The sequence below is a fragment of the Cornus florida genome, unplaced genomic scaffold, assembly GCF_030987335.1.
Source record: "Cornus florida cultivar Cherokee Brave unplaced genomic scaffold, ASM3098733v1 CherokeeBrave_3.0.0_Hap2_Chr11, whole genome shotgun sequence".
In the NCBI taxonomy this organism is placed as follows: domain Eukaryota; kingdom Viridiplantae; phylum Streptophyta; class Magnoliopsida; order Cornales; family Cornaceae; genus Cornus; species Cornus florida.
In genome coordinates, this window is record NW_026775581.1 from 111,346,387 (window position 1) to 111,406,428 (window position 60,042).

The 60,042-nt window shown below is 32.7% G+C and overlaps 4 protein-coding genes and 1 long non-coding RNA gene across 8 annotated transcripts; 2 read left to right on the forward strand and 3 right to left on the reverse strand.

The window, feature by feature from the left end:
- Window positions 1-1,962: 1,962 nt before the first annotated feature.
- LOC132285385 (uncharacterized) lies at window positions 1,963-4,992 on the reverse strand. The gene is made up of 2 exons (XM_059787561.1): window positions 4,678-4,992; window positions 1,963-4,603 (listed from the first exon to the last, which is right to left on the reverse strand). The coding sequence occupies exon 2, from the start codon at window positions 4,566-4,568 to the stop codon at window positions 3,621-3,623; it is 948 nt and encodes a 315-aa protein (XP_059643544.1). The 5' UTR covers window positions 4,569-4,603; window positions 4,678-4,992; the 3' UTR covers window positions 1,963-3,620.
- Window positions 4,993-7,647: 2,655 nt separating this feature from the next.
- Window positions 7,648-15,418, forward strand: LOC132283833 (uncharacterized). 2 transcript variants are annotated; one of them, XM_059785861.1, is made up of 6 exons: window positions 7,648-8,144; window positions 11,333-11,433; window positions 11,950-12,047; window positions 13,245-13,441; window positions 14,484-14,534; window positions 15,014-15,418. In XM_059785861.1, the coding sequence occupies exons 1-5, from the start codon at window positions 7,739-7,741 to the stop codon at window positions 14,528-14,530; spliced, it is 849 nt and encodes a 282-aa protein (XP_059641844.1). In that variant the 5' UTR covers window positions 7,648-7,738; the 3' UTR covers window positions 14,531-14,534; window positions 15,014-15,418. The 2 variants fall into 2 exon arrangements, with proteins under 2 accessions (XP_059641844.1, XP_059641843.1); XM_059785860.1 differs by having other exon boundaries at window positions 14,484-14,533; window positions 14,999-15,418.
- A 1,169-nt stretch (window positions 15,419-16,587) lies between these two features.
- On the reverse strand, window positions 16,588-17,538 carry LOC132285314 (uncharacterized). The gene is made up of 3 exons (XR_009472507.1): window positions 17,193-17,538; window positions 16,984-17,071; window positions 16,588-16,878 (listed from the first exon to the last, which is right to left on the reverse strand). It is a non-coding gene; the product is annotated as an uncharacterized LOC132285314 (long non-coding RNA).
- A 7,394-nt stretch (window positions 17,539-24,932) lies between these two features.
- On the forward strand, window positions 24,933-29,320 carry LOC132283331 (rhamnogalacturonan I rhamnosyltransferase 1-like). Its single transcript, XM_059785271.1, has 9 exons — window positions 24,933-25,137; window positions 25,315-26,033; window positions 26,749-26,816; window positions 26,937-27,025; window positions 27,192-27,357; window positions 27,454-27,743; window positions 27,831-28,035; window positions 28,132-28,289; window positions 28,723-29,320. The coding sequence occupies exons 2-9, from the start codon at window positions 25,676-25,678 to the stop codon at window positions 28,970-28,972; spliced, it is 1,584 nt and encodes a 527-aa protein (XP_059641254.1). The 5' UTR covers window positions 24,933-25,137; window positions 25,315-25,675; the 3' UTR covers window positions 28,973-29,320.
- A 1,982-nt stretch (window positions 29,321-31,302) lies between these two features.
- On the reverse strand, window positions 31,303-39,348 carry LOC132287213 (transcription factor BIM1). 3 transcript variants are annotated; one of them, XM_059789756.1, is made up of 12 exons: window positions 39,019-39,348; window positions 38,332-38,832; window positions 38,111-38,179; window positions 36,452-36,832; window positions 35,394-35,505; window positions 35,123-35,253; window positions 34,905-35,001; window positions 33,955-34,024; window positions 33,764-33,859; window positions 32,846-33,306; window positions 31,919-32,048; window positions 31,303-31,789 (listed from the first exon to the last, which is right to left on the reverse strand). In XM_059789756.1, the coding sequence occupies exons 2-12, from the start codon at window positions 38,366-38,368 to the stop codon at window positions 31,682-31,684; spliced, it is 1,692 nt and encodes a 563-aa protein (XP_059645739.1). In that variant the 5' UTR covers window positions 38,369-38,832; window positions 39,019-39,348; the 3' UTR covers window positions 31,303-31,681. The 3 variants fall into 3 exon arrangements, with proteins under 3 accessions (XP_059645739.1, XP_059645737.1, XP_059645738.1); XM_059789754.1 differs by having other exon boundaries at window positions 34,905-35,013; window positions 39,019-39,346; XM_059789755.1 differs by having other exon boundaries at window positions 34,905-35,013; window positions 36,452-36,829; window positions 39,019-39,345.
- Between the last annotated feature and the right edge of the window lie 20,694 nt (window positions 39,349-60,042).

The following is a 60,042-nucleotide window of genomic DNA, read 5'->3' on the forward strand; positions in this document are numbered from 1 at the left end:
AAATGCAATATGCACAAGAAATTTCTTTTGGAAACCTATGAAGAAGGCCCTAATATTTTGCAGTCAACAGATCGCCAGTATCCTCCAACCTGGCACGAAACCATGTACACAGAAAATGTTTTTAGTCAGCACCAAGCAACTTCTACTAACTGTTTAGGGTAGTAACTTGAGACGGCTTATGACTACAATCCAACATTAAACCTGAAACAATCATCATCTATGGGAACAACAAAATGTTAGTAATAATGGACAACAACTTAGGACTACAGTTTGACATTAAACCGGAGGACTAAACTCTCTAGTCACAAACCACCTCAGGCTTTTACAGAAACAAGGAATGAAATATTCCATGTTCAAATTAAGTAGTACTATTCCAAAACTCAAAAGTCAAACAGGTTTGGGCCAGTATATACCTGCATAGAAGTCTTCCTGGTCAAGCCTGGTGGGGACTGGGATTTTGTTTAATGCAATTGGTCTCTGTTGGCCATTAGGAGATTCTGGGATCAAAACAGTCATATCCTGAAGACTACTTTCATGACTGTCTGGGTCACAAGAAAATCCATTTCTGTTTATCATAAACTCTAGAATTGCTTCAAACAGGTTCACCAATTTGCATTTTTGGGGAAACAAGCCAGACAAAATAATTTACTCATTGGATGATAATTAAAACAACTACAAGTATAAGCCCCAACACTGCTGATCTCCTTGATGACAATTTCTACCAAAGCAGACATAACCTTAATGCGTTCAATAATCACTTAAAATAAAAGAGGGAGAGAGGGAGAGAGAGAGGGAGAGAGAGAGAGAGAGAGAGAGAGGAGAGAGTTAAACTATCTAAAAATCCCATACAAAATGGTAACAAAGGCAAATATACTAGACATCATAATCTGCATGAGGCAGGCGAAATAGTGTCACAACTCACAAGCTTATCCTGATATCCAAACGATAAGATTACCAAACAAGTTCATCAATGCGGGTATCAATTTCGGGTATCAATTTTGAACTTGAGTTTCATCAAGATTGAACATCAATTTCCGCAAAACTAAATGCAGGGTCTTGAATGCAAAATGTGCACACTGTGCAACAAAATAGAATCATTTGTTGGTTAGTGCAAAGCCTCCAGTAACAAAATAGAATTATTGTTGGTCAGTGCAAAATTTCCAGCAACAAAATAAAATTATTTGTTGGTTGGTGAAAGTTGTTCGATTCATCTAACAGAGTTTTATCATCCACAAACATGACAAAAAAATATATTTATTAGCAACCACTTAGATGGTTGACCAAGGTCTAGGAATGACTATAGAATAAGCATCAATGAGTTTGCGACAAGCAGATAAAAATTTTCTTGTAGGTGCTTGTGCCATCCATCTAATAGATTTTTAAATTTCGGTACATGAAATAAAACTAAAGCTGGTGCAATTGGCTGGGTGAAAATAATTTTCATTCAAGGAAAGTAGAAACATTTCTAGGGGCATGATGCAGGTGCTTGTCCTTTAAATTGTAGATGCTAGAGGTGCAACACCAGCCACCACATTGTTCATATCAAGATTTTCAATTCAAGTACTGAATGGAACTACAGAAGTAAGGTATAAGTATCATAGTCGCCAATTCACAAGCATCATTTCTCATGGGAACCAGCTCCAGGAAATCTAATTGCAACTCCTACTTACTTTAGAACCAACACCCTACGCTACAATACAGTGCTAGGCTGCTAGCTTAGAAGTGAAGTCTAGCTTGTGAATAAGGAAAATTCCACCTTGACAAGAGCAAACAATGGGAAAATCAACTCATTTTGAATATAAATTGGGGAGGTCATATTTCTTTCCAGCTATGAATATGTAAGAAAATTTTAAACTAATCAGGGCAATAAAGTCCAGTATAGACAAGGACAGCCAGTCTACCTCTGCCTTGGTGGCTTTGGGTCTTAACTTCTAAGTTCCAGGTCAAGGTTTCAAGACTTGAAAAAAAAAAAAAAAAAAAAATCAGAAAATATTTTTGCAAGTAACAAGATAAGCCTAAACTCTACCATTTGGAAAAAGAAAAAAAAAACATCAAACTTCACCTAAATGAGGGATATCTAACATCTTCTTAAAAGGTAACAAACATCTCAAAGCACAGTGCACCTTAACAAACTCCAATGGAGAGATAGCAAGAAGAACTAGCAAAGGGAACTGGGTCTGAACTAAAATCTAACAACATATGAACAAAAGCAACGCCAAATACCATGCATGAGAAGAAAAAAGAGGACAAGAGGTACCTCCAGTTTGTTGGTGAGAGATAAAATTCCCTCTCCAATCATGAAGTGGCATGCAGTGATTAATCAGCATAAAGATGAAGAGGCAACGTCATAGAGGCTGTTTGCTCATTTTTCTTCTAAGGACAATTTTCATGATAAATAATCAATTAAATGCCTATTGAAACTGTAATTAGAACCCACTTTCCATTTGACATCTAGGTTGTAGACAACAAAAATATCAACACAGGATTTTTAGTTGGGTAATTATCATTTATTCTCAGGCACTGCCAAATTTTGAAATAAAACACACTAACAGAGTTCAGTGCGTGCTTGAACATTTAGATCTGCATATCATCCACAGTTAATTGATAAGAGTATATATAGTGATACCTCAAGGTCTTTTCCAATACTGAGTCTAGGACACACTTCGTGAATTAGATCCACATCGTATATTGCTAAAACATTTAGATCTGCATATCGTCCACAGTTAATTTCTTGTAGGGTCTGTGGGCAGGCCCCATCATCATTCTGATCATAAAGAATCTTTTCGACTAAGAAATTGGTACATCACTCGTTGGAAAACACTCTCTGGAACTATTTTCACACATAACACCTAGGATTAAAGATGTATGATGTACCCCAATCTAATTGTTAGAAACTTCTGCTATAATAAATGCATTGAGTAAAGGAATCTGTAAATTAAGACAAGGTGCAAGTCAAGTAGTTATCATATCAGTAAGCTCTATTTTACTACTCATAGTTGAGTAAGGTTGGTGAAGGGGCAAAGAGAACACTAAAGAAGATTTTACATATACCAAAAATTGTATGAAATGAGTGATTTATCCTATCTCAGCTAATAAAGAAAGGAAAAAACATAGAGAACATGTTACAAGTTCAAAAAGTCATATATACATACATCTGTGACATTTTACTTCACAAAAGAGCTAGAAACAGCAATATTACCTATAAACATAGAGAACAAGTTATAAGTTCAAAAAGTTATATATACATCAGTGGCCTTTTGCTTCACAAAAGAGCGGGAAACAGCAATATTACCTATATCTTCCATCGAGTACTCTGTCATGCATGTACCATTTCTTTGCTCCCTTTAGTTGTCGACTTTCAGTTGAGAACAAGTTATAAGTTCAAAAAGTTATTTATACAACTGTGACTTTGCTTCACAAAAGAGCAGGAAACAGCAATATTACCTATATGTTCCATTGAGTACTCTGTCATGCATATAACCTTTCTTTGCCTCCCTTCACTTGTCGACTTTCAGTTGAGATATTGTTGTAAGTTCAAAAAGTTATATATACATCTGTGACTTTGCTTCACAAAGAGCTGTAAACAGCAATATTACCTATATGTTCCATTGAGTACTCTGTCATGCATAAACCCTTTCTTTGGCTCTCTTTAGTTGTTGAATTGCAGTGTATAACTTCCGCCGAGGCCCAACAGCAAGCACACCCATCTCTTTGAGATCTTCTAAAGTAAGTAAGGGCAAAGCTTCTTCGTCTACCTCATGCATTTCAAATACACCAGCATACTTACCAAACCCAAGGTCTTCCAACCATCTCCTAACAGTATTTACATCAGGTTGACTAGGGATGGGTGTCGTTATCTTCTCAAATTCACCAAAAGATTGGGGAAAGGCATTGTTACCTTCAGAATAAGCACCCTCCTCTGTAAGCTGAATGGAAGTCCCTTGCCTCTGCCCACCAAAAGTGAGTTCATAGATGCCATTCTCAAAATTTCTCGTCGCTGAACTTTCATAATCTGAATAATCCTTAAAACCATCAATATGGGGAAGACCAAAGCAAGCATTCGATGTGAACCCGACAGACTCCTTCCTTGCACACTCCTTCCCATCTTCACTATTCATTTCAGGACTAATTTTTAAATTCCAAGTGCCACCAAAAACACAAGAAGTGCTTCTTGTGCTCCGCTTTCGTCTGAGCCTACACTTTTTGGTTATCCTTCCAAAATTTAGCTCACTCCTGCTCAAATCAATTTCATCTGAACTGGGGAATTCAGAAACCAATTTCAAAGATTTTGGTTTCGTTCTCTCTCTATTATGTTGCACATCAGCTAATGTCCTCAGAGATACATCAAGATCTGAGAACTCAGACGATTTTTGCTGAGAGAAGCCACAAATTGGATTGTTTCCCAATTCTTTAGGGTTCAGGAAATCATGTTCCCATCTCTTTTGCACCAAATTTTCCTCGTCTTTCCTAGAAACACCACATGCAAAAGCTGCAGAAGCATCTCCTATTTCCCCTAACCTAACATTTGGGCGCCTCTGTCTCTTTGAATTCATGCTTAATACCAACATTTTCCACAAACCCTAGAACTCAAAATTCTATAAAACTGAAAATCATAATAAAATAACCATTACACACACAATACCCACAATAAGTTAAAGCAAAAGGGAAGAAATGAACCTTGTGAGAGAGTAAAAGCGGCGCCAAACATTGAACTTATCCATATTCCCCAAAGTAGAATGCTGACGAAGAGAGCTTTTCCAAACATATAGGAGGTTTATGTTGGTTTGGTTTGGTTTGGTTTCTACTTCCTAGTAAAGGCCAACAAAATATAGGAAAGATGGATTAGAACTACAGCAATGATGTAGAACTTGTCTGTTTGCTAAAGAGATCTGGATGATGTTTATTAGTTATGATGGATGGAGACATTTTGAAATCTAGGGTAGTGAATAGAAGAAACTGCGGAAATTAACCTTCCATCTCTGATAAATGCATGAATGGGTGAGTGAGTAAAAGATCAATTTATATGACACGTGTTGTGGGGGCAAATCTAATCGGGGTTGACTCATGACAGATGTTGTTTATAAGGGGACATGCATACTACTCAACTTGTCCACATGTTTTTAGGGTACCACACCAAGATTGCTTCTTTGATACAATGGGCTCTAATTTCAAGCAATACTTTTTAACGGTAGTCGTTTATACCTTTGGGGCATAATTTTACTTAAATTTTCACTATTTATAATATAATTTTACCGCCTTCTTTGTGTGACTTAAATTACAAATATTAGTTTAATTTTTCTCAATTTACAATGTGCCTAATATTTTATCATATTGCACTTTGAAAAAAATATAAAAAATAAAAAAGAAATTCTTGAACAGCAGGAATAAAATAGAATAAAATACATTGGGATTTGTACAAATTATTTATCAATAGATTATTTAATGTTTATCATTTTGGTCTTTAGTAAATTAGTTTATTGAAATTGGGCACTTTGAATGTAAAAAGACATAATGTTCTTATATTATAATAATATATTTTATACAAGAAAATGACAAAATTACCATTTTATAAAATTTGAAACAATATGGTATTGTTTAGTACACATGCATCACTCAACAGAGTCATTTTGAAAACTTAAATACTCACTGTCCACTTAAGAAAGTAGATAAAATATATCTAGGTCACAAGGCACTTAATAAAACAATAAACGTTAAATAATATATCCATATATAATTTGTGAAATCCCATAGGTTAAATGACTTTGTATCAAATGGTTTTACATGAGATGGTGCTAATAGGTTTCAACAAAAATTGGGCACCAAAAAGACTTTAAAATTTCAAATGGTTCCCCTCAAGTTACGAAGATTTTGTCAGAGGGTGATATTTCAGTTGCCTATTAAAATACGCATAAAGGTGTCCAGTGTCTCATCCTAAATAAAAAAATAATTCCCAAGTTCTTCGATTGTAGATTATTATTAATAATATAAAAAAGCATAGAATGAAAGTGTACTGTACTAGACCTATTTATAGATTACATACTACTTATGAAAGTGTACACATTTAATTTTTTTTTTCATTAATATACCAATTATTAAAAAACTCTTCCATCTTCTTTGAAAAACGCCTTACCCTAAGGCCATCTCCAATTGCCTTGTCAATTGTCAAAGGCCTTGGGACAATTTTGGACTACAGCACCCTCGCATGATGGTGGAACCCAAAAGGGCGCTCTTGATAATATTCATGGTATCCGACGATCAACCTAGCAATCGCCAAAGTAACTGTTTTATTTATTTATTTATTTTTATTTTATTTTTTTAATCCTTGGGGCAACAGCAATAAAAAAAATTAATAAAAAAACTCTTTTTTTATATATTTTTTAACCTAAAAAACAGTTTTTTTTTCACTTTGTATTATTTTAGTTATTTGTAATTGTTTTTAATCAATGATAATGGATATTGCATTATTTTTTCTTATATATATATTTTTTAAATTCTATAATGTAATGTATTATTTTTAGATTAATGTAGTGATGATTATTAGATAATGTGCAAATAAGTTACTCCCTTTGCCCCAAAAAGAGTCTCTTTTGGAGAATTATGACTTTCACAAATTAAAGAGTCACGATTCCCTAAAAGAAAAGCTCCTTTTTTTGGACGGAAAGAGTATTATATAAAATGATGAACAACTGAGTTTTTTTTTGGGCTAAATATATATATATATATATATATATATAGCCGTTGGTAAATAAATAAATAAATAAATATATATATTATAAAAAATTTTTTTTTTTTAGAGAGCTAAAATTTTGAGAAGTTGCTATAGCCCCAAAATTTGAAGAATAGAAGTTGTCTACATGATTCTTGAAAAAACTAACGTAGCTCTTGAAAAAATTGATATGACTAATTTATAAAGCAAAATTTTAAAGAGACCGTTGTAAATGACCTGATACACACTAGTACATGCTGCAATCATTGAGAAACTCTTCCTCTATATTAAATTTTTTTTAAAATCTCTTTAAATTTGTATTTCTCTCTTTTTAAATATTGGCACAAATTATACACTCATCTATACTATTAATTTATAAAATTAAACTCTAATTTATATATATACACAAAGTTAATGAGATGGATACGATAAAGTGAAAGTAATGCTATGGTTGTAAACTCATTTTTTTCACATTCCAATAACTCTAATCCCATTATAACTCTTAATTAATGATAGATAAAGACAAATTCTTTGTCTTTCAAAATATTTAAGTTAACTATTAACACCTAAAATGTTTTATCATTTTCTTAAAGAAATTCAAAAGTCACTAACTTCATTTTTAGTTTTAAAATATATAATAATAATTCAAGTTAAGTTTGAGTGCAGTTGTTCCTAATTTTGTCACCCATGCCTAATCTTGTGTCGGTTGATTGAATAGAATTAACATAATGTTGGGCCGGGAGTCAGTGGAAAGGTCTTTCGGATCTAAGAAAGTCCGCGGCACGTATACTTTGGTCAACACCAACTACTGCCGTCTGCCACTCACTCAAATAGCGTGGAAATTCCCATCTATTTACTAGATGACATGGTCAACCACACCACGTGGTTGAATGACAGGCCCGCTTCCACGGTTTCACCTCCCTAAACGTACGACGCACGCACTCTATCCCACCTCAATCCCGTCTTGTTATCATCTCTCTCATAGTCGTCATCACATCTGTATCGGAATCAGGAAATTGCAGAGACCGAACCATGGATCTCTGGCAAAAAGCTCGAACGTTCGCCGAAGAAGCCGCCAAGCGATCTCAAGAGCTCACCAAAGAAGCCGCCAAACGCTCTCAGGACCTCACCATCGGCTCCTCCAAGATATCCGACATTGTCTCGGAGGCGTCGAAGCGGTCCAAGGAGATCGCAGCCGAGGCGTCCAAGCGAGCCGATCAGTTCAAGGTCGAGGCGTCCAAGCGAGCCGAGGAGATCAAGGTCGAGGCACTGAAGCGAGCCGAGGAGATCAAGCGATCGGGCGCTCTTTCGTCGCTTGTCGAGCCTTCCGCGGAGGCGGCGGAGGTGGCGGATCTGGAGAAGTTTGGGGTTACGGATGATTTGAGGGAGTTCGTGAAGGAGATTACAATGAATACGTTTGAGGATTTTCCACTGGAAGGTACTGGATCCGGTCATCTCTGTTTTAATTTTACTCCATGTGTTTGGTTGCTGAGAAAGTGTTGTGGATTAAAACGAATTAGTTATTTGAATCTCAGTTAATGTGAATTATGCTACCAATTGCGGCGACATTTCCATGTTTCTGCTCTTTCAAATAGCGAAAAGTATTATAGGTTTCTTAACAATCAAAATGAACTTCAATGTGAGTCGTTTTCGTTCTTTAGTGATTCTAAAGCTACATTAGGCTGCTGAAAAACGTGAAGAAAGAAAGTAATTAAGGTTTTGAATCTACGGTTTGGAACCTAAGAAATCAATAAAATATCAACTGAACTTTGAATAGTACAATTAATTATGTACCGTAGCTGAGACTATAGACACAAACAAATACTTTGAATTGTACAATTAATTATGTAGCTGAGACTATTCAAACACAAACAAATACGCACATTTGTTTTCTGGAAACAAAAAAATCTTGTTTGCTCATCTGCCTAGCATTGCACTGTTCTTAAGTTGGATCATGTTGCTGAAGGGATGCAGGGAAAAAAAAGGTTTTTAAACTCTTTTTCTAGTTAGGTACCAAGCTAGGAAGCATTACTTCTTCAAAGGGTGCCGTGGTGGTGTTGAACAAGTGTCTGACATAGGAGGACACACTTAGGACATGGCTAGAAGTGTTCTGAAATTATATATATATATATATATATATATATATATATATATATATATATATAGATAGATAGATAGATAGATAGATATATAATTCTTTTTCTCTTGATTGGAAACAGCAGGGACACGACACGACACGTGGTATTTTTTGTAATTATTTTTCTTAGAACAACGTGATTCTAATGCAATATTGAATTATATTATGGCTTAAAAATAACAAAAATAAAAGTTTTAAAACAAAAACAACACCTATCTACTTCTAAGCTACAAATGAGTGATTTTGTTCATGATAATGTGGATAGAATGAGCAAACCTTATTTTTTATTTACTTTATAATATGTTATACTATTATTTTCGACATGTCCCTACTGTATCCATGTCTTTTTTTTATTATTTTTTTTCGAAATTTGTCAAATTGGTGTATCCTTATTATGCCGTACTCGTGTCCTGTGTTTGTATCCGTGTTTGTATCCATGCTTCCCAGGTACCATGGAAAATCTTATGACTTGTTGCCCTAAATGGCTCAAGGAGTCCATTTTTTCAACGGCCAAAGTTTGAAATTTCTGCTTTCTTAGTTTTATATTAGATATAAATTTTTTAGGGCTATGTTCATTTGCTAAGAAATTTAGAAAATAAAAATCAATGTAAAATCTGTTTTTCAACGGTTTTCATTGTGTAGATCTTCTTATAGCATAAGCCTCTACTCTACTGTGTAAACTTTTTATATTAGCTAATCTGGTCAAGTTTATCCTTTTGCAGCTTCGGTAAGATTTTAATGAAATTCATAAGTTATGAATTGGCTTTCTTGTTATAATTATTCTTTTAATAGTTTATGTTGATAACATGACTTCACCATAATCTTTTTTGGACGCTTTGTTCTTGAGATTAAGGTTGAGAAATGAGTGAAAGATATACCCAAATTTATTGTTGCTGTTTACAATTTTCAAAAATCACAACTGGAAAATATAAATCCAGTTCTAGCAGTTTCATGGTTGTTTTGAGTTCAGACATTTGTAGTTTGATACTGTTATTGGCCTTGGAATAGAAGGATTACGCATAAAGCTCAAGTCATACAATTTTTTATTTGCAAAGTTAATTATCAACTAATTTAAGTGGTGAAGATCAGGTTTCAAGTGATACCAAAGAGTAGGCGTTTTAATTAATCCAATCTCGATTATTCATAGGATGGGGAAAGATGTTATTCATATATTTATTTATATATTATTTTATACATATGGATAAGTGAGATGCTAGCTATATATTTGAAGTAGGATGTCTTAAGTGCAGGAATAATTTTGGTAGATTGTGTCCTTAATATATGCATGTAATTTTGGTAGATTGTGTAATTAAACAAAACTATAGTGGCTAGGAAAGCTCCAGAGATTCTATGGGAAATTGGAATCGTAGAAGTGAGATGTGGCTTATAAATAGGAAGATAAGGAGGAATATGACAATCTAAAGCCGATAGTCCAGTAGATCCTTGTAAGGCGAGTGGAAGGAAGTGACTCAACCGATGGTTGAGGGAGTTGGGTATAGTCTTTTTCCCCCTTTGAAGAGAGACACGTAGATGCTCGATTCGATTTATTTTTTTATCTCCCCAAGAATCGTATGTTTGTGACAATAGGGACAAAAATTTGCATAGTGGAAATGAAACTCTTATAAAATAGTTATAAGACCGGTCATATTTTATGTAAATAATTTTTGAAAACTAAGAAACAACAGTTTCATATAATAAGAATGGTCCAAAGTGGATATTGAGCTGGAGGTGTGATTGCTAATATATGAAAGAATGAAATTAGAGGATATAAAGTACATGTACTACCCTGAGGTTTGCCAAAATTAGAAGGGCCTCCCTTCTAGTTTGAAAAATAACATTGACCTCCTTTTTTGTTTGGTACAAGGTGAGCGTTGGAGGGGAAGGAATGATGGATGGATGAGGCATCCCTCTTGACCCACTATTTTTTAATCCCTCTAGAATTGGACGGAAGAGAGGAGGGAAGAGAATGATAAGTATAATATATTATGTGAAACAATAATATACCCCTTCATCAATTTTGTTAAATTGAATAATGGGGATATAATGGTAAAACAAATATAAAACTTCTCATTCCCTTCCCTCTTACCAAATGGGAAAGGTGTCACCTGACTCACCTCCTTCTCCTTCCACTCAACCAAACAAAAAGGGAGAAGGCACCGTCCCTTCCCTATTGATGTCTCATCCACAATTTGTCCTCTCTTCTATCCATTTTTCCATCCGTCTTGCCAAACAAAGCACTAGTGGAGAGACTTACCTGAGCAATATTACAATTCTCTATCATGTTGCTATGGCCCTGTGGAAATGCAAATATTGGTACTCAATATAATATATAAAGAACATATATATTGTTATGCAATGTGTATATAATCGTTAGATTTGTTCACCATTACCTCATGTTTCGTCATATAATTAAATTTTATTTTTGAACATCTTTCTAATATATTTTTACTTATCAAAAAAAATAATTAAATTTTATTTTTGATGTGCAGATGATTCAGAAATGTCAAATATTCCCACAGTCTCAAATGTTCGGCAGGATCTTACTGAGTGGCAAGAAAGACATGCCAAACTTGTACTCTCGACAGTCAAGGTAGTTATTCCTTTCCTTTTACTAAAAGCTACCTGCTGCTTCCATTATGTTCAAGTATTGAAGCCTTGCAGGAAGTAGAAACTTACTGTGTTTGAACTAGTATTCTATGGTCCGCTAACATTGAACATATTGTTGTCACCCTCCAATTCCACTCATGGTTTCTTGGATCTGGGCTCCTTTATGCAAAGGGAGATGACCTACCTTGTAAAAATTTTCTGGTTCTTGGTGCTCGTGTGGTAACTCATTTAGTTATTTGGTTGTAAAATCCAAGGCATCCCGTGTACTAATATCAAAATTGAAAATTGTTGAGAAAAAGTACCAAAATTATTTATGAAAGTGGAATAATATGTGCTGCATCCAAATTTGGTGTCTGAACCTGCATCGTTTAATCCATTCTGCATAATCTTCCATGCATTACCAAATAGGTAGTGTAGAGCTTGTACTTGCTTGCTATAATACTTCTTAGCTGTGCTTCAGAATTATTGTTTTGTAACAATATATGATGATATACTGCAGGAAATCTCAAAGTTGAGATATCAGTTATGCCCGCGTGTGATGAAAGAAAGGAAGTTTTGGAGGATATATTTTATTCTAGTCAACAGTCATGTGGCTCCGTGAGTAACTTATCCTTTGGGGAAAACTTTTATTTTGTGGTACTGATTGAATGATTTTCATTGCCTTCATACTCTAAATCAATTTGATCTGTCAATAGGTATTCTTACCGCATTAGATCCATAGGCAGTGCCTTTAGTAGATTTCATTTTACAAATACGAGGATTTGTGATTCTAAAAAGTGTAGACTGGATTATAGAAAATCAATCCCAAGTTTGATAGATTGATTTTGTTGCCAAAATTTTGGAAGACCCAGCTCATTTTTCTCTATGGGAAACAACATAAGTTGCAAATTTTTTTTTTCCTTTCTAACTAAAATGTTTCTATAATTGATCTAATTCAATATTATTCCATTTGTTTTGTTTATTTCTCTGGAAGGCATTTGCTTATTGCTTTCAGTTTGTGATTGATAAATGTCAATTTATGCGATTACCAAAATATTGGTTACATGGTTTTCTACACCACATATCATTTGAAACTACCAACAGAGATCTCAATGCCATTTAGTTTGGTGAACAGTACTTGCTTTACATGAAATATCAGTTTCCAGCATTTTGAATAAGAAATATTGTTTTGTTGTTGTGTTTCTTTGTGTTGTGTTGTTTCTCAACTATTTGTAGGCATGTCCTATGTGATTTTTCCTTGTAGCCTGTTGACTTGTTGACATCTTCAAAAGTTTATCTGGGTTTGTACTCTCTCAGGAATGAATTTATTCCTGTTGGACTCCTTATCACAAAAATTGTGATGAATTCTTTAATTTGGAATTATTGGATCCATAACATGCATGTGTACTTTACTATTCGCAATTTTGAGTTTAAATTCTAAACTTTTCCCAAGAATAAAACTCACTCCCTCGTTCAATCTTCAAATGACACACTGGGAGATAAATCTTCTCCTCCTTATTTCCAATAAAGTCAGTTTGCATGGATCATAGATTCTGGCAACAGGCTTCAGCTCAGCTTTATTTGTCTGCTTACTCCTATCCATAAAATATGAAAATAACAAATCCTGGGAGTCCGTGCAGTTAGTATTGGACAGTGAGACTATTTGGATCTAAAACTGTTGAAATGAATATTCATCGCTCACAGTGTGTTTGGGCATCTGTATTGCGGTTGCATGCGTTTCACACACATTTATGTAGGTTTTACTACTATACTGGTTTTTCAGGTTTGGGAGTTTATTTTATCTGATGGTTTTAGGTATGAAAAACGCCACATGGAAGAGGCAAAGGTAAAATCTGATGAACAAGTGAAAGATGATGCAGTGAAGGAAACTTCCACCGTTGGGACAACTTCTAAAACAGAGGTAAAGGGAGTGGACAAGAAAAGCAAGACCTCTGAACAGGACTTGGATGTATTTCTGTTGGGAGACCTTGGTGATAGTGATGAGGGGCCAGGTATATGATAGATGCTTATTGACTTTTTAGTTTGTGTGCTCATCTTTATTCAACCAAAAAAGAAAAAAATTTGAAGCTGTTGCCAAGAACCATGTAATCATGCTGCTTAGTGCAATGCAAGTTGATGAATTGCCTCCTTGAGCATAATGTAATAATCATAGTTGTTAAAAGCACGCCTAGGCTCCAAAAAAGCTCCAGGCTCGTCAAGGCTCTGCTAGAGAACTCAACCTAGTACAGCTAGGCCCCTTCAGTCAGGCTCACATAAAGTCCTCAAACTCATGCTTTTTAGTAGGCTCCAGGCTCAAAAAAGCCGCACGTTATATTTTTTAATAATTTATTTATATCATTTTCCTTTTAATTTAATGACTATTAAATTAAGATGTTCAATATCATATATAGTATTGTTTAACCTTACGAAAAATTTGGCAAAATTTATAAAATTTATGGTTTGCTACGTACATTAACTGTAGATATTTCTTGATTCTGAATATATATATATATAAATATGCAATATTATTACTTATCAAAAAATATATATATAAATATGCAATATTATTACACACATTACTTCGATTAGGCGCGCACCTTGTTTTGTGCCTTGCGCTTTTATGCTCCAGAAGGCCTTTGGCACATTAGTGTGCCTTGCCTTTTACAACTTTAGGACTGTATGGCACCTTAAAGGTTGCATAAATCTCTTTTTGTTCAACTGCTCTGCAGAGAACATAACATTGTTCATAGTCAAATGAAGGAGATGAGCTTGGACCCAAAAGGAAAAAAAAAAATGACATTATAAAAATAATGTTCTCTGTGATTTACAGGTTTCAACAAAAGGACATTGGTACTCAATTATTGTTATATTTTAATATTTTACTACTTCTGCAAGGCTTGTTAGATACGCAGTTCGGGAATTTTAAGCATAGAATCTTTACTTTATAATTTTTATAAATGTTGAAGAATTAGACTCGAAACAGGAGTAAGTAGTTTGTTGAATTTTGATTTGGCTTTAAATTGCAGTGTATTGATCATATTTCTGGTCTTTCAGATGATGGAAATGACGGCTTTGATGATGATGATTTTGATAAGATATAGCTTGGTAAGCACAAATTTTCTGTTTTTCACCGTCTATTCATGAGGTGTGTCCTATCTGCTGTACCAGTCTTCTCTCTAAATGGAACACAATTTTTCAATTTTTTTACCTTTGATTCATAGTACACTTTACCTGTTGATGTATTTGATTAAACATGGTTGATAGCTGTCCAATGTCTATTGTTGATCCAAGTTTAATAAACCAATTGCTGCTGTTGGACCAGGGGAATAATTTTTTTTTTTAGGAATAAAATCCAATCTAATCTGGAAAGATTGAAACAATATATGCCTCTTTTGTGTTGGCAAACAAGCATACATTTGTTTACTTTCTGTTCAGAGATATCCCCGTTTTCTAAAGTATATTCACATTTAAAAAAAAAAAAAAAAAAATTCTGAATCTTATCCATTGACATGTCCTTGTGGTACCTTGGGTCTTGATGCTGGCCTGATTTATCTGATTACCTAATGTTGGGTATCTTCGGGAAGACAAAAAAGGGAACAAGTGAAGGACATTACCAGTGGCTGCATAATAGATCAACCCTGCCCCGGTTGGATAGAAGTAATGGCACGTTGAGAAATGGAGAAAAAGACCCAACATGGGAATTGGGAAACCAACTGCTATTATTTCAAAACTTGTAACAGTTTATTCCTATTGTTCCCCTTTACTGTGTTCCTTGTAATTTTTTCCAATTTTTTATTTTTATTTTTTTATTGACTTTACTTTTTTCTCTCTTTGTTTAATATATTAAAAGGGGATGGGATGGGATGGTTGGTGTTGTAAAGTTATCAATTAGCTTCTTTAATTTGGATTAAATGTTACCCGTCTTTTCTATGATCATTTACGGAATGCTGGCTTCTTATATTATCAATTCTTTGCCAGATTCATTTGTTGATTGTTCTTGCCCTATTTTCCTGTACAAATGTGCTTCATTTATCTGTTCCTAATGCAACTCTCGCGAATAAGAAGGCTTTGTTGTTATTGTTTATAATCCACATGAACAATCTACAAGGCGCACTACACTGCTGCTTCACAGACAACCCTTATTTCTCATGACTCATGCATCAAAAGAGGGGAGAATTTATTATTATTATTTTGGGTAAGTTTTTATTGTTACTATAATCATCATTTTTGTATTTTTGACGGAGAATAGGGGTTGACAGTAGCGTCTACTTCTCTATTAAATTTTTTTTTATGCATACCTTCAAAAAAACAAAGAACAGAAAACGACTTGATAGTCATTTAAATCCGTTGAATCCAATTAAAGAAAATTTAATAATAATAATAGTATAACTTAATATAAGAAATGACTTGACAGAGTCATTTAAATCCGTTGAATCCAATTATAGCTTCTTTTGTAATTTAGTTTCTTCCCTCGTTTGGCCATATTGGGCCTGAATTTGAAGTCTGAACTACTTCAGATTCTGCTAAATATAGACACAGTCATCAACATTCGACAAATAAGTAAATATATATTATTATTTACTTATTACTAGCTAAATAAATAAGTAAATGTACACACAGTAATCAACATTAATGAACATGATGAATTTTGATAAGAAAAAGTTTCGACGGATTTAGTAAGTGGCAGGTGGCCTTGTTGAATATTATTTGGTTGGTCAATGATGACCGTTTGTCACGGGCAGGATCCAGGCCATGCATTCCTTGATGGCAACTCAATTTAACTTTGACCAAGTTTTATGCTGCCAAATTAGAGAGTTTGTAGTGTGGGAGTTCTTTGCCAGGACAAAATATGTATGTGTGGAATTAGGCGCTTGTCTAAGGATGTAGTTAATATGAAGGTTCTAAAATTTTAAAAAAAATTTATATTAAGTTATACTAGTATTATAATTATTTTTTAATATTGTTAAACACTAATAAATATTAAAAATTTATATTAGTTCTCAAAGATTTATATCTTAAAATAAATTTTTTTGTCTCTCCCCACCCGTTTCGATTTTATAGGCAAAAGAACAAAAAGTACCCCTAAACTATACCATTGTTGCATAATGCGCTGAACTACTTTTGAAAGCAAGTTGCCCCCTTGAACTATACCATTGTTACAAAAAGCCTCCTTAAAGACAATCAGAGGTTAAATTCCGGCCAACAGATAGACACAATTATTAATATACCCTTCCTTAAAAATTTATTATAAAAGATATAAAATATCATGGGTACAAAATACCAATAATGCCCTCATATATTTTTTTTCATCTTCCATGCTACCGATGAACCAGTTATGGAACAGCGAAAACGTCAAACCAAACATTACCTCTTGCTGCATACATAATTGCCGTATTTGGGTTGAGCAAAATTGCCCGAGTGAGATGCTCAATTGTTTCCTCCAGCTTACCTGATCAACACAAAACCCACGAATTCAACAAACTTCTCTTTAATCACTTGTACATAAACATGCATAAGATTTATACACTCGCAAATACAAACAAAAATCAAAAACCTTGAGAAATTGCTTCCGTGCCCTGTGCCTTTGCCTATTGTGAAGCATCAAGGTTTTCTTCTATAACCTCAACGGAAGGGTCTCCCATCTACAAAATCCACTTGTCAAAGTTATAATTGTTTTTTTTTTTTTTTTTTTCACTTCTATGTAGAAAATATCAAAAGCTAAAATCAAAATTTAGTAAAAATGGGAATGTGAGTGGAGAAAACCTTCTATGGAGAATCGTCATCAGGCTCCACAGTTTCTCCTTCAAGCTCAATGTCAGATTCAATCATCTCACTTTCTTCTTCTTCATCCACAGTCGGCTGCAGTTCAGGCTCATACTCGATATCATCATCGCTCTTATCTACCACATAAGGTTTCTGTAATTGAACTCATATAATTAACCACATTGAAATTCCCAAAAGTTTAGGCAAATTGATTGTCCCCATGTTTTATAATTTCACTAAACCCTAAACCCTGCCTTCCAATTGATTGCTTAAAAAACGATGGATCACAGAAACCTGGAAGACATTGGCAGTCATCGACAGCATAGAAGATGAAGAAATATATATATAAAATAGGAGGACATTATTAGTATTTTGTACTTATGATATTTTATATCTTTTATAATAAATTTTTACGAAAGGGTATATTAGTAATTGTGTGTCTCTATTGGCTGGAATTTAGCCTCGAGTGGCTTTTATGGAGACAATTTGCAATAATGGTGGGACAACTTGTTTCTAAAAATATAAAAATGCTTTGTACTCTTTAGAATTTGTGAAATATAAAAATGTCAGGAATGGTATATAATCCAACTTGTTTCATGAATAAAAATGTGACCACTCAGCTTGTTCAAGGGGCATTATGTAATAATGGTATAGTTCGGGGTGTTTCTTTACTCTTTTATCTTTATATTTGACCTTAAATATTTATATTCTAAAATAATTTCTTTTTCTGTTTCTGTTGACACAGCATATATATTTTTTTGGTACGTGTACTGTTACTATTTCAAAGCGTCATTCAGATGTACTAATAATTATTAATCTAAAAAGTAATGCTTTATACTCTTTAGAATTTGTGAAAAATAAAAATGTCAGGAATGGTATATAATCCAACTTGTTTCATGAATAAAAATGTGACCACTCAACTTGTAAAAGAGGCATTATGCAATAATGGTATAGTTTAGGGATGTTTTTTTGCTTTTTTGCCTTTATATTTGGCCTCAAATATTTATATCCTAAAATAATTTCTTTTTCTTTTTTCTTTCTCTCCTCGTTCATTCCGATTTTATATTAGGCCCTAAAAAATTTATATTCTAAAATATCTTCTTTTTTTCTCTTTTATCTCTCCCGTTGAACTCTAATTGATACATAAATTTAATATTGGTCTCGAAAGATTTACATCCTTATATGACTTTTTTTCCCTCCCTTTTTCTACTCTCATTTACGTTTTACAATAAATCCTAACCAATATGGAAATTTAATGTTAGGCCCAAAAATCTCTCTCTCTCTCTCTCTCTCTCATTCACGTTTTTTAGGCCAGCACTAAAAATATTTTTGGGTAGTTACACCAATACTAAAATATTAAATATCTATTTAACTTTGTTGTTTGGAAAATTGCACTCTTATTACAAGTTTACAGTTGTTATGAATATATTTTTATTTTGTTGAAAAATTTGTAGAAGTATTAGATTTGAGTTTTCTAAATCAAGTTGAATGATTCTTTTTCTTCAATTAATTTTTTTATTTTATTAATTTTTGTTATTATAAATTTGTGTGTATATATATTTGTATATTTTATTTTTGAGTTGTGAATAATTTTATTTATATTGTTAACCCGTGTGCTTGTGTGTGTGTATATATATATATATCTTCCTATTCTCTTTCTGCCATCTTTTAGTCAATGTGTGGCATCTCCCATTGTTTTGTAACTACATATATGTACTTGTATTTCTGTTTCTATTGCCACAGCATATATATTTTTTTGGTGGGTGTGCTGTTACTATTTCAAAGCGTCATTCAGATGTACTAATAATTATTAATCTAAAAAGTAATGCTTTGTACTCTTTAGAATTTGTGAAATATAAAAATGTCAGGAATGGAATATAATCCAACTTGTTTCATGAATAAAAATGTGACCACTCAACCAACCCCCCCCCCCCCAAAAAAAAAAACAGAGAGAGAGAGAATGATGTGTAACATCTTCTTAAGTTCTTATTGTATTGCAACATATAACATTGACTAATATGACTACATTGAATTTGATAAAATAAAATAATGGAATAATTAAAAAAAAAAAAAAAGAGAGAGAGACAATTCAGTACAAATTTCAAAGTTTCACTTTCATGTTTGACATTGTTAAAAACTTTTCAATTTAAGCATTAGGTCAATATCTTCTATCTATTTACCCATGGAAAATGTCAACATACATTAATGAGGCTGAAAACATTTTCGTTTTTAAAATTCAGTACAAGCCAAGTTGAAAATTTTAGGTGGCTCTATGTTCTTTCCCTTTTCAAAAGTTTGAAGGGTGAAGGAGCAAAGTTATAAGTATGGCTCGCTATATCGTTTATTATATAATTTTTTTTTTTAGTGTCATACGTGACTCGTATTAATCAATTTATACTGATTTTATTAGAATTCGTTACACCACGAACTGATACTGCAAACCATGATTACAAATATATATGACTAACGGACAAGTGGCCTAACGGTATTAGACTCTTACTTTTTAAAGTGACATCAAAAGTTTAAGTCTCAGTAGAGATATGTGTGTGAGTACTAATTATAAAAAATAATAATAATAATAAATATATATATGAGTGTGAAAAAATTTATCAATTACACAAACTCCAATTACAAAATATTAAAAATAATAACAAACAAAATAATAGAATGATAATTTACAGTGTCATGAAACTATTGCCTGCTTATATTCTGCCAGATTCGACAATGGGAATGGATCCAAGGTGAGATGGTCATACTTCCTGCGTGATTACCGCTTAAAAACGACTCTCTTTTTAAATATATAATATATATATATATATATATATATGTATACTGTATATATATAAAAAAACAAAAACAAAAACAAAAAAACAAACGGAATGGCACTTTTTCCCTGTCAAACAGTCACAGATTGTGAGAGTGATCGTCCACCTCCAACTCACCTCGCTCGCACGGCACATCTCTCACCGCCTCTCTGTGAGTCGCTAATATATACATACATATACTTGTCTATTATATGCACGCCTATATATCGTATATATTAATGAGGTACAAAAAGCGACGAAGAATCTGACACATGACCTGAGTGATGCCTCCAATCACAAGCTTCATATTCTCACACACCGCCGTTATAACCGCGCAATCACCAACGGAGGAGGGGAGCCTAAAGGCACAAAAATAGCTGTTTTACACTTATCACGTGCCCAATTTATCAAATACAATAAACGAGCTCTTCTCACATTAAATTCTTTAATTACAAATTTTAAAAATATATTAAGGCCATATTGTTTTGTGTTTTCTGTTAAGGGTGGTATACTATAACAAAGCAAAATGTTGAATGGATAATTTTGTTGCAATTTAAATAAGAGATAATGTTCTGTTTGTTGTTAAAAAAGGCTCAAATCATAAACAATAAATTAATGTTTGCAAAAATAATGTATTAGTGAAGAGTACCTAAAAAAAATTTAGGTAGCTTTTTTTTTTTTTTAACAATATTTTTTATCAAATATGTTTTCATATTTTTCTTCTAAAAAAATTTACGTTATTAAATAGATTTCCAATTACTTTAAATACATTCTAAAAATAGGTATGTCCGAATAATTATGGATATATTATGTTCGAGCTTTGCGCTTACCCTTTTCCCTATAAACACTAACTCTTAACCTTGTAGCTATGAAAAAAAAAAAAAAAAAAAATACACACGCACTCCAAAACAAAAATAATTACAAAACAGACTCTAAATGATATATTTAACTTTTCAGATGTCTTAAAAAAAAAAAAATTTGTATTAAGAGAATTCAATCTTAATAACATTATTTCAAAAGAAAAGCAAAACAGATCCGGATGGGCCCCGTTATATTCTCGTGTTTTATCACGATATATCGACCGCGTATATCGACAACATATCCGGATGGGCCCCGGTATTAAACGGCGTGAGATAGAGGGATATGGAGTAGTACTTATTGTCCAGCTGGAAAGGCCACGTATTAGAGTGGGACGGTTCTGACGAGGACTTAATGTGTGTGGGTCCATTGGAGACTAGTACATAGCTGGCTCGCATTTATTGGCCCTTTTTTCCCTCACCTTTGCCTCAGCTCAACTCTAGTTTACAAGAGTAAGTATTCCAAACGCCCGCTCCACACCCACAAACCAATACCATACACTCCCTCAATCAAATCATGTATACGTGTCCTCCATTTTTAAACTAAAATTGTTCAACATTTTTTTTTTTTTTTTACACACACATATATATATATATATGAATAAAAATACCTAAACAAATACTCCCTCTGTCTCATATTAGATATTCTATACAGGGAGTAAAACTTTTTAAGGGGACATGCAATTATTACATTGTCACTTTTGAAAATTACAAAATTACCCTTTCAAGTTTAAATATATATATAATCAAGTTTGAAATTTTTTTAAATTTTAAGAATATTTTATGGAAAGATGTGAAATATGTTCTTTAAACTCGGTAGTTGGACAAATATTTTGGGACAGTCAAAAAAAAAATAAACAACTAAATTAGGACGGAATGAATAAATATGAACAAAATCGTACAGTAATATGTAACAATGGACGACACCTAGAGAGTTTGGGGTGGGGAATGCCAACCCATTGGTATTTTTCCATTACTCATACAATAAATTAAAAAACTATGTTATATATTAAGCAGATATTAATCAAACTTATACAAGAAAGTCATAGAAAGCCGGACAATTTGGAATTAAAATTTAAAATTTGATTTTTAATTTGATCTGGAGATTACAAAAAGAGTAGTGTTATTTGGCCGGATAAATACAAAACTTATACTTCGCCGACTTCACGTGACAATGTAAAAATAAGTAATTTAAAAATAAAATATAAAATGTCTTTTAAAACAAAAACTTTCCAAAAATTAATTAACAAAAATGACTATCTTTACTAATGAAAAGAAAAAAACAAAAGTAACTTTCAAAGAAAGTAACAATTAAAAATTTAACAAAACAATAACAATGATAAAAAATAAAAAAAATAAAAAAATAAAAAAACCAAATAAATTAATAAAATATGAATTTAGATTTTTTTGTTGATAATTAAAACTAATTTCTTATAAAATTCTTATAAAACCATTCCAATACGTTTTGGAGATATGCAAACCCAATTTGTGAAAATAACATATGTGTGTGTGTGTGTGTGGGAAGAGTTTGTTTATGTATTATTCTAACCACATAATAAAAAATAAAAAATAAAAGTGATGGAAAGCATGGAATTTTAGGATAATAAGATTATGGAAAGAATCTTGCGATTTTAGGATAGTCACGTTATAAAATGAACTATGTTTGAGTTGAAATTTTAGAATAATTATATTAAATTTTTATATAAGTCTGTTTTTATCGAGATTTTGTAGTTGTCAATTAAATCATTTTTCTAACTAAAATAACAATACTATTTGGCCTGACAAGTACAAATCAGATACTTCACTGAGTTCACACATGACAGTGCAAAAATAGATAATTTAAAACGAAAATATAAAATGTCTTTCAAAACAAAAACTCTCCAAAAATAAATTAACAAAAATAACTCTCTTTACTTACCAAAAAAAAAAAACTTTCAAATAAAGTAACAATTAAAAATTTAACAAAACAATAACTATGATAAAAAAATAAAATAAAATAAAATAAAACACACAAACAAATTAATAAAATAAGAATTTAAATTCTTCAATCATCATTTTTGTTGATATTCAAAACTCCTGATGAAAATTTTGTTTCCAGATATGCAAACCCATTTGTGAAAATGAATATATATATATATATATGAGAAAAGAGTTTGTTTATGTATTATTATAAATATATAAAAATAAAAAAAATGATGGAAATAATCATATATGAGAATTGAGATGAAATTTTAGGATAATAATGTTATAGAAAGAATCGTGTTTGAGTTTGAGTTGGAGGATTTTAGGATAATCACATTATGAAAAGAAGTGTGTTTGAGTTAAAATTTGAAGATAGTAACATTAGATTTTTATATGAGTCCATTTTTATCGAGGTTCTATGGTCGCCAATTAAGTAATTTTCCTAACTAAAAAGATGTTATAAATATTCTCTATTTGAATACATATTATACTTTATTCTTTATGCACGTGTGTTTCTTATTTTAGCAAACTAAACAAATTGTCAATCGAAGAAAAAGGAAAGAACGAACTATTACACTGTTTCTCTGTCTATCTCTAATTTTATTTTCTCTACTAATATTTTTTTTTAGTATATGTTTTTTTATTTTATATATATATATATATATAATCTTCTCCACTCTCTGTATTTTTCAATTACTCTATATATGTACGAAAAAAAAATATTATTGCATATAAGTTGGGTATATCTTTCAAATTTAACCTTAATCAGAATATAACAAATCAAAATACATTTACAAAAAGATTTAAATGAATTATATAAAATAGGGTTTTTATTGATAAGAAAGAGGTCATTCATTAATGGTAAAAAATTATAACTTTTAGTTTTAATTATTTGACAATTTGATAGAAAGGGGTTCTTACTCATGATAAAGAGATCACTCATTTATGATAGAAAAAACTATAATTTTTTTTTAATTATTTAAAAATTTAATAGAAAGAGCCTCCCAAAGATATATACTCAAAAAATTGAATTGAAGTTGCTATTTTTTTTTGCCCTCTTTCCTATGTTAATATATTTTCTATATTAAAGAAAATTACTTTTAAAATGCACAAAGTCCACTAATTTAAAATAAAATCACAAATAAAATTATTGGTATGTAATATGGCAAGGAAGAAGAAGTCCATGAAAACGTTTTGATTATGAGTACTTTCCCATAAGTTGTGGGATTGAGATAACTAAAAAAGCTATAATAAAATAAAAAATAATAATAATTTATAACTAACAATTCAAAGTTCAAACTTAAAATTCAATCTAATAGACTTTCAGAAAACTTAAAATTAGTCAATTTCAAACTTAAAATTCAATCTGACAGACTTTCAGAAAACTTAAAATTAGTCCAATAAACTTTCAGTTTTGTTAAATAGAATCTTAATGAATGAAGATACACATTAAATTCAACGCCATTTAAACTTTTAAAACAGGTAAACTTTTAAAATAGGCAGATTATATTACCTAAATTAGTTGGGAGGAAGATTCAATGAATCTAATTGTCCCGTCTAAAATGTGATACATTGAAATCTCAACTCCTTAGATGGTCCTACAATTTGAATTTTCCTTTTTCTTTTTATAAAAACCTAACAATTTTAAATCTAACAAAATTTTCCAATTATAGATTAGATAATAATATAATTATTTTACAATAAGAAAAAGGAAAATTGTAAAACTATTTAAATTGATGAAATTAATAATTTGAGATCTTAAAAGCACAAAAATAAATAAATAAATAAATAAAGAAGAAAAGTATATGTAGCAAAGCAATGTATCTTGAACATTTCAAAATAAAAGTTTGACACGCAATTACTTGTAAGATTTTTAAAATGAATTTAGGTGTCTTATCCTTATCACACTATTTGCATAATTTTCAAGTTAATTAGTAGAATTATCTAAAACATGTTTTTCAAAAGAAAAAAAGAAGAAAAAGTTGGATAGATATATTTTAAAATCCTAATCCAACGGTTGAAGCACGGTAGTAGTGTGAACCCTAGTACAGCGGACCATTGCTCGCTAACCAGACAATGGTTTAGAAGCGATCAAGTGTTGTACGACTAGGACTACTCGCTCCCTTGTGCGTATTTGCACCCACGTCGAGGTGCTCTCTTTCCCTCTCTCTAAAACTCTCTCTCTCTCTCTCTCTCTCTCTACCGGTTTTTGTTATCGCCGGTCGAAGACGTCGTCAGATTCCGGCGGCTCTTTGATCCCGGCGATTACCCATCATTCAGTGGGGGGAAAATTACACCAGATTGCAGAATAGCCTCAGATAGGTTCGGTTCGAAAAAAATTGCTTTAGAAATCGAAAGATCTTATTCATTTTTTGTGTCATTCCTCGCTAAAAAGTGGTTACTTTTCCAATTAGGGTTCGTCGATTGCTAAAGGGACCGGTTTTAAATTGAAGCTTTTGGTAATGTATGACAAAATTGGGGTTTGTTGTGCTGTTTCAGGAACGAATCTTTGAGTATAGCCGGAAAATCGAAGTTTTGGATTGCTTTTTTCGAGTGGAATTGACTTGTAATGTTGCCTTTTCTGGGTAGTGTTTGGTGAGATTTGAATTTTGAGCTCAGTTGGAGTTTCATTTCATTCCATTTTTAGCAATCTTGGATCGTGAAGATTCTTGCAATCGAAATTTAATCAAAAACTGTCATTTTCAGTATATTTTCGATTGATTTGGTGTCACTTCTGGTCCTCTGCCTCACACTATTCGGGTGCGGCATTGATTGTTGAGACTGGTTTGTTGTACAATTTGAATCCGTAATTATTGATTGCTGTGATCAGATGTGGTAGAAGACTAAGGTCTGTGTGTGAATGCATGGGGCTAGGGTTGATATGTGCAGGGTAGAGAGAGAGAGGAGTGAGGAGAGAGAGAGGGAGAGGGAGAGGGAGAGGGAGAGGAGGAGGTGGGGAATGGGGTTGAAGACTTCAGGATTGAGTAGAGTTGAGAAGCTGAAGAATTCGATAGTTTCACGGTCAAGAATGAAGCTCTGGATGATTAGGGCAACAACGTCAGTGTTGTTATGGACTTGTTTGGTTCAGCTGACGGCATTCGGAGAGATGTGGGGACCTAGGGGTTTGAAGGGTTGGCCTTCCTGTTTTTCCAAGGATTCGGCTGCTTTGGACGTCAAGTTGTCGCCGGTAGTTCCACCGAGAGTTCTTCCGCCAAAGAGTAAATTTCTATTCTTCTCTTTGTGATTGTGTGTGTATTGTTATCTGTTCTTAATTTGAATTGGAGAGTTGAATTTAAAAACTATTCATGAAAAAGTCATAGTTTTTTCTGCCATTTGCAATTTGTATGGTAATTATTTGATTAAGTGGACAAAAAAGGAAGAGGAAAACAGAACAAAACAAAACCAAAATATTGCCTAAACTATATTGCTATTATTTCTGGAGATAATGAAATAATTATTTGATTACATTGCACAAGAATTTATGTAATTGTTGCTATCGTGTGAATTATCCAGAAAATAAACCCACATTCCAAAATTTTATCATTATAAACAGTCAGGATGTGGAAGTAATATAAGAACTATTTAATGAAAAGACATGATAATTTTATGTAGTTGTTGTAATCCTGGAGGTAATATAAGCACAATGATTGCTATGTTGCAATTCCTTATTTGAGAAATTCATAAGTTATATGATTAATTTTGACGGGGTATACTTCTTGCCTCCCTATGAAGGTAAATGTGTAATTATCCCATGTTCCCCTTCCTGTCGCATATGCATCGGCTAGATTTAGAAATTACAGCTTGTTCTATTGATTGTTTAAAAAAATAAATTTATGTCTCTTATCTTTACTATTGATATTCTTCCTGCACCAAAATTCTAATTGGCCGATTTCTATCCTACGATTTACTCTGTATATGTTGTGCTGCCATTAGGGGTTTATAAAAACAATGGATATCTCATGGTTTCATGCAATGGAGGGCTTAATCAAATGCGGGCAGCGGTGAGTGGTTTTTGTATTGGATCAGACTCTGTAAAATTTCTTTCGGATTTATCTGACTGCTTAATTTGTTATTACTAAACGTAGTTATTTATTAGCTTTAATTCTCTATTCACTGTTCAGATCTGCGACATGGTTGCAATCGCAAGATATCTAAATGTCACACTCATAGTTCCTGAGCTTGATAAAACTTCTTTCTGGGCTGATCCCAGGTGTGCCAGTTTCTCCTGTATACATTAGAAAATCATAGAATTTCTTTAAGTTCTGGATGTCTGTTGTGATTTATATGTGTGTGAGTCTGTGTGTGTGTATTTTCTCTGAGGCATTACTTAGTTAATATAGCTCATTTACAATGAATGCCCGTTACTTGTATTGCAGTGAGTTTCAAGACATATTTAATGTCGATCATTTCATTACATCCTTGAGAGATGAGGTTCGGATATTGAAAGAGCTGCCTCCTAGGGTCAAGAGGAGAGTGGAGCTAGGCATGATTTATACCATGCCACCCATTAGCTGGTCTGACATATCATATTATCATAATCAGGTGAATAGATTGTTTGTTTATATTGCTTGAATTTCTTGTCCCTCGCTGGTCTCCTTTTCCAAGAGTAATAGTGCTGTTCTCATCTGTTGGATGCAGATACTTCCTCTGATACAGAAGTACAAAGTTGTGCATTTAAATAGAACTGATGCTCGGCTTGCCAATAATGATCAACCGATGGAGATTCAAAAGCTGCGCTGCCGAGTAAATTTCAATGCTCTGAGATTCACTCCTCAGATAGAGGAGTTGGGTAGAAGAATCATTAGGCTTCTAAGGCAAAATGGTCCCTTCCTAGTACTTCATCTCAGATATGAAATGGACATGTTAGCATTTTCTGGCTGTACTCAGGGCTGCAACACTGAGGAAGCGGAAGAGTTGACAAGAATGAGGTGAGCAAGTTTCCTTTTTAACTAATAGGCAGTTTTAAAAATAGATTTCCTCATCTTATATTTTTCTTAACTTTGTAATCTTGACAGATATGCTTATCCTTGGTGGAAAGAGAAAATAATAAATTCCGAGTTGAAAAGGAAAGATGGTTTATGCCCTTTGACACCTGAGGAAACTGCTCTTACTCTAAGGGCACTGGACATTGATCGCGACATCCAGATTTACATTGCAGCTGGAGAAATTTATGGTGGGGATAGGAGAATGGCCAGCCTTGCAGCAGAGTATCCAAGACTGGTTAGTTGATTAAAGCTGAAGCCAATTCTACATAGCTGATACTCGGCTATCTTTCTTCTTATTCTTATAGTTTACTTTTTGGATTTGTTCTAACAGGTCAGGAAGGAGACACTGCTGGTACCATCAGATCTTAGGTTTTTCCAAAATCACTCATCGCAGATGGCGGCCCTGGATTATCTTGTCTCACTGGAGAGCGATATTTTTTTCCCAACATATGACGGAAACATGGCCAAAGTTGTTGAAGGGCATCGCAGGTACTGCTCTGCTAATCATTTAGTTGTTATTTGTTTATGTCAAATGGTATATCTTAATAGCTTAGCTATTAAAACTGGCTTTCGGCCTTCACAAAGGATAATGGATTTCAAATCCATGAGTTATATAACCCGTCTTCAGAAGTTAGCAATATGTTAACTTAAATGAAGAACCTAGTAGCATTTTTAAAAAGCACTGAACGTGTTTCTTTGACCTTGCTTTTTAGTTTCCATCTGAAGTGAAGTAGTCACGATTTAGCAGAGGCTGACAATTAGATTTAGAAGGTTTCTCTCTTTTGGTTATTGTTTATGTCCAGTTGATTGGTTTTGGTCTGTAGTGTTTCTGTTTCCAAGTCTATAGTTAAATGATGTTTTGTGGAAGTATTGATGGATCGAACTTATGTTATTTTGTCTGAAATGGGAGCTACTGTTTCAGATACCTTGGGTTCAAGAAGACAATTCTTTTGGACAGAAAGCTTGTAGTTGAGTTGATAGACCAATATACTAGTGGATCACTGAGTTGGGATGAGTTCTCATCTGCTGTTAAGGAAGCTCATATAGATCGTATGGGGAACCCTATCAGCAGGTCGGTGATCTCAGATAGACCTAAAGAAGAAGATTACTTCTATGCCAACCCAGAGGAGTGTTTACAACCACCAGATGAACCACTGAGGAGTGATACATGAACTTCTGGAGGTGGTTGCTTTTGATTATTTCTTTACAATGCAATTCTGCAACAGATTTAGCGATGCTAGTCCTCAACACAGCGTTATACGGACGGTAAGGATTTTGTTCTTAGGAGGCAATGTTGAAGATGATTGGGATGAGATACACACTTTGACAAAAGCATGAGAAGAAAGCAGCTGAGTACATTAATGTCGTTATATATTTTAATAATCCAATTCATGTATAGAAGCTGCCCTGCCATTGCAGGGGGGTGATATGGAATCAACTGCAGTGTAAACAGAGGGATGCGAATATAGATTTGATTTCCTGAGCTATGCATTCATTATATGATGATCTTTCATCCTTCATTTTGCAAGCTTTCGCTTCTAGCATTACATGATCCTATGATTTTTTTTCTAGCAAATTGCTGCTTGTACTCAAGCCAGTCAAAATGTGGTTCTATGTCTCGGAATTCATATCATCAGGTGTATTATCAACTATTGATTCATTATTTAATTATTTAGTTTATGCAAATGGGAATGGGGGGTTTGGAAGTTGCTACTTCCATGTTCTACGCCAATGACCCTTTTTCTTTAAGTTTTGGTTCACATACATTCATGGTCCTTTTTGAGTTGTTTGAAATAGTCTGGCCTGTTAATAACATCTTCAGAAGGTGCAAAGATGGTGTGGGTGGGTGTGTGTGTGTGTGTGTGTGTGTGAGTGAGTGAGAGAGAGAGAGAGAGAGAGAGGGACAACTGGGCACATCTCATGTTAAGTGCCAGGGACCACTAGGTAATACTTGATGATTGTAATAATGGTTACAATACATCAAGTAAAAATGGTGTGGGTAAGGGATAGGGATGAGGAGGTAGGTGAGTGAAAATTAAAGAAGGGATGTGATTTGTGAGGCATCAAAATAAAAGTTGTTGACATAAAGCTAGAATTAGGATGAGAGACACGAGTTGGAATTTTTTGTTTTTTGGTGTTGTGTTGTCCGAGTATTTCCCTAAAATGATTGGCTTAATCACTGCCTTAGACGTATCTCCTAACCCTTGCTCCGTGAAAGAATGAGTCATGAATGACTCGTGAGGACAGCACTTTGGTGATTGATATATTTTTTTCTTTTAACACTTTAAAAAATAGAGTTTTGTTGGACCCCTCGCAACTGTATCTAGTCTTTTCTTCAATATATATATATATATATTACAAAATTTACAATAAATGGTGAGGCAACATGCCTTTGAAGACAAGTTCCTGGCAAATTTTAGGAAAAAAAATCTTTATATAAAAAAATGGAGATTTGAGAGATGACAGGACTAATGCACATTATTAGAAGATGAATCCCAAGACGTTATTTTGTTGTTTTCAATTTGAATGATCCAAGAAATCACCCTCGAGGAAGGAAGTCTTAGTCAGGAATTTCTCTCTCATATGTTATATATTACATAGGTAATACCAGTTCCAGTACTCATCATAGTTGTACATAGAATTTAGTAAAAGCAATCCCAAGACGGTGTTTGTATAATCATTCTGTTTTTATGCATTTGAATGATCCAAGAAGCCACCACAATGGATCGAGAAGTCAAGAGTGTTGGATACACATATATATATATATATACTATATATGCACACACAAACATCGTGTACTGTGTGTGCTAGATAGATACTACTAGGTCCTAACTTCGTGTAGATTGTGAAGAATTTAGTACTCTCTAACTTGGTGCTACAGCATAAGTGGATAAGTGAAAGCCATATAAAAAAGAATTCAACCGTTGCTTTCGCACCACATTACCATCGTGCCAAATGGTGTTTGTTTGGCCAATCGAGGAGGTTCAACGGTGGTCCTCGTTATGCAATAACTAATAAAAGGTAACAATCCATTAAACAAATGCATAAAGATTTGCATCTTTTGAAATAAAAAAATTAGAAAAAACGAATGGAGCATTCTTATTCGTGAACTCAGAATTCGGATTTTTTCGTGTGTTGGACAATCTAGTGCCACAGGAAAAGTTAGAGATCCTCCCACTAGGTCTACTTTCTTTCAAGAGTGATCTCTAGAACTGCACACCTAATGATTGTGGTCGAATGGCATAGTTTAAAAAAAATAATCTTTACTGATTAGGACTTACTGATTAGGACCGCATGATTGTAACTACTTTGTGTTTAATTCCTGGTAATGGGATTTATTTTCTGATCTCTCCATTTCCAGCAATCATTAATATAAATGTGCAGTCTGTTACTTCTGATAAAAATTAGAAATGCAATTTTAGAGATCCAAAAATGCAATAGAGAAGTTCTGCAGCTAAGGAATTACATATAACAATAACACTACTTTTTCACTATAAAAAAATAAATAATAAAAAAAAACATCTTATATTACCCACAAAAAGAAATTATGTTTGGAAAGCCAAGGTTACAAAATTCACATGAATGGAAGCCTTGAATGACAAAACAGCTTCTCAATCTCAGAATGGAAGCCTCTATAAATATAAAAACAAATATAAATAAATAATACATGTTTGTTAGGAGAACCTGTGCATCTCAACAATCTGTAACACCACTTAAAATGTACAAATAGGTCATGGTCTCAACTGGGGTAGTTTGTACCAGGAGAAGACATGAATAAGGCCCTTTCTCCCATAGTACCCCACCCGAAAGACGGAAATGGTAACCCAAAAAATTGAATAAATCAGATAACAAAAAAGAGAGAATATTATTGACTTGCCATACTAGCTTTTGCCTGTCTTGAGTCTCTTTAGGGCTTGATCAGAATTCTCTCCGCGGTATGCAACTCTAGTGCGCGTCATAGCTTGACTGTCTGAACGAACATCATCATCCTACGTTGATATAAATGAAAATTTATTTTACGATTCTGTGATAATATGTGATGAAGATTCAATCTGAGTCTAAAAGTTCAATAAATAATATATATGGATAAAAATCTCTGGAATCAGACAACCATGTACCTTAACAGTAGATACAGGAGCAGTTGGCCTAGTATTTGATTGCTTCCCAAGATCAATTTGCACTGAGATGCTGGCCTGTGACAAGTCCACTCCAGAACTCTGAAGTGCTTCTGTCAGTGTATTTAACAACCTGTTCAATAAAAAATCATCTTAATGTGAGTAGCTCAAATAACTCGACTAGCAACCCCAGGAGAAGAAATCAAAACGCTGTAACAATGCCAGAATTATTATTATTATTATTTTGATAAGTAACAATGCCAGGATTATTCTCACTGACAAAGATTGAAACTTGAAAGAACTACTAGAGAGGATAAGATGTCTATTGTGCAGCCAACCTATAGCTGACGATACCACTTAGACTAATGCGAGTAATCAAACAATCACTCTATTAATGACAAAGCTCAGTCAAATAGAATGAATGTGTTGTGCCATGCCGATGAAGAAGCTCTAATAAGTGACGAAGATACCAGTAATAAATAATTTTGAACTTTAAAATGCAAATGAGAGATTTAATTCTCAAATGTTTTAAGACCCTCCACTTGCTAAGAGCTTCAAATACTTTCCAAACCATGCTGCAAATGTGGGAGAAAAATAAAGCATACTACATCTTGAGGTTGTCAGACACTAGAAGAAAATCATTTCAAATGTTAGATTTGTGAAATCCTCATGTGAAGCTATCGTTATGCAATACTTATTGTAATGAAGATAGTCATTGATTTGGTTTTTTCTTCTTAAAATTTGGAATGCAGTGTTCTGATCGAAGTATCTTAATCATGCATAGACAGTCATCTGAACTAACATTACATTTCTTAACCCCTTTAATTTTTGCCAAAACCCAAGAGGTTTTATTTATACTTCTTCAAAGAAAATGCACCATAGAAACACATAAAAAGAAAAAGAAAAAAGAAGAGTAATTATAAGACTTACCCTTGAGAATACACACTTGAGATGCTAATTGTACCACTTTCAATAATCAGCTCCTGTTCTTTCAGCTTATCACTTGCCACAACACTATTGTTGGTGCAGGATCTGCTCTGCCATAATTGGGATTGAGGATGAGATGACGTGTTCTCTGCATCAGAAGCCAGCCGGGGTGCAATCGGTGCTATTGCACCACTGCTTCCACCAGGAGTGAAGATGTTTGGCTGCAAGGGCACAGGAATCGGCACTACCTTATTTGTTAATCCCGGGTTGTAATCCATTGCTTTGAAGGTTGTAGCTGTGCTCATGTTAGATTCTACTGGATTATGTGCATTCCTAGGAATGGCTGGGGACACAATTGTATTACTCTCCTCAAACTTTTCAGAAAATTTTAACGGTGGACCAGACCCACTATTCATCCCTTGAGATTGATCAACATATCCTTCTGCAGGCCTGTGACTGGTTCTCTGTTTCAACAAATGGAAGTATATCAGCGTTCAAGTTTAAAATGACACTCATTTACTGCATAAATGAATTTAAGTCACATTTTTCTCAGCCAGTTCTTAGCATTCATGTGCGGCTGTGCACACAGGCCTGCTTACAACTCAAATCAAAATAACCTTTGTCCCAACTATAACAGACGGGTGTGCAGACCTTGATTACTGCTCTGTTTAGAGCCACACTTTCTGTTGAATCTTACCAGTACCTCAACCACGCTATTTATTTATTTATTTTTATTTTCTTTTTCTTGTCATATATAGCTTAGAAAGAATGCCAAATTATATGATCGGTGATTCTGTATTCATGCTGCTAAAAGTCTAAAGTTTATGATATCAACTTCCTAGGATAAAACTTTTCTTATATCCAAACCTTGAAAACAGATGCAATACACGGAAACTCTATTACACCAAGTATAGGATTTACCCATGGCATCAACTTTGCTGGATAGTGGTCCCACTCTTGGTATGACCCCTCATATTTATGAACTTTCTCTTGCAAAAATTGAATGTATTCTATAACCTGCATATGTATTCAGATATTTAATTCTGAGTAGTCAGATCATTTTCACATAAAAAAAACACACACACACATATTACCATGAAATATGCACATACCTCTAATAAGAATGATGCCTTGTCCCGCTTTTGGTCACTATGAGGGATGATCTCTCTCAACATCTGAAATCTGCATGAAAATTTTCAAATTTCAATATCTTGAAATGTGACCATCAATGATGCCATTGACCACCCTGAAGGCCCAGCACCTAAGGGCACATGAAAATCAGGGCCCAAATTTTATTAACATGACCAAGATTCGCAAGACATGGGAATATCTCAACAACTTGATCCACTATAGAGAGACACATATCTCTTTCATCATTATTTACCTTTTGACATTACAAAAAAATCTTTTTCTATTCTCTCTTTTTTTTCTTCTCTTTTTTTGTTTCTTTTTTCACAAGGAAAGGTACTTAATGAGTTGAAAAAGAAGGGACTAGCTTACAAAGTTCAACCAAAGGACATTCTCTGACAATTGGATATGTAATAATAACTCTTATCAAAGAAGTGTTGTAGCCATTTATAGATTTCTAGTACTTTGCCCTTTAGAGTTTAGACAAGAATAAGTTACTAAATAATTTTTTTAATTAGAGATCATAAAGTATATCATATTCTCTCAAGAAAATTTATAGAACTATTAACTCATTAGTAACTGAAATAGAACTACCATTTTGTACATTAAAGTGAAACACATTGTTAACCGTAGAATATGATGGAAACAGATAAAGAGAAGAGTTACCAAAGATCAATAATCACATGCCCTTCTCTGCAACTAAAAGAATGGAAGAAATCCAACGAGATATAATTTAGGAGATCTCAATGTGGATGGCGTCAGAACTTATGTCACACTCGATCTCTGGTATTAGTTTTTGATCTAGTACTAACAGAATAATAGGAAAATGATACTTTAATACAACCCGATTTTATGGCATCCATAGAACACAATTTTGATCAGATAACACAGCTAGATTAATCCAGTTTTGAAAGAGAACAAATGTTTAACTTGCCTGTCATTAATCTTGCTCCTTCTACGCTGCTCTGTTGCAGAGTGCTTTGATCGCGGGGTGTTAGCTTTCTGATCGGTGCTCTTCCCATCCACCTTTACTGTTAGATTTCCTAAAAAATGTATTAATATTTTTAAGTTCCAGAAGATAGAAATGGAGGAAAAATAGAAGCATCACAAACTTGCATACAAATACATATATATAGCATGTGAAATATATACCTTTGTAGTCGGATGTAGGCTCTTTCTTGAGAAGGAACTCTTCGTCGTCGTCATCTTCTTCCTCTTCATTGGCACCTTTGGCAGATTTTATCATATTCATGAAACTTTGATTTTTCTGCCCTGATGTTGTCCTGTGAAAATTATTTAAAAGCCCAGTTTCAATAAATTAATACATAATCCTTAGAATAATTGAAAATATATTAAAATATAAAGAGGTAAGAAGTAGAATATAAGAAGGAAGTGAATGGAAAGGTAGAGAAAAGTGTCTGACTGAGAAGAACAGCGAGAGCTGAAGGTGGTGTTATTGCGTTGGTTATTGGAAGATGAAAGTGATGGTCGCTCTGATGACGTCATCCATTGCCCTCCCATCTTCGCTCCTGCCTCTGACAAACAAAATCGGCGGGAAGTTTTTAATTTGATGGTGAAGGCCTTCAAGCTTCATGTTATTGATATAATTCATAAATTCAACATGGCCAATTGGGTTAGCCAACCAGGTCTTGGTTGATTTGGCCCAGTCCAGTGCATGTGAGACTTCCAATAATGTATTCTCCTTTATTAAAAAAAACAAATTAAATGTTTTCCAGTTCATTGTCATATTTTTAAGTGCCTTGATATTGCAAAATTATATTGGGAAAGTTGAAACTCAGAAACAAACATAGCAGTGCAGGTACCACTGTTAGCACAGGCTGTGCAGAATACTAGGAGGAAATTTTGAGATATACATAATTGTTAATACTTATTTTTGTACAAAGTGATTATTTTCATTATTAAACCAGCCTTTTCATTTGTCAATTTAAACTTCTATGGTTGGTTAAACAATGAACAATCAGCTTTTATAATGGAAAAATTTATCGAGATGTAAAATAACTTATCCCCAGTACCCCCAACCTGCAAAAAACAAAAAAAAACAAAAAACTATCCCAGCTTATTGAGTAGGCGAAACAAATCTATTCAGTCCAAGGAGGCTTCACTTATATCATAAAACATACTTGGATGTCTTATGACAATGAATTCATTTTAGTGTCAAGTTTTACTAAACATATGAGGTTGTTCTCAAATTTTTACCCTCCTTCAGAGCGATTGTATTACTAGTACTGTATTAGTATCTTCAGTTTCCTGGTAATCATTAATGTGCATGCACATGCAAATACAATGTGAAACAATATTGGAAGGTCAATTGATATTTTTCTTGGGACATCTAATTTTGTCCACTAAGAATATAATTATGACTACTTTCCCATGCACGTGCCATGTTCATGCTTGGTGTGTGTTGGTCACTTGCATGTGAATGTTTCAAAATGAAATATGGCAAAGGATATGTCAATTTACCTCTTAAGACGCATCTGTCTGCACCAATATTCTCCTTCCCTGTCTTTCCCCTCTTCACCGCAGATTCTTCCCACAACGTGAATCCACTTCCAGTGTATGAACTGCAGTTAGAGTTTTCCTCATTTCTGTCAGTGCTACTAGCTTGTGCCACTGTAAATATAGCACCCTCCGGCTTCGGAACCCTTTGATTAATGTAAGAAACATGGCTTATGCTATAAGTCCCAATCCCTCCCGGGAGAAGGTGCTCAATTGAAGGGGGAGGAGCTGGTGGAGGAGGCTTCTCCAAAGTTGTTCTCTCCATGGAAATTACCTCCTTGGCACTGTGTTTCCCTACTTGTTCTAGTGGTTGTAGGAAATCATGAGTTTTTAGGTAACTACCTGCTTTTGTATGTCAACGTGAAAAGGAAGAAAAAATAAATTTATATAATTGAGACAACTTTTATATCCAAATATTTAGCTATACACACACACACACACACACACACACACACACACACACATACACATATAAAGAAGATGAATGTGAAACCCGTAGCATTTCATTCTTCTCCTATCTATAGCGCAACCGAATTAATTAGTTTAACAAGCTATAGCCCATTAATTCATCAGAAAATCAGATCCGGACAAGGTGCCCAAATTTAATGCAAGGTCAAGAAATAATACGAGTATGAAATTTCTGCATAAACCTGTCCCAGCTGTTTTGCTTAATTTGACAGGATTAACAGACCTAAAGATAACGAAATTATATTTAAACTATAAAACCACATAATTAAAAAATAAAAAAAACTACAATTTAGAGAAGCAACACCCATGTGAATGGTTTAAAACAATAACAATAGTAATAATAATTCCCATGAAATTGGTCTGGATTTACCCTGGCAAACAGAAACAAAAAAAAAAAAGTTATATTTAAAAAAACAGTTGTTACCTATTTAGACGTTGAAAAAATAACTCATGCGCTCTCACCCATTAGATCTAGAGACTTGAAATCTCCTCATTATAACTTTTTAAATTATTATTATTATATGTGATCGACAATTTAATTAAAAGAAACATACTAGTGGAATAGCTGACCACAGAGAATGCATGCATGTAACATTAGATAAGCGACAACAGAAGATGATTTCTCTTACCAAAAACATCAGAGTTGTCAACTAGTGCCACACTTGACACACTACTAAACACTATTTATCTCCCACGAATCGTGTGTGAGTCGACACAACAGAACACCGGTTTGGATATCTGAATACCATGCACCTGCTTAGGGCCTGATGATGTCTATTTCAATAGTGTCCAACTCCGGTTGGGCCCCACCTAATAAGCCCTGCCAAACACTATTACAATCCCCATAGTGCTTAGTCCCAACCCCTTTCCCCTTTTTGGACTTGGCGATGTCAGCCCATCCAATATGTGGCCCACTCTATACATGACCCAGATCTATATCATTTTAATGGGGTCACGGGTATATGTACACACACAAACACACATTTGAGTCATTGGTAATATAATATAGATATCTACACCCCCACACATAAACATCAAAACATTATTACACTTTTGTTTCTTTATTTTGTTTTTTATATTATTCTTTATTTTTTGATATCAAAATATGAAAAAAAAAAAAAAAAAAAAAGGAAAAGAAAAGAAAGAGAAAATTACCTTGAGAAGGCCTTGGATCTTGTTGAACAGGTGAATACAGTGACAGAAAATCATGTGTTGGCTTCCTACCTGTAAAAAAACTTGCAACAAAACTATGTTAAAACTTCAAAAATTTTACGTCTACATACATCGTCAATATATATATATATATACATACATACATACATGTAGATATAGAGAGAGAAAGGTAAGTATGGATATAGTATTGTTTTTTTTGTTACCTTCGGTTCCAAAGGGACGGGGTTGAGGAAGCTCCATCGACAATTGAGATATTTGATAGTGATTTTGTTGAAATTCGATCGAATTTCGGTAATATATAACCACCAGAAGAAATCTACTATCGGAGAAATACTGAATTTTCCGATGAATCACAAATAGAGTGTTGAATTCTTCGAAATTCAAAAATGAAAAGCGAAATTGAAGTTTTAGATTCGAACACTTCAAGTGCTTCTCAGATCTGTTTATACAGAAAAAGTGGAGTCTTCTTTATAAAGTTTGCGCTCTCAAAAACGAGAATTAATCTGCGCAATCGACCTCTAGTTTTAGCGTTGCGTTTGAGATGCGAATTGTGGAAGCAGTGTTTGACACACGAGAAAAGGCTTCACTGCATGTTTCCCGAGAAAATTGGCTTCGGTTATGTCCGAGAAAATTCGAGCACGGACAATTCAACTTGAGATTCAGAAATAATCTGCCAGAACTCCGTATCACAGATTTGAGCGAATCTGCCATCAAAATTCAGATATTAAAACAAATAATTATAATCAAATTACCATAATTCAACTAAAACTCATCATGAAAACAAAAAAAAATATAAATATATCTGTGTTTGGGTTTATAATTCTCATACAAGAACATTGTTAAGAAAGAAAAAAGTGGAGATCCAGAAGAAGGATTCAAAAGATGAATACCTTTGATACGAGTTACGATAAACTTTGCATAATTGTGTTCAGATTCCTCTGAAAAACGAGACAGACTCGGCTAGAATTTGGAAGTGTACTCAGAAAGCAATCAAAAACAGTAACTTTTGAAGATAGTAGGTAGGTCCACTGGGATCAATTGGTTTTGAAAGCACGAAATGTTGCAGAATTTCCTTCCAATTCTCTCTCTCTATCTATACACATATATACTCTGATCATATATACACACACACACATATATATATATAACGAGCAGTGCGGCGAAAGATGGGATTGTAGGTCGGAGAGGACTCTCTCTCTCTCTCTCTCTCTCTCTCCTCTTTGTGCTTCTATAGAGAAGATTTATATACAGTCTTCGTTTCCGTTTTAGCCTTTGCTTTTCCGTTAGATGAAACGCCGTTTCCTAACGTCGTTGCGGCGGAGCTGACGGCGTTAAGATTCTAGGTTGTAATGGATTTGGGTGACCCTGTTCCTGGCTGTATTGACAATCCCGATTAATAATATTAATTAAATAAGCAGCATTTCGGAGCCCGAGCTAGTATATTTTAAATTTTTTATACACATTTTTTAAGGAATTGTAATTTTCACGTGATGTCCATTTCGGTCAAGTTGTCACAGTAATTCTGAACAACTTTGAAAACAATTTTAGACAATCCCAAGACTGATTCCAAACTATTACATCATTTGAAAACAATTTTAGAATATTACGATACTGATTCTGAAATGAGGTTTTTCCTAGTTCAACTTTTGAAAACAAATTGGAAAACATATTAGTCAATTGAATTATCGAATCATTTTTTCACTCTTCACTTCCCAAAGCAAAATATATATATATAGTGCATATACTTTTTATTTTTTTAAAAATTATCAATATCATTTTTCACGTAAAATATATATATGCAGTAACATATACTTTTATTTTAAAAATTAATAATTCAATTTCATTTTTAAATTTTCACTTAGGAATATGTGAGTATTTACCTTTAAAGTAGTTTAAGATCTAATAATATTGTGGGAAAAATAATATGTTGGCGTCTTAATGTTTGATATGATGCCAAATAAAAATTATATATGCAAATTAAAATATTAAACCTAACAATAAAGAACCTGTAGACCAATCAAGGCTCCAATTGGATTCTACCTCTTTAAAATTTCGTGTCCTAGGTGTTGAATAGTCTCTATTTGATTGCCTCGTGAATTTATCGATCTTTCTTTCGATAGGAGCAACTCTTTAAATCAGAGAAATTAGCAAAATCGAACACTCAGAATAAACCATCGACTGAAAATGAACTATGAAGTGCTGTTTGATAAAACTAAAAATTAAGTATTAAAATTTTTAAGAAATTAAATTTTAAATGCTAAAAATTTTAAGCAGTAATTTAAAAATCAATATTTTTTAAAAATCTTTTTGAATGTTCAGCGTTCAGCATTTACTGATAAGTAATCATTTTAAGTGGGGCTTACCACTTTTAATTATATCCAAATTAATTAATTGGATAAGCGCTTAATTCGAGGACTGAATTGAGTTTTCAAACAGCACCTAGAGTTGAACTCAAAATGTCGAGCATATAGAAGGAAGGAAGGAAGAAAGATTAAATTTTGAAATGTTAATTACAAATGATCTTTGTAAGGGTAGTTAGGCAAAGTGATGTTTTTTTAAGTCAATCCGAACCGTTAACTGCCGTTAAGTTAAGCTGTTCGACTTAAGCTGTCTAACCGACATCAATTCAACAAATAACTATTTAACTGTCAAAACCCGAACTGTGAACACTTATTAACGGACAAATTTGTTTGTTTATTAAACGCATTTATTACATAATCGTCTTTTTTTCCCCCTTTTCCGGTAGACCTGTTTGTCTCATTAGATCTTCCCCGTATTAATTTGGAAGGATTAGAAGATACCACTTGACCACCCCTGGATGTATGTTAAATTTATAGCATTTGTAAATTCATGTAGTGACTTAGGATTTTTTTGTTCAATTCTTTAATAATGGTTTTTATTTTCTGAGAATTGAAAATCATCAGAAAATGTATAAAAATTTATTTGGTTGATAGATTTCGAAAATTATTTTTTAAAACTCCATTAAGAAAATGTTTGGTCCAGCTTGGTTCAAATTCTTTTTTCTTTTTCTTTTTTTTTTTATTTATTTAGAACAGTTTTTGAAAAATATACAAAAATTGTTTGATGAAGAATTCTGAAATTGTTTTATGAAAATACAGTCATAAATGGGTTCGTTTTTACTGTTTTTCTATAGTTATTTGAAAACATTTTTTTAGTGTGTTTTAAATTTTTTAGAGATGTTTTCAGAAAATTAAACCAAGTCCTTTGTTTTGAGAAATAGTCTCTTTATAATTCTCTAAAAAAATATAATTTTTTAAAGAAGGTAGTTTAGGAATTTTTTTTATTAATTGTTTCGTAGATGTGGGACGAGAGAACTGAATGTGTTCAATAATGAATCATAGAGCGCTATAAGAAGTCTGACACTATCATAATTGGGAACCCGTGTCGACATAGTTAGAAGTAACCTAAAAATTAAATATTTTATTTTTTTGGTTGGATACGACTACGATACGACAATGATACATTTTGGACATGATATGGCGGATAATTTTGTAATCTTATTATTATTATTATGGGTAAAATATATCGACACCCCCTGAGGTTTTCTATAAGGACATCTATATACAAGTTGATTCTTTTTTAGACAAAGACACCCCCTTGTGAAAGAATGAATCCAAACAAATCCTTAAAATTGTGAAAAGTCAATATTGCCCTATTAATTTAAATTATAAAATATCATAACTTTTAAATGACATTTTTGCCCTTAGTATATCACCCCCTTTCACTTGCACATATTAAACCTAGGCACAACCACCACCATCACAGAAAATCCAGCAAATGAACAAAGCAGAAAACCTACGACAAACGAACCATTGCTACTCAAACCCACCACCAAATCCGCAACAAATGAACAATCATCGCTTCTCAAATCCACCACAAACCCACGGTGTTTGGAAATGGTGATTTATATCTGCCTGGATAGTTTTCTCCCCTAATATCCTGTACTATATCCAACAGTGAAGATTTTGCCACGTCAATTAAAACAAAAAACTGTAATACCCTTAATTTTAAAAGGACAGTTCTGGAATTTAATTATTGTATTTAAGTGCATTTTATTTTATTATGTGTCATTTTATTGGATTATTTGTTTGATAATTGATTATCTGTTTGTTTGTCCTTTTATTTGAATTAATTGTTTTCTTTTATTAATATTATTGTTTTTGTTATTGGATTACTTTGAATTGGGTTAAGTTAAATGTTAATTTATTTTAGATTAGGATTATATTTCTGAGAAAGTTGCTCTTATTCGGGATCGCATGAGTACCGCTCAGAGTAGGCTGAAGAGTTATGCGGATCGGCGTACTCGTGCTTTGGAATTTAGGGTTGGAGATCAGCTTCTACTCAAAGTGTCACCTATGAAAGGTGTTATGCGCTTTGGAAAGAAATAGAAGTTGTCACCACGATTTGTTGGTCCATTCATGATCACGGATCGCGTTGGAGTGGTTGCTTATAGGTTGGCACTTCCGGATAATTTGGATCGCGTGCACAACGTGTTTCATGTTTCCATGTTACGGAAATTTCTGTGAGATGAGGATCGGTACCAGCATATCGATATAGGGGAGATTGAGTTGCAGCCGGATGCAACTTATGTGGAGCCACCGTGTCGTATTGTCGACCGTCGGGATCAAATCCTTCGTAATGAGGTTATTCCTTTAGTTCGTGTGCAGTGGAGTCATCACAATGAGGCTGAATCCACTTGGGAACGGGAGGATGTCATTCGCTCACAGTTTCCTGGATTACTGGAAGAAAGTAAGAGCGAATTCCGAGAACGGAATTCCTTTTGTTAGGGGGGAAGAATGTAATACCCCTAATTTTAAAAGGACAGTTCTGGAATTTAATTATTATATTTAAGTGCATTTTATTTTATTATGTGTCATTTTATTGGATTATTTGTTTGATAATTGATTATCTGTTTGTTTGTCCTTTTATTTGAATTAATTGTTTTCTTTTATTAATATTATTGTTTTTGTTATTAGATTATTTTGAATTGGGTTAAGTTAAATGTTAATTTATTTTAGATTAGGATTATATTTCTGTGGAAGTTATTTAAACGTTAAATTATATAATTAAGTTGATTTACGTATATGTCAGTTAGGGTTGGAGTTACTGTAGCCGACCTAGGTTGTATTAAGTCGCCGTGTATTGTAACTTGGACAATTGCATGAGCCGACTAAGGGTTTGCATTAGGGCTCTAGCTATATACAGATTAGGGTTGGAGAATTAAGCCTATAAATATATTTCTTCATGCGGGTTTAGGGTTTAGCAAACAAACATCACACAACCTGCATTCATGTATCAGGTTTTCAGAGAGGGAAAAACAGAGAGTTGTAGAGAGTTTCAGAGAGAACCTTTGGGGATTGAAGAAAGAATTCAAGGAGAAGGTTGGGGATTGAATTAGGAGCAACAGAGGGAATTAAGACAATCATCGTTGCCGGAGTTGACAGAGGTCTGCAGTTCCACAGTTTGAAACTGAAGGCAAGTTCTGTTTCCACTCTATCTCTTTAATCTGTGTTCTGTACAGGCTTAGAAAGACTCTAAGTATTAAACCAAGATTAAAAACAGATTATTGATTAAATTTATCTTGTATGCATGTTCAAACGGAAATAAATCTCGTGAATCAAACTGTGCAAATTTTTAAAGAATTGTGAACTGATGTATGCTGTGTCTTGGGTTCAAGCTTGGTTAATTGGGATTATTGATGCATGTTGGGGGGTTTCTCATATAATCTAGGATAGGGTATAAACACTGGAACAAGGTTTTAAAATACTAAATAGGTTTTGAACTTAGCCAGAGGCGAGGAAGACAACCAGAGAAGGAATTACGGCTCTCAAAGGAGGTGAGCCGGCTCACCAAAGGAGGGAGCCGGCTCTAGGGGTTGTGAGAGCCGGCTCCACAAGGGATTGGAGCCGGCTCTACAAGGGTAGAGCCGGCTCCAATAAGGGAGGAGCCGGCTCCACCAAGAAGGGAGGCGGCTCCAATATTCTGGAGGCGGCTCCAGCTTCTTTTCTTGCTTCTGCGTGATTTTGGGTTGTTTTTGGACCTATGGGAAGATGACTGGGTTGTTTCAGTGGGTAAAATTGGGTTGTATAATAGTTCCAGAGATGTAAAAATGGTTGGAAGTATTGTTAATGGTATTGGGTTGAACCTTGAAGCAACCTAAGGTTAAACGAAGAAACTGCATATGTGAAGTTGTCTTTGAAATCTTTGTAAACTGTTTACTGCTTTGAGCAAAGTTTTGGGTTCTTTTGCATGTTTAAATTTGTCAAGCATGTTCAACTATGTTATAAGCATATGTTTATCTATCTAGAAGATTAAGTATGCTTAAATGGAATTAATGGATGTTTTAAATTTATCAACTATTGCATCAGATATGGTTGTGCAGGAGGAGCGGTAGGTTTCAGTCTTACTTAATAAAATGGGACTGGAAAGGGATTTCTAAACCTTATGTAGGATGATTAATGTGTTGTACACATGTTAAACTGTTTATATGCAAATCTTGAAGTATGGTGGATTGGTATTTATTACTGTTCCGTCAACTATATTAACTGGAGGAACTACATGTACAGTCTTTTCATATATATATAAAGCACTGTAATATGATATTTAAATGGTATATTAGATGCATAAATTGGTTGTAAATATGTTAAACTATATTTATGTTTCTTTTGGAAATTAGTTGATACGTGTTTATACTGTGTTATTAATTATGGAACTGGAGGATTGTATGCACCTGTATGGGACGGTGGCATGTTAGGTATGGATTAGTATAAACACTAAGTCCTACCTAATTTGGAAGGAGTTGGATTAACCATACAAAGGTTAAGTCCAACTTAAATGGATGTATATGAACCGGTATGGGACGGTGTCATATTGGGAATGGATTAGCTCAAAACACTAAGTCCTACCCAAATTGGATTAAGGTATGGATTAATCATAAAGGTTAAGTCCATCACCTACTTATGTCATGTCAATCAAATAAATTGAATGACCTACCATGGTTTCAGGATGGATTTGTTATACATATATCAGACCACTATACAGATGGATGATATTTTGTATTAGGAGTATGGACTTTATATATTTATTATATGGGCCATGGTATGAGCTTGAGTCTCAGGACCATGGTTAGGGTGCGTATATTGCCTAAGATGGATAGCTGGACAGAGGTGTTGTTCCCTGGTAGGTCCAGATACACATGACCACAGTATGTGCGATTTGCATGGTATCTCTATTCAAGCTGAGACAGACCTTTTTGGACTAGTGAGCGTCCTATAGTGTGTACTTATACATATATGGACTACTCTAGATATTGTTGAGTCTTTCTAGTATGTATTTGCGTATCGGATTCCTGTTTGGATTGTAGTAGATCAGGACTTGCATGTGGGCCTGACCCACCCTTATATTTTTCAGGTACTCGTCAGTTCCAGGGTTAGAGTTTGTTCGTGCAGAGCAGATACAGACTTCTATTCTACCGACAACGTAGGACTTCTTTCCAGATATTAGATTTGGATTTTATCTTCAGTTTTACTTCCATGCATTTTGGGATTTTATTAGGGGTCCACTAGAGATGGATTCCCGAGTTGTAAACTTATGGAGTTTGGATTGTCAAGATTTAAATATTTATATTTGAGGATTTATTTTAGTTTCTTTCCGCTTATTCTTTTATTTCTTAAATCGTTTTTGTAATTTGTGTTCGTTTAAAATACTTTATTTGTTTGGTACTCCTTGGTTCTGTGCTCAGACTTGATCTCCCGTGACTCTAGAATCGAGGGGTATCACAAAAACCCATTCACAACCCCTTTTTTTCTTCCTCCTCATTTCGCCCCAACACCACTCACCATTGCCCCACCCCTTCTTTCTCTCTATCCACTTACCACCGCAATCTCACTGACTCCACCCCCATCACAACCCACGATAGTAATCCCTAATTTGACCCTTAAATCAACGCTCAGCTGGTGCGACAAGCACTCCAAAGGCGATACCGTGGTGGTCGTCGAGCTAGTCCAACAAGAACGTCGAAATCTTCTACGGATACTCGGCCACCATCGTAGTCAATAAGGGTGATGTCGAAACCACCATCGCCAAAATAGAAGGCGAAATCAACCAAGCCAAATCGAAAGCCTCTAGTTCATCATCATCATCCAATTCACCAGTGCGATTCATCTTTAACAACAGCTCACCGTTGTCGCCGCTTCCTTGTTCATGTGTGGATATATGTATGTGTGTGTGTATGTAAAAGAGAAGAAATGGAAGGATGAAGGGGTGATGGTTTGATGGAATTGGTGTTGGCGATGTCGTGAGAAAAAAGGGGCGGCAGGTGTTGGGGCAACAAGAGGATGAAGAGAGAGAACTGAAACAGGATATAAGGAAATAAATGGGTCTCATGATTAACTATTTTTATAAATATTATACAAGGTTAGAAATGTAATTTCAATATTCAAACTTGTTAATATAAAAGTTAAAGGGTAATAATATCAATTCATTACATGTAAGAGACCATTGGAGTGTCTTTGTTAGTTATATTAAACTTGAGGGGGTATCTTTGTCCCAAAATTAATCAACTTGTATATGGTTGTCCTTATTTATGGCAAATCTCAGGGGTGTCGGTGTATTTTACCGTATTATTATTAGGGTTAAGTGCCAAAAAATCCCTTGTAATATAGGTTATGTGCACAATGCATCCCTTCTTTTTGAAAAGGTGTATTTCAGTCCATAAAATTGAAAAAAGGTGCAAATAAGTTTTTCTGATCATTTTTTTTAATCAAAATTGACAAAAAGTAAATTTAAAAATTCTAATTTGCCCTTTTCTCATATCACCAAGATCAAAGAATATGTCAAATTTGACATAAAGTAAATTTAGAACATGAATACTATACATATAGATATAATTTCATATTTTATGTAATGCTTTCAAATTATTTATTTATTCTTCCTAATAAATTTTGGTAATGAATTTTTAAATTTTCAATGATACATATAAAATCATTTTGTTTTACTGTTTCAAATATGTTTTTTTTTTTTTTTTTGGGTTTATGATGAAACAAAATATAATATTATATATATATATATATATATATATATATATAAATATAAAATATAGCTCTGTTATTTAAAAAAAAAAAAACTAGTGTCCGTGCTATTATTTCACACTATTCTGATTAATAGAAAAAATAAACATAATTTATTGACAAGAGGGTATCAAAGTATTTTTATGCAAACGTGGGGTATTTGCACCAAATAGATAGTATTAGGGGTGGCAAAAGTTGACACGACCCGCCAACACGGTTCGAACACGACACGAGTTAAATGAGTTTGGGTTGACCTTAACGAGTTCGTGTCATAAATGGGTTGACACGATTAACCCGTTTAGTTAATCGTGTCGTGTTTGGGTTGAGGGATTCAACCCGTGTAACCCGTTTATACACGTTTAACTATATATATTGTAAATAATTTTCTATTTAAGTTCTAAAATTACTATATAAACTCGTGTCTTATAATTTAATCTTTTGTAAATTATAAACTATTTAGTAATTTGGTTGATTAAAACTTATATTTTTTTAGTATTTATTATTTTATTGAGTATTATTAATAATTTAAATAATAATAATTATTATTATTTTGTAAATAGGTCATTAAACGGGTTACACGTGTAACCCGTTTAATAAACAAGTCGTGTTAGTGTTGAGAGTTTCTGACACGATTATTAAACGGGTCGTGTTCGGGTTGAGTTATTTAGTCTAATACCCTTAAGTTGACACGACACGATTACGACTCGCGAACACGAATTGCCACCCCTAGGTAGTATATGAGGGTTTTATATCACACAAAGACATTTTTGCACTATATCCATAATAGAGCGGAGTTTTTTGCACTTAACCCTTATTATTATTATTATTGTAAATAATGGGATTTAATGCTATTTAAATATATTATGGGTTAATTGAAAAATTAATATAAAATTTAAGAAAACAATAATAATATAAATCTATCTTTAAGCTCTAAATTAATAATTTTATTAATAATTATATAGATAAAATGACAAAATTATATATTATTTATATTTAGATTTTTTTTTTTCCATATTGTACCTGTGTTCTGTATTTGTATCCATACTTTCTAGACAATAATAAAGAGAGAGAGATTTATTTATTTATTGATAAATTAGAGAAATACATTATGTTTCCTGAAAACCTCCCTAACCCCGTTTGGGAGAAAGAACTCGCCATGTCACGCTATATACCATTATTTAAATCTGTAGTGCTGATTGTAGAAATGAACAGGAGAGGTTTTCGAACTTAACAATTAATACTAAGACAACCCACTAAGCATTAAAGCCACACTAAATACCTTACCGCTTTATTTATGCAAGTAAGCATGTCTCGGTCTGACAAATGTATAACACCCAAAAAAAAAAAAAAAAAAAATCTTTTACCATACTACTTTAAGCTCAGTCCAATAATAATAATAATAATAATAATAATAATAATAATAGTAACTCAGTCCAAAGTTAGCTTACTCTATTTAGAAAAGCTGGATCCGCCCTTGTGCGTGAATCTTTTTATTTTTTTTATAAGGCAAGAAGGATTAGAAGTTAGATAGTAGGTGCAAATAGTCAAAGTCTGACACTCTAAAAATTCACCAAAGACACTAACCACTGAATTATCAAGACATCTGCATATTCACTGTATTTAATATTTATGTAAGTTAAAATGGTTTGAACATGAGTAAATGAAATCTTTGGGTGCATCGGATAAGAAAATTGGCATAGTCCCCGTTGAGGGTATTAAAAAAAAAAAAATAGGAAGTTCAAAGTTAAAGCAAGTACAATTAGAGAAGAAGGATATAATAGGATGTGGATTGACTAATGTTATAATTTTAAATACAGCAAAATAAAATATAGGATTTATCATTTATGTATAAAAAAACAATTGTGAAAAATGTTTGAATTTTTTATTTTATTTTATTTTTACTAAAAGCTTTCACTATATTTTTGTTTAATAAATATACAGTGGACGAGGTGGTACAAATATTTTGTACAGATATTTTGTTTTGTTTTGTTTTATTATTATTATTTTTTTTGGTGTACCATATTTGTGGACGAGGTGGTACAAATATTTTGTTTTTATTTTTCAAAAACATTTTGAAATAAATTAAAAAATAAAAATGACATTTATTTTGAGAGAGTAATAAATATACATAGAGTAGTAATTTTGTGTACATATATATTTGGGTTACTATCCTGTAGTGGCGAGCTCATTGACTCAATGGGAGGAAAAAAACAAACAAAAACTCGCTGGCGAGGGAAAACTATGGGTTGACTTAAAATAGTTAACAGTTGACCATAAAAAGATTAATTAAGAAAACATGATACAAATAGAAATAATGATTAGAGCACAGATCCCGATTAGTAAATTATCCTGTATTACTCTACTATTAAGGTTTTTGGAGAGAGAGAGAGAGAGAGAGAGAGAGAGAGCAGAGGATGTTGGTGGTAAAGGAGAAAAAGCCACGTGCTGCCCGCTCTTTCTTTAGTTTCTAATGCGTTTTCTGCTGTACCGGGAAACGCGGGCCTCCCTGTTGCATGTGCTTCAGATTCTCTCTCTATATAGACCGTTGATACACATATACATATACAATATCTATCTATGTATCTATATGTGTATAATTTTGTACTGTTCCGCCCTTTTTATTAAACAGGTTAAAGGTCTGTAAGGTGTTTGGATGAACATTATCTCTTATATTTTACTGAATATTGTTCGGTGTCCAAGGATATATAGAAGTGTCCTAAAAAGTCTTAAGCAACTAAAAGTTTTTTAGAAATGGGAGGTGATAAAAGTTTTTTAGAAATGTATTCCTTTTTTTTAATGCGAAAATGATTTTAGTGGCTGCTTGAAACAATTGATGATAATCATTTGTAAAGTTTAAGAAGAAAAACGCATTTAATTCTCAATAAAAATGTTGATAAAACAATATCACACAGGTCAATTGTAAAATAGACCTAATTGAATAAAGAAGGTACTTCTATAGTGCGTGATCAATTCCTCTACCTTCTTTTGATCACGCAATTAATTAATATTTCTAACCTTCATAAAAAATAGGAAAACATATTTTACTTTTTATAATGGTATATAACAAGGGTATATTAGTAAAAAGATTTTAAATACTTTATTTCTCTTCCTTCTAACCAAACAAGAAAAAAATGTTACTCTATCCATCATTTCTACATTCAACCAAACAAAAATAAAAAGTAAGAATACTTGCATATTGAATAATTCATATTCCATATTTTTTATTTTACAAATTCATATTCCATATTAGTTATCCTTCTTGGCATTATATATTCACATGCAATTAATGTATATATATATTTTAAAATTAATAAATTATTTTTTAAAATTTTAATATTTAAAGAGTATTTCCAATAGAGTAATATTTAAAGATAACATTTATTTTACTTTAATTTTTCAGAATGAATAACTAATCTGAAATATCTAAAAAAGAAAGAGCACTGAGCACCAACGAAGTACTAATATAATTTAAACCATGTCTTGACTCTTGATTACATTTATATATATATATATATATATATAGTGAGAGAGAGAGAGGCACACACTATATAAAACTAGAACCTCTATAATAGATTAACAGGAGGTAGTCACCTGTCATCTTCCCCTAATATTGTAGCAATTTTAAACTCTGGTTCATCCCTCTCTGCCACATTTTATAATTCTCCACCCCCAATTAAATATACACTTCTATGTTTGTTATGTAATATGTCACTTTTTATCTATAACGAGCAAAATTTATATAGACAAATGTACATCCTTATGCATTATAAAATTAAAGTTATTAAATGTTTGTCAATGCGTATTAGTAAAATAAAATAGGTTAAGCGCATATTAATAAATAAAATAGTTTATACTAAACAAATGGTTGTTTATCTCCGACAATCATGGCAAGCATTCACAATAGGGTTCAAAGTTACAACCCAACAGCTTGGATTGACAATATTATATATTTTCGTATTCTTCTCCAAACAACATAAAAAAAAAAATTAAACACAGTAAGTGGCAGAACATGGCCCTTTAAGCACAGAGTGTACCATAATTCTTAGCATTCTATTTATTTTAATATAATTTGGACACACGACATCTATATTTTTCACTGCCCTAATGAATGAATTGATTGATTAATTTTGTGTTCACTTAATGGATTATTTCAATGACTAAAAAGCAATAAATTTATGGTGTTTGTAGTCACGTGGCAAGCACATGGCCTTCTTGTTGCAATATCCGCGTGAGCACCTAGAAATGTTTAACTCGATACAATTCGGTGAAATGTAACGGTGTGTTGTAAATTTTGTTCTATGATTTTTATTTTATTTTATTTTTTTTTTTTTGTTTTACCTCGTGTTATTTGTTTAATGGTTAAATTAATAAAAATTACATATTTGTTTCTAATTACGGAGTAAATTATTTTCAAGCATAGAAATTAGGGATGACAAATTACGACACGACACGACATGACAACACGACACGAGTTAAAAGGATTTAGATTTGACATAAATGAGTTTAGGTCATAAAAGAGTCGACACGATTAATCTGTTTACTTAATCGTGTCGGGTTAGGGTTGAAAGGTTCAACTCGTGTAACCCTTTTATGACTTATTTAACTCAACATGTTATAATCGTGAATATAATATGTGTAATATGTTAACTGTTAAACCTAGTTACTATAGATAGTTAAGTCATTTTAACATAAACCTTATTTATGTCTTATAATTTTTCTTTTTATTTTAAATATTTGAATTAATTATGACAATTTTTATTTATTTATTATTATTTAGTATTTAATTAAATATTAAATGTCTTTGTTTTGATATACAGGTCATTAAACGGGTTAACAAGTTTACTTGTTTAATAAATGGGTTGAGTTAGTGTTAAGAATTTTTGATATGATTATTAAATAAATTAAATTTAAATTTATTTATTTAATATAATATCCTTATATTAACACGATACGAATATGAATTGCTATCTCCTAATAAAAACTGTTGAGAGATGGTAGGGTGGTGAATTATACTATAAGCATAAAATTGAATTTAGTGGACAAATGGAGCCCCACATGCAACATTTTTGAGGGACCATATTAAGTAGTATCTTATCTGAATGGATTGCAGCGGTCATTGGCTGAGACTCAAAGTTGAAAAAGGTGTACATTTATTGAGGAGTGAACCGGTTGGACATCAAGTGATTAACTCAATTAATTGAACGAATTATTTTGGTGTACCAACTAATTGTGTGGTATTTGACCAATTAGTACTCTCTTTATTTGATTTTTCTTTTTTTTTTTTTAATAATGGAATATAATTATTTATTATTGATAGCATGTACACCTCTGTATCACAAAAAAATCTACCTTTTTTATGTTTAATTGTCTCAAAATAAATGTTCAAACTAAAAAATTTTAATAAAAAAATATATTAGCAAGCCATAATTATTATAACGTAACCACTCAACAATAACTCCTCAAAAAAACAGTTTAGACAAAAATTATTACAAATATATCAATTTTTAAGGTTTATGAAAACATGGATACCAAATTACTCCCTTAATACCTTATGATACTTACTAAATAGCCCTTTACATTATTACTTCACTTTACCAATCTGATAACTTTTTTTTTTTTTTTTTGTTCCTCGTGCAGTCCCGCGAAGGCACAACTAGGGCAAATATTAGTCCTCTTTGTCTTCGTTTTCTTCCCTCTTGCTTACTCGAGTAATAATACACTACGAAATATTTTCAAATTTGACAACATGTGGTAAACTTTTGACTCTATTGCAGTAAAAGTTTTACATTTGTGTAGTTCACGTTATACATTTTACAATATTGAAAAAAAAAAAATCTATAGGTTTTCCTACATCGGTGCACTTTACCAATCTAAGAACTTATTACTCTTTTGTCTTCGTTTTCTTCTCTCTTGCAGTCCCGCAAAGGCACGTCTGGGGAAAATATTACTCCTCTTTGTCTTCGTTTTCTTCTCTCTTGCAAACCCGGGTATCCATACTATGAAATATTCTGAACTTTGACAACATGCGGTAAACTTTTACTTTAGTTTTACATTAGTGCACTCCAAGTTTTACATTCCACAATATTGAAAAAAAAATTATGCAGGTTTTGTTGCATCACTGCATTGTAACAAAAAAATAATTTGTCATACTGTAAATTCCGAAAGAAAGAGGAGTTGTACCGTGTGTCAAAAGGGTTAAATAAAGAAAATCTTAACTATATACTTGAGCGATGACAACGCAATGGAAAGTGACTGAGTGATGTGCCTTAGTTGTGTTAGCCTTTTTGACTAGTGATGAACCAACACATAACAACAAGAACATGAAAAAAAATATACGTGAAAAAAAAAAATCACATAAATTATATTAATTTTTTTGGATACCAATATGATTACAATCACTTTCTTTAAATAGGCAGGAAGTACGCATAACGTAATCTGAATGATAACAATCATCATTCAAATTCTAACAACCTAAACCTATCAATCATTTTATTTTAATTTCAAAACTCTAACTGTCAAGATAACATTAACGATATCAATGAAGTTAAATTTGAATTGACTTCCAACACTCCCCCTTAATTTAAATTTTCAAACATCTTTAACAAATTTAGGGTAATTCTTCAAATTTCTACCACAATCACTGCTACTATTTCTTTTGAATCTTCTGCCAACATTGTTGCTTCTTCCATGCTTTGTTTTGTTTAAAATTTCAGTCTTTTCAGGCTTGTCTTCCATTAGTTTCTTCTTTGTCTTTTGAATTTTCAATACTTTTTTTAGAGTTGTTTTTTGTTGTGCATGCAACCACTTCTCTCTTCTTCTCATCATCCTTGAGCTTAGAAAAATTAAGAGGATAAATATTGTTATCAGACATTTTTGTTAATTTTTTATTTGCTTTGTTGTACAACATGCATCTGTCATCTTCAAACACAACTGAACAACCTTTCTTGAGTAGCTGTCCCAAACTGATCAAATTTTGAGCCACACCTGGAACATACAAAACCTCCCCAATCAATTTTTTACCAAAATTTGTATTTGCTGCAACGGTTCCTTTACCTTGAACTTGCACCCTTTTGTCATTCCCCATACGCACCTGAGACTTTACAGATTCATCAAGTTTAACAAAAATAGATTTATCTCCGGTCATATGGTTACTACAACCACTATTAAGATATCACATATTTTTTGTAGTGCGTTGAGGCAAGATATGAATAGATGTTCATCATTAGCATTTTCATCTTCAACTTTTTCTCCATCAACTCTTTCCTCATGAAAGTTAGCTTGATTTTTAGGATTATACCGACAGTTTTTTTCGTTATGTCCAAATTTTTTACAAAAAGAACACTGAGGGATATCAGGATTCTTATTTTTGTACCAACAATCCTGTTTAATATGACCTTTCTTCCTGCAATGAAAACAAATGGGAATTTCACCATTACCTTTATTTAATTGTCTCCCTTTTCCATTGAATTGATTCCCTCTTTTGCCTTAAAATCCATAGTTTTTCCCTTTTCCATTTGAGCCTCTTTTAAACTCCAAATTTGTTTGTAAAGCCTGCTCCACTTGACTTTCTGTAGACCTGTTTAATCTTTCTTCATGCATTTTTAGTGATCCCATCAATTGAGTAAAAGACAACTTAGATAAATCTTTTGACTCCTCAATTGCAGCTACGACACTATTGAATTTAGGAGTTAGACTTCTCAAAAACTTTTTCAATGATTTTTTTATCATTCAAATTTTCACTAAGAGATTTTGCTTGATTAACAATAAAAGTAACTCTAATTAGGTAAGCATGAATTGACTTAGAACTTTTTATCATCAATGTTTCAAACTCACGACGGAGAGTCTGTAATCTTAAAGTAATTACCTGACTTGATCTTTCGTACTCATTTTGAAGCAACTCCCATGATTCCTTTGATGTTTTGGCTCCCATTATTCTTGGAAAAATAGTGTCGTCTAACCCTTGTTGGATATAGGACAACGCCTTGGCATCTTTCTTCTTGTTTTCTTTCAATGCTGTTCTTTGTGCAGCAGTAACTCTCTCTTCCTAATTATCATTTTTTGCATAACCACTCTCAACCAGTTCTCACAAATTAAGAGAAATAAAAATTGTTTTCATTTTAATACTCCAAAACTGGTAATTTTCAACTTTGAAAATAGGAACAAATGGATGAGAGTTGTTATTACCTGTTACGACCATCGTTTTTTTTTTACCTCAACCTTTTTTCACGCTTTTGTGTAATCCCGACTGATCGTCAACTGCTCTGATACCACTGTTAGCCTTTTTGGCTAGTGAAGAACCAACACGTAACAATAGGAACAGGAAGAAAAATATATGTGAAAGGAAACAATCACGTAAATTATATTAATTTTTTTGGATACCAATATGATTACAATCATTTTCTTTAAATAGACAGTAAGTACGCCTAACGTAATCTGAATGATGACAATCATCATTCAAACTCTAAAAACCTAAACCTATCAATCATTTTATTTTAATTTCAAAACTCTAACTGTCAAGATAACATTGACGATATCAATGAAGTTAAATTTGAATTAACTTCCAACAAGTTGTGCCTTTGCCGGTCTAAGTGATGTGCCCTAGGCGTGCCTGAGAAATGGAAGAGCAATTGGTCTCCATGTATTCGTCGATGAGCAAAACCGAGAGAGAGAGAGAGAGAGAAGAAGGAAGATAAAGAGATTGCTAAAGGAGGAGGGGATATGAGACGAAAAGAAAAGTAATAATGTAAAGAATGGTTATTCAGTAAATTTAAGAAGGCATTTAGGGGTAATATGATCTTCATGTATTCACTAACAGTGAAAATTGACATATTTTTAATAATTTTTGTCTAAATTGTTTTTAGAGGGAGTTATTTTTGAGTGTTTGCATTTTAGTATTTAAGGTTTGCTAAGGTGTTTTTTATTAAATTAACCCAAAAATCAATGCATATATATATTATTATATTTCCAATTTATTCACATAAAAAAATATATATATTATTATCTTAAAAGGTTAAATTCTACAAAATAGACATGTTTTTTTGGAAATGTTACAGAGGAGCTACAAGTACTCAATATTTTCTCTTCAACCTAATTCAATTCAAATAATATATAGCTTTTATAGCCGCTTAATTTATAATTTAAAACACTGTAAGGATTCTTTGTGTTTAACATCATATGAAGTATAAGATATGACATCCTCCCAGTCTAAGAATAGATGAGGAAGGTTTTATAAACGGATTTGGATCATCTCCAAATAATTTTAATTTTTTTTTTTTCTTGCATTCAAGGATCAAAATCATGTCACATCATTGTCATTTGTGTAACTACCATCCATGTTTGATTTCACACAACCTAATCCAAACAACTATGATGATGTGGTATTTTTGTAACCCTCCGATATTGTAGTGAGATTTTAAACTAATTAAAATTCATTTCATTATACCAACTGTTTTCAGTCTTCACCTTTTATACTTCTTTGAAATTCAAAAACCTTTACAAATATAGATAAATTAAATTAATTGGTAGAATTTAGCAGAAAGTGATCGGACGGAGCAACAATCAAAATTTACACAAAATAAGTTCACTATGATTATGGGCCATTTATGGCAAAAGAAGAAAGTATGTATGTATATATATATATATATATATAGAGAGAGAGAGAGAGAGAGAGAGAGAGAGAGTAATTTACATGGTAAAAAAACATCCGTGGCAGTTGAGGCACATCCAACACCACGTGATGACATATTATGTTTGAAGACAGAAGTGATTGTAAAGCAGAGCTACTACCCTAGACTAGAGTCCCTATGGCTAAAGGCCAAAGAAGATGTGTGTGTGTGTGACTGTGTGAGAGAGAGAGAGTGGTTACGTGAGAAGTGAAGAGCGGTCATATTCAAGCTTGTCGTGACGGATGCAAATAGTGGGCCACGTGAGTTGACCCCGCAACTCACGTGCAAAAGAACAAAGGACATTTTAAAATTGATACTTTGAGACGCCCCACCTAAACAAAACCATTTACACCTGGGCCGGGCGGGTCCCCCTCATGTTAGGGAAACAAATATCCCCAACAATGATAAAATGAGAGAGAGAGAGAGAGAGAGAGAAGGAAAAAAAAAAAAAAAATGAAAAAAATGAAAAAAACCACGTCACTTCATTTGTAAATCTCAGGTTAATAAGTAGATATTTGAAATCTACAACAGATGTGGCCTTTTCTTGGGCCCAAAACAGTCTCTGGTCATGGGGTTGGAGCTAGAGCAAGGCTCACGAGGCGATGGTCCCAATTATTATTATTTTTAAAATTATTTTCTTTTGTTATTGCATTAGTTATTTTAGAATAGTCAACACATTTATTTTTGCCATAATGTGGTAAGGTTGCAAATTTTTATTTTACTTTTACATGTGGCTTGTTGGCTTCCCTAATTATTATTATTATTTCAAAACCCTTTCTTTTTATTTACCTATTAATGGTTTTTAATGACAAATTTTACAAAAAGTGAAAATAGTTATCCCTCTTTAAAGTCTGTTTGTTTCTTTTGGTCTTGCTCTTAAAAAAAACGCCAAATCTAGAGAAATAAATAAAGGTATGTAATTATCTTAATCTCTATTACAATATATCAATACTCCTTTTTAAATAATATATGTTATTTGTTATTTATGATTCACTAAGGGTTTAATGGTATCTCTCTTCTTAATATGGTAAAAATAAGTGTGATTTTCTTATCAAAGAGAAAATAATAATAATAATAATCTTATGAATTCAAGAGAGAAAAAAAAACAAGCTAACACTTGAAAGTTATCTAATTTATCAATGGCAACATATCTTTTTTTTTCTTTTATATCTATTTTTAGTCTCTAATTTTCATTGCATTCTTTTTAGTTTATACTGCATTCTTAACACAAGAAAGCTTGCACTCTAGCAACCATTGGATTGCAATTATACGATGACGGTCTATGTTGACAGGTATGAATCGGTTTCACAATTTCACAACGTATAAGCAAGGAAAATGTGAAGTGTTTATATGTGATGGTACTATTATACTATCTCCAAATTGTATGATGCCTTTTGAGATTAAACTCAAATACAAAATCGTGCAGACTTGATCCCAAAACGAACACTATCCTACCATCTAGTAAAATAGGCTCGATCCAAAACTTGTTACAGTTAACCTCACTTAAATTTTAATCCCCATAAAAAATAAACAAAAAAACCTAATCATATAGGAGTGTAAGCTTTAGGGTTAAGTTAAAATTCTTGTTTTAAATTTTATTATAATAATTTTTCTCAAGTATATTGATTTGATATCCGTTATCCAATCATCTGGCTTACAAAGTTGAACTATATATTTAAGCAACAGATAAGATTATATTAATAATAATTAAACAAAAACACCCATTACTGGTATATGTAGAAACACTAGCAGAAACCACCGCATAGCTATCCCTCCTTAAGAAATAACAAATTAAAATAAAAAGAAAAGATTCCAATACAGAGAGACATTGCATCACATTCATGGACACAGGTTGGATTGCTTTCATCCATTTATATTTTAAAGGGTAGCTTGTGCTGAGGAGACAATTGCCTATATATATGTATATGTATATGTATATATATGTATATGTATATGTATATTTCTTTATGCAAATAAAATATCTTTCATTACATAACAATAATTTTTTTTTTCATAGCATAAATAATTGTGCAACGTGGTTCCCTAAATCAACAACTTTATGCGATTAGTCGGCAAAACTTGAAATTCTTATTTGATTAAACAAAGATTTGAATTTTTTTTCAAAACTCTATTAAGTAATTCAATTTATTCGTTTTAAATGTCATCTTATGCGATTATTTATTTAATCCTACATTAATAATTTGTTTCCTGTGTTGATAAAATTCATCAATAAGCAATCCTCACATTTTAAGGGTTTCTTCTTAATAAAAAATTTAAACTAGAAATTATATAAAGTAGAAAAAGTTGTGTTTTATAACAAATTAAATATTATATATATTTTTTAGAACATAATTAAATAGTATATATATATATATAGAATAGAAACTTCCCAGTAAGATGGACATTCTGTCCTTAGGGTATCTGTTTAGGGATCAGTTAACAATCCATTTTTGCGTGTCTTTAGATAATCTGTAGCCATATACTTACTTTCTTTAATCAACGAGGTATACTAAATTTTTAGCTTTTGTTTTTAACAATTCTGGTTGTTGGACACGTGTCAGTTAGGCCGGTTGAGACGCGAAGGGTCACGTGATTTAAAATGTCTGCCTACCACATCGTCCGCCACCCAAATCACGTGGACAACTCATGCTGTGATGCGGTGGTCCCACCATTATACGCCGATCCAGTTTCTTACATGAATCTAATCTCTCTCTCCAACTATAAAATATTTTAAAAATAAAAAAAATCAGGAAGTCTAATTAATATGAATGCAACGGAATCTGGTAAGCAGTTTATTTTTAAAAATATTAATTTCAATTGATAAGAAATTCAACAAAGAACATAAGTTTTAATTGATAAAAAATTCAATTTATTTGAGCACTTAACGTACAATTTGTATAAATTTAGCTAGTTTATTAGAAACATTTTTTTTAACCAATGTGTCATCAAGCTTTTCAGATTTCAACTCATAATCTGCACCTCATAAGTATAGTTTTTAAGTAATTTATTAATCACCTCTTAAGTTAATATGTCTTTGTTTCAAATAATTCTATTTTACAAGGAGATTTACCAAGTTAATGTGTGAATCATTTTAATTAATTAAAAATGTCAAAACTTTCATGCGTTCCATCATTTCATGTATATTTTTTACCTTTGTTAT

Coding starts and splice junctions, on each gene's coding strand:
- LOC132283833 (XM_059785861.1), top strand. CDS start 7,739: ATGGATCTCTGGCAAAAAGCTCGAACGTTCGCCGAAGAAGCCGCCAAG. Junction 11,434..11,949: donor TTGTACTCTCGACAGTCAAG/GTAGTTATTCCT, acceptor GATATACTGCAG/GAAATCTCAAAGTTGAGATA. Junction 12,048..13,244: donor GTCAACAGTCATGTGGCTCC/GTGAGTAACTTA, acceptor TGATGGTTTTAG/GTATGAAAAACGCCACATGG.
- LOC132283331 (XM_059785271.1), top strand. CDS start 25,676: ATGCATGGGGCTAGGGTTGATATGTGCAGGGTAGAGAGAGAGAGGAGT. Junction 26,034..26,748: donor GAGAGTTCTTCCGCCAAAGA/GTAAATTTCTAT, acceptor TGCTGCCATTAG/GGGTTTATAAAAACAATGGA. Junction 27,358..27,453: donor TATCATATTATCATAATCAG/GTGAATAGATTG, acceptor TGTTGGATGCAG/ATACTTCCTCTGATACAGAA.
- LOC132287213 (XM_059789754.1), bottom strand. CDS start 38,368: ATGGAGCTTCCTCAACCCCGTCCCTTTGGAACCGAAG. Junction 35,014..35,122: donor GCCTACATCCGACTACAAAG/GTATATATTTCA, acceptor TACATTTTTTAG/GAAATCTAACAGTAAAGGTG. Junction 34,025..34,904: donor AGGAGCAAGATTAATGACAG/GCAAGTTAAACA, acceptor ATTTTCATGCAG/ATTTCAGATGTTGAGAGAGA.
- LOC132285385 (XM_059787561.1), bottom strand. CDS start 4,568: ATGTTGGTATTAAGCATGAATTCAAAGAGACAGAGGCGCCCAAATGTT.